General features: G+C 31.8%; 2 protein-coding genes across 4 annotated transcripts; one reads left to right on the top strand and one right to left on the bottom strand.

Moving 5' to 3' along the window:
• Nucleotides 1-30399: 30399 nt before the first annotated feature.
• Nucleotides 30400-42311, top strand: LOC111695287 (serine proteinase stubble). Its single transcript, XM_023464545.1, has 14 exons — nucleotides 30400-30441; nucleotides 31113-31443; nucleotides 32275-32349; nucleotides 32632-32695; nucleotides 33011-33094; nucleotides 35586-35665; nucleotides 36227-36333; nucleotides 38507-38588; nucleotides 38816-39002; nucleotides 40784-40865; nucleotides 41055-41060; nucleotides 41324-41375; nucleotides 41471-41514; nucleotides 41907-42311. The coding sequence occupies exons 2-14, from the start codon at nucleotides 31144-31146 to the stop codon at nucleotides 42037-42039; spliced, it is 1296 nt and encodes a 431-aa protein (XP_023320313.1). The 5' UTR covers nucleotides 30400-30441; nucleotides 31113-31143; the 3' UTR covers nucleotides 42040-42311.
• LOC111695301 (uncharacterized) lies at nucleotides 38928-54286 on the bottom strand. 3 transcript variants are annotated; one of them, XM_023464565.1, is made up of 14 exons: nucleotides 54049-54286; nucleotides 53225-53264; nucleotides 51217-51293; nucleotides 49998-50047; nucleotides 49307-49339; nucleotides 49151-49219; nucleotides 47831-47884; nucleotides 47618-47663; nucleotides 47061-47223; nucleotides 46517-46631; nucleotides 45886-45948; nucleotides 44303-44366; nucleotides 43094-43176; nucleotides 42633-42773 (listed from the first exon to the last, which is right to left on the bottom strand). In XM_023464565.1, the coding sequence occupies exons 1-12, from the start codon at nucleotides 54136-54138 to the stop codon at nucleotides 44303-44305; spliced, it is 864 nt and encodes a 287-aa protein (XP_023320333.1). In that variant the 5' UTR covers nucleotides 54139-54286; the 3' UTR covers nucleotides 42633-42773; nucleotides 43094-43176. The 3 variants fall into 3 exon arrangements, with proteins under 3 accessions (XP_023320335.1, XP_023320333.1, XP_023320334.1); XM_023464567.1 differs by lacking the exons at nucleotides 42633-42773; nucleotides 43094-43176 and adding an exon at nucleotides 38928-39010; XM_023464566.1 differs by lacking the exon at nucleotides 43094-43176.
• Between the last annotated feature and the right edge of the window lie 17803 nt (nucleotides 54287-72089).

Genomic DNA, 72089 nt, shown 5'->3' with positions numbered 1-72089 from the left:
TTAAAGTCTGCAAAAGTCCTAATAGTCCTTTATAATCCTTATTATATTTCTTGCTATTTAGGTTGTCAGGTTTTGTGTAACCTTAGATGATAATTGTATTGTAATACTCATGAGAAGTAACATATATACAGGCTTTTTTAGTTGATAAATTAAGAATGACTGACTTTTTTTAAGTCAAAAACGATTAAATAGTTAGAAATTGTATTAGAAATTATGCGCGAAGCGCCAAAGAAAAATGTTGGTAGTTTTTTCTTAATTGACAAAATTCGATAAAAATTGTCCACAATCATGATCATGCGGGAGTCAAGTGAGGGGGTGGGCGAGATGGGAGCGAATTATGCCATTGTTTTTAACTGATATTGAATGGGTAAATTGTGAATCTTAACAATTTAAAAAAAGATATATTATGTGTAAAATTAAAATCACCATGCAGAATGTCGGCAAGGGGGAAATAAAAGCGCGCATTAGTGAATTCTTCGAATTTCCACGTGGCTTTTTAGATCCATAGCTATTTCGATTGAAAATAGTGGACTTGTAAGAAGCGACCCTAATCAGTGTCATATATTCTGGTTGCTTTTGTCATAAATATCAGTATTAATCTCTTGGAAGATCTTCGAATTTTCTTCAGAATTGCAGAAAGGGGGAAAATGCATTTTCGGTGTTTTTGTCGGGTAGGATTCTTCAGTTTGAGATTAGGATGGGAGTCCGTATCTTGTAAGCAGTTCATGAGATAGTTTAGAGGATTTGTTATCTAATTTCATGAGATAGTTTAGAGGATTTGTTATCTAATTTCATGAGATAGTTTAGAGGATTTGTTATCTAATTTCATGAGATAGTTTAGAGGATTTGTTATCTGATTTTTATGCTTTTAACGTTTTTTTAAACAGTCTATCTAGTGGATATGTTTTATCATATGAATATTATGCCTTCATAATGTGTAATGTCTTAATGCTTTTCTTGCATAGCGTTAAGCGTTGACCATAACATGTTTGACCTGATATCTCAAACTTGAACTACTGTACAAGAAATACAGAGTGTCTAAAAAACAGGAAATAAGGGTCTACAGACGACTTTGGACCCTTAGACAAAATTGTGCAAGCAGAGATTATCTTTATTTTTACCAAATTTACTCACTCTATGTGGAAACTTTAGGAGCCTATACAAATTGTAATGTTTAGATCTACAAGCCTAAAATTGGGCTCATTGAATCCAGTCTTCATAATTGATGTAACAATCTGGATCGCTGTGAATTGCTGTTGCGGAATTTGAAAAAGAGCACCTTGAATAAATAATAAAGAAGTTTTTGCCACAAATTCTGGTTATCTAATCCCTATATCCTTGCAATCTGATGGCTTAAACCTTTGATATTTCAAACTTAGACTATTTGATCAAATATGGTTATAGTTTGAAATATCAAAGGTCTGCGACATCTGTTTAAAAAGATGAGTCAAAAAATCAGAGCTTGTGGCAAAAACTAAATTCCTTTCTTTTTTAGCTTTGTTATTAAACGTTCTTTGTTGTTGTTGTAGTAAACCGCTTGACACCAACGAAACTTTACAAGTTTGCAACTATTTCTGCAATTTATCAAGTTTCTGCCATTGTATCTTGCAAAAATACAAAAATTACTGGTTCATAACTTTCCCCCGTCACAAGTTAAGAGATTTAATGACAGTTAGCATGATATAATACAGGATATACAGGATATACAGGATATACAGAATATACAGGATATTTAGGATATACAGGATATACAGGATATACAGGATATACAAGATATACAGGATATACCGGATATACAGGATATACAGGATATACAGGATATACAGGATATACAGGATATTCAGGATATATACAGGATATATACAGGATATACAGGATATACAGGATATACAGGATATACAGGATATATACAGGATATATACAGGATATACAGGATATACTGCATATACAGGATATACAGCATATACAAGATATACAGGATATACAGGATATATAGGATTTTTGTGTGAGAGCGTGCACATCATGGTTTGCAGTTCACGCACTCAATATATTTTTAATGGTGATCAATTCTAACAAATCAAAAATCTTGCTTCGAATAGAAAAACCGAGTATCTGAAGATTTCTGTTTTTACCCAAACTTATTTTGAAGAAGACGTCACGCCAATTTAACCTGGACAAATGTAAAAATTAAAAAATTTATAAACCTTTTGTCACCCTTTGTCTACAAGCGCGCAAGGAGCACTTTAGTTTAAAAGCTTGTAGTTCTTTATTTAAATACAAACTTTGGTGAGAGTTAAAAAAAAACACTTTTCGAATCGTTGTTTTCCATAATATCATGTTTACTATGTTTTAGTTAAGCGTGAAGTTTCCATAATATCATGTTTATTATGTTTTAGTTTAGCGTGAAGTTTCCATAATATCATGTTTATTATGTTTTAGTTTAGCGTGAAGTTTCCATAATATCATGTTTATTATGTTTTAGTTTAGCGTGAAGTTTCCATAATATCATGTTTATTATGTTTTAGTTTAGCGTGAAGTTTCCATAATATCATGTTTATTATGTTTTAGTTTAGCGTGAAGTTTCCATAATATCATGTTTATTATGTTTTAGTTTAGCGTGAAGTTTCCATAATATCATGNCCCCCCCGGCCCGCCTAGTGACTAAAGAGCATAAACTTGGTTAGTTTTCAATAAATTTAAGGTTTTTAAACACCTAAAAGGTTTTACCAAAAATTGTTTATTCTGAACATTTGCTTTCCTTACTCTTTTCCCACGCACCTCCGACCCGTTAGTAAAAGTAAATTCAACCTAAAGTCTGACCGCGTCAACCTTGTTCCATCGGCTATTCCTGTTCATAGAGCTAGGTACAGTACAAACTGGGACCGGAAAGGTTGGCCCGGCTCGGAAATTCAAATGTACTACGGCTGCCCGTGTTCCATATTTTAACAGAAATACATGCAAAAAATAAAAATTATTAACGTTATTTGCTTTTTTTCTCAGTTAATTTTTACAGGATGTCCTCAGGAATTTATCTCCAAAAAGGCCTGAATTAAGGTTTAAGGTATAGAAATACAATTTCATCCCGATTTAATTAAAAAACTGGACAATAAAAATCCCATTTCGCAATTAACCTTGAAAAGTTTAACACATTAATTCATAAGGAAACAAAATAACAAAATTTACTAAACCTGCAAAATTCTAAAAATTTGAACTTGCAAAAATAAACTTTTATAATACAGGGTGTCCCACGAAACATGACAGTATGCAGGACGACTTGAATGTCGTCTTGATTTTTGATATAATTTGCTGCGTTTATTTGTCAACCTAATTTTAGAAGTANTATGTTTAACAAGGGTATATAGCTAGTTTAACACGGGTTCATAGTTTAAGGGTATATGTTTAACAAGGGTATATAGCTAGTTTAACACGGGTTTATAGTTTAAGGGTATATGTTTAACAAGGGTATATAGCTAGTTTAACACGGGTTCATAGCTTAAGGTTATATGTTTAACAAGGGTATTTAGCTAGTTTAACACGGGTTCATAGTTTAAGGGTATATGTTTAACAAGGGTATATAGCTAGTTTAACACGGGTTAATAGTTTAATGGTATATGTTTAACAAGGGTCTATAGTTTAAGGGTATATGTTTAACAAGGGTGGTATATGTTTAACAAGGGTCTATAGTTTAAGGGTATATGTTTAACAAGTGTATATAGCATAGTTTAACAAGGGTATAGTTTAAGGGTATATGTTTAAAAATGGTTTAACAAGGGTCTATATTTCAAGGTTATATATTAAACATATGCCAGAAAATGAAGATTGGTAACTAATATCTCCATCTTTTGACAATGGAATGTATAATGTATGGGTTGTATTGTAATGCTCAAATGCATTCATCTTCATTGCATTTCCTTTCTTCTCTGTAACAAAGCTGATAAAACAAGATTGTAAATTTCTTCTCATATTTGGTTATGTTTTTTAAAGATGTTTTCACTTTACAAATACCCAAATAGATTCTAGTAACTATAGATGGCAACGTAGAATTTGTACACTCTCAGTACAGTTGTATTCTTACGTCACAAGTGTCAACTTAGTTTTTGTGTCTGACAAAACAATTTATAATAGTGATAATTTAAAGCGTTTATCTTACAGTAAAATAAGTGCAATTCTGTATGTTTTTTTTCTGTTTTTACACTTTTTTATTTAATCTTGGAAAACATGTCAACAAATGTGAGACAATTTAGTTTTTCTTGTTATATTGTTATATTTGACACTTGTGACGTCGTGTATAATTGATCCATTTTTCTGTTGCCACCTATTGTACTTGATAATCTATTTACAAATACTTAATATATGATATATTTTTTCATGCGAAAACCGTTGAGGTCTTTAAATGGCGTCATTCTTAAAAAAAAGAGTTACTCTCCATGCAAAGATTGCAACAACCGATTTATGCCCTTGAAACCTTTATCTGATCAATAATGTGGAGATATTGTCGTTTCTCGAGGTTCTGAAGATTACATTAAGATTTCCTGTATTAGAAATGCGCGAGTCACTTTTGTAGAGAATTCCCAATTGAAAAGTAACAGTTTTCAAAATAATCAACGTTCATATCTAATTTATACTTGATCAGACAAAGCTTTTATGGGTACCATTGTGAATCGGACATTGCCACCTTTGCAAAGATGGTCACTTGGTATTATGCTTACAGTTCCTTAAAGGTAGTGTTTGCGAAAAATGAAAGGGGGTATAGGCTTAATGCGATAAAAAGCGCTTTTGATCGCTACTAATCTTACTTCTATCTGTTGTGTCTATAATGAGAAAATTGTTAAAGACGTCTTATACCGAAGAACGTAGTGCATGTCCATACAAATTGAGAAAATTGCAACATAAAACTTAGACCGTAAAAAAATCAATTTAATTTCAAACAAATCATTCAGATATTACAACCTATAGTCATCGATTATCTTTCGCCACATTTGTATATAGTTTATTAGTCTTTGACAATTTTCTCCTTATAGCCGGAACAGATAGAAGTAGATTAGTAGCGATCAAAAGCGCTTTTTTATTGCATTAAGCCTATACTCCCTTTCATTTTTCGCGAACAATCCCTTTAAAAAGTTGCTGTTTTTAAAGAAGCATTTGAATTTAATGTTTAGGTAAACTTGCCTTGGAACAGTTTCATAGAAAAATAAAATGCATTGTTATTTTTAACTTTAAAACCCGGTTTGCGCAAAAACAACCAATATTTTTACAGGAAAACTTTAAACAATAACTTTTAAAAACAAAAAAATGTATAAAGTGCTATAAATCAATTAAATGAATTATCTTATACTCCCTTTCATTTTTCGTAAACACCCTTTCCAAGTAAATTGTGGATATATTCCCCCTCTGTTATTATCTTTGACAAAGCTTGAAGTATTTCTCTGAAAAGGCAACATATTTCACCAGTTTTTATATAAGATTCATACTTTAAACCTTGACATTTAATATTCCATTCTCCGGCTTAATAGGTGAATTGTTTTTAAGATTTTCTATCATCCTAATATTATTTTTTTCTCAATGTTCAGGAACTAAAGATATCATTTTATTGCAAAAGATAATGTTGTGAAAAATAATGATGCTCGTTGCTGTAATTAATAAACTTTTCCATTCCCTCATCTCTAGAAAGGCATTGTTTGAAACATGAAACATCCAATAACAATTATTTATATGAGAAAATACTCTTTTGAGATGGAAATATAGATATTTGCAATAATAAGCTGCAATATCTCTTTTGAAACGGGATTGATAATCTATTTAAAATTAAGTTTAATAACCTATTTTAGAAATTTAGAAACAAAACTAAGCTTAGAATACAGATCAAAGTTGTTCTTGCAGTCCACAGAACTTTCTATATACTACTCATAGACTGCGACCCAAAAGATTATGCACCGTTAAGGGCGTCCATGGATCGGCGAACTAGGTGTAGATTTTTCCTAATTTTAAAAGTTGTGAATTTATGTTTGTTGTTTGCATCAAAACTGCTTATAACCGATCAGACCATTTTTGTGTGGCTACTCCAGGGAAGGTTAATGGAAAAAATGTGTCTAGAAAAATGTAATTTATTAAACCTTTTAGAAATCCATCAATTTGAACAGAATAATCCGCGAAGCGCCCTCAAATCCTAGTTATATATGAATAATCCTATTAAGTGGATGTTTCCCTCAGTCTTGAATGTTTTGCTGAGTAAGACTGTATAGTGTAGATATACTCCTGGGTATTATGTATACAAAGAAAACAGATAAAATTTAGATGGAATTGTAAAGAAAAAAAAGAAATGAAAGGTAGATCTGAGGTTTTCACTGTGTAAGCAAAAAGCGCTTTAAACTTAATTTTCAGTTAGAAAAATAAGTCTGTCTTCGTCTTGATCTGACAAAGGTTGAAAGATTACTGTTGGGAATCACACATGCCTCTTTAAAAAAATCAAGGTTAACTTTAAATAGCTTCTATGGTTCCTTAAAGGAGAAAACATAGGTTCCAAACAGAACAGTAAACTTTTGTAAACCTCTTCCACAAGACTTACTAAAAGGTTGAACATTGCTGACCTGGGCTGGCCACTGGTTCTGAGCTTTTTATTCACTTGTGCTATAAAGTTTTGATAAGTTCCCGGATTTTCTCCAAAAAATGCAGGATATTTGCACAATATTATTTTTCAATTGAAATGAAAAAAAATTGAAATCAACTTTATAATTTGACTTCTGCTTTGTTTTAAAGATTATTTGATTTAAAAGAGCCATTGAAATAAGACAAGTACACAAACGTTTCATAAAATTACCTATAACATTTTATTTTGGCACGACGTGCTATAAAGTTTTTGGACTTAAATTTTCTCTATATCTCGAAGGTTTTCGCCTTTTTAGATTATAATTTGTCCCTCGCTAAAGCTCGGGACAAAATTAAATCTAAAAAGGCTTGAACCTTCTCGATAAAGAGAAAATTTCTGTCCAAAAACTTTATAACACTACAAACCCAAATAACAGTGTTACAAATTGTTAATACTATAGCTCCTCGAAGGGTAAAAAGTTTATGAAAATAACATGTTAAATTTTCGTGCATTTAGCTACTGATGCTTGGCAACAAATATTGTTTCTGGCAAAAAACATGGCAACCAACGGCACCAAGGGGTTTGCCTACCAACATTGTGCTTGGCAACCGACATTGTGTCTCTAATTATGCTTGGCAACCAACATTGTGCCTCTCATTATGCTTGGCAACAAACATTGTGCCTCTCAATATACTTAGCAACCAACATTTTGCCTCTCATTATGCTTGGCAACCAAAATTGTGCCTATTACTATGCTTGGCTACCAACATTGTGACTCTCATTCTACCTGGCAACAAACATTGTGTCTCTCATTATACTTGGCAACCAACATTTGGCCTCTCATTATACTTGGCAATCAACATTGTGCCTCTCACAATACTTGGGAACCAACATGCTTGGGAACCAACATTGTGCTTGGCAACCAACATTGTGTCTCTCATTATACTTGACAACCAACATTTGGCCTCTCATTATACTTGGTAACCAGCATTGTGCCTCTCACAATACTTGGCAACTAACATGCTTGGGAACCAACATTGTGCCTCTCATTATACTTGGCAACCATCATTGTGCCTCTCATTATATTTGGTAACCAACATTGTGCCTCTCATTATACTTGGTAACCAGCATTGTGCCTCTCATAATACTTGGCAACCAGCATTGTGCCTCTCAATATGCTTGGCAACCCATGTTGAACTTTAGCATTATGTATTCCTCTGGTTTCACCCATCTCGTTTTCAGAAATTCAACTTCTTTATAAAACTATGAAAAGTTTAAGAATGGTGACCAACGGGAATATTAATGAGGTCTATTTCACGGTCACGCATAACTGGAAAACTAATAGGACCCCCCCCCCCACCAACCAACTTCATTCACTCCTTTTTAATTCAAGTTTCCACTATGGGTGCACTGAAAAAAGTCAAAATGTATTATTTACCAGTGCTCAGGTCTTTCGGGACAGGGATTACGTTTTCCTGAATCTCTAGGATTTCATGAGGATTTGATTCGGTGATTCAGGTTTTGAACCGGCGGCGGTAGGAAGTTCAGCGACCTCTAGCTCCTGCTCACCCCAGTTTAAAAGTTGCATGATCCGTGCCGGTACAACGCGCACACTGTTTTATGCATTTCGCTGTGTTGTCCAGTCGACCCAGCACGTTTATGCAAGAAATGTAGCCTGGCAAGATCAAAGTAAGAGCCAACCCATTAAATTCGATTCCTGATCGAAGAGTTTGCGAGTGGCGACTTACAGGAAGAAAATTTTAAAATAATAAATCATATAAAAATGTAAATGGCTAGTAAAAAATTATTTTCGCAGAAAATACTATGTTAGAGTTCATGTATTTTGGCGTTAAAGCTTGGAGATAATCCAATATGATTGGTATACTATAAACCCACTTTGAACATACATTGAGTATAAGAAAAATCAAACTATCCTCAGGAATTCGATAGGAAGATCACAACTTTAGGATTTCTTCTAGCTGAGCTAGCTCCATTAGCTAGATAAGCTAGCTCCATTAAATTCACTTTTTATTGTAGAAGAGGTTAAAATATTCCCACTGCAAGTGCACAATCTAAACCCTAGTTTGTTGTTCTCTGCCAGAATCAGATACCATAAAACCATTTAAACTAAACCTATACTTCTAAATTGGATATCAGGTTCATCTAAATGTGAACCCTACACTCTACACTCTACACTCTACACTCTACACTCTACACTCTACACTCTGCACATTCAAAACTCTACACAGTCAGAGAAAAAATCCTTGCGAGCAAACTAGCCACTTTAACCGATTTAAAAAGGGTTTATCAAACATTTTTTTAGTTGTAAAAGTGAGTGTGTAGCGTCATTATTTTCATTGGAATATAATTAGAATTTGGTCTAGCTGTGTCTGCCAGTAATTCTAATATTAGTCTAAACTAATAGTTCTAATTTTAATCTGAACTAATTTTCCAAAGTTTGCTCACTCTTCAGGAAGTAAATAGAGAAAGAGATTTTTATTTCTCCTTAGACTTTCTTTCTAATGTTAATAAACTAAATTATAAATTATATATTTTTTTGAAAATTTTTAATTTTTTTTGTAATAGAGCTTTAAGAAATAGAATTTAGGATTATGTGCTTAATAGTTCGCATGAGTAAACACCAAATAGTTCGGATAAACAAAAAAAATAGTTTTGACGATCAATAACTGAATAATTTGTATCAACAATAGCTAAATAATTTTATGCAAAAATTGTTGGACACTGAACTGGATTAGTTCGGATGAACAAAACCTGAAAAAAGTTAGGATGAACAAGACCTGAAAATAGTTTGGATGAACAAGAACATAATAGGTCGGATGAACAAGAAAAGAATAGTTCGTATAAACAAGAATGTAAGGATGAATAGAACTGAATAGTTCAGATGAGTCAAACTGAATAGTTCGGATGAACCGAACTGAATAGTTCTGATGAATATAACTGAATAGTTCGGACAAACCGAACTGAATAGTTCGGATAAATAGAACTGAATAGTTCGGATAAATAGAACTGGATAGTTCGGATAAATAGAACTGGATAGTTCGGATAAATAAAACTTAATAGTTCGAATAAATAGAACTGGAGAGTTTGGATAAATAAAAATAAATAGTTTGGATGAATAGAACTGGATAGTTCGGATAAATAGAACTGAATAGTTCGGATAAATAGAACTGGATAGTTTGGATAAATAGAACTGGATAGTTCGGATGAATAGAACTGGATAGTTCGGATAAATAGAACTGGATAGTTCGGATAAATAGAACTGAATAGTTCGGATGAATAGAACTGAATAGTTCGGATAGATAGAACTGGATAGTTCGGATAAATAAAACTAAATAGTTCGGATAAATAGAACTGAATAGTTCGGATAAATAGAACTGGATAGTTCAGATGAATAGAACTGGAGAGTTTGGATAAATAAAAATAAATAGTTTGGATGAATAGAACTGAATAGTTCGGATAAATAGAACTGAATAGTTCGGATGAATAGAACTGAATAGTTCGGATGAATAGAACTGAATAGTTCGGATGAATAGAACTGGATAGTTCGGATAAATAGAACTGAATAGTTTGGATAAATAGAACTGAATAGTTTGGATAAATAGAACTGAATAGTTCGGATAAATAGAACTGGATAGTTCAGATGAGTCAAACTGAATGGTTCGGACAAACCGAACTGAATAGTTCGGATACATAGAACTGGATAGTTCGGATAAATAGAACTGGATAATTCGGATAAATAGAACTGGATAGTTCAGATATATAGAACTTTATAGTTTGGATAAATAGAACTGAATAGTTCGGATAAATAGAACTAGATAGTTCAGATGAATAGAACTATATAGTTCGGACAAACCGAACTGAATAGTTCGGATAAATAGAACTGGATAGTTCGGATGAATAAAACTAAATAGTTTGGATAAATAGAACTGAATAGTTCTGATAAATAGAACTGGATAGTTCAGATGAATAGAACTATATAGTTCGGATAAATAGAACTGGATAATTCGGATAAATAGAACTGAATAGTTCGGATAAATAGAACTGAATAGTTCGGATAAATAGAACTGGATAGTTCTAATAAATAGAACTGGATAGTTCGGATAAATAGAACTGAATAGTTCGGATAAATAGAACTGGATAGTTCGGATAAATAGAACTGGATAGTTCGGATAAATAGAACTGAATAGTTCGGATAAATAGAACTGAATAGTCTGGATAAATAGAACTGGATAGTTCGGATAAATAGAACTGGATAGTTCGGATAAATAGAACTGAATAGTTCGGATAAATAGAACTGGATAGGTCGGATAAATAGAACTGGATAGTTCGGATAAATAGAACTGGATAGTTCGGATAAATAGAACTAAATAGTTCGGATGAACTGTTAACAAGGGTTTTGATGTTCTGATCTTTCTTCAACTTTTGCAAAAACTTGAGGCGGCGCTAAATAAAAGAAATGAGAATCCTGGAAGGGGGTTGGGTGTTATCACCCCCCCCCCTCAAATAACCAACCTAATGTACGCCCCTGATGAACAGAAAAGAACGGTTTTGATGTTCTGAACTTTCTTCAACTTTTGCAAAACTTGAAGGCGCTGAAAATGTAAGAAAAACTTTTGTTACTAAGACGAAAATTGTAACAGTAAATAAGGAACATTGAGCAAGGAACAGGAACATAAGAAGAATTCATAATTTTAACTAGTCAGGACTGTGAGTGGGGGGGAAAAGTTTTATTGCTTGTTATTATCATGCTAATTAAGAATTATTTTTAAAAATTATTTTGACTTTATTGATTTTCTTGTTTGTTTGGTCCAACCCAAGAAAAGTATTGAAAAATGCGGAAACGTCCACCGTTAACCCGTTTTTAAAATTCAGTTTTCTAGCGCTCAGGAGCATCATTTCTTGCTTCGGAACAATGGAGTACTTATCAGAATTAACCACTTTGTTTCAAGCTATTTTAACTTCTACATTATTAATCAGATGATTAAAGTTCAAGGTCAGTTAGAATTACGCCTAAAATACATAATAAAATTTTAAAGCGTATTCATTGATTCAAGGTAAACTTAAATAATAAGTTTTTACTGAGCACGTGGGTAAAAAAAGATGTTTTTTCCTTAATTTCCTCGTTTTGACAAAAAATATTTTCAACAGAAGACAAGAGAATTGATTTACAACTTGCGATTTTTTTTAATAAAAAAGTTTCTGTTTAAACTTAAACTTTAACCTAAAGTTACATTTGCAGGAAAGACAATCGACTCAATTTCAATAATTTTTAGGCTTGGCAACACATAATCCTTATAATTATTTTTACTTTTTTGTCTGCAATAAATCCGTGAAAAAGAAACCAGCAGACTCGTTTATCTCTCTCATTGGCATATCATGAGCTCAGATAGATTTGGACTTCATTTCTGATACTAAGATACGGATTAGTGTTTTCAAAAGGGATAAACGATAGAGTTACAAGTTCCGACCAACCTTTATAAAAACTTTTATTTAGACATATCCGTAAATTAAATTACCAACAGTATGATTGTAAATAAAGTTTTCCTTCAGGATAAATATCCATTTAAAGTTACGTTTCATTGAACCCTCAATGTTAGGAAGAAAAAGCCATAGTGCTCTCTCAACCTTAAATATTTATCACCTGATCTTTAAGTGTTTTTTCTTGTTCTAACTTCAAGTGATCCTCCATTTAAATCCTCCATATTCTTTTTCTATCTTATTATTATATTTAAAATTGCAGTTCTCTAGAAAAGTATTTATACAGCAGGGTAAAAAAAAGGAATTTTTAGATTTCAACATGCAAATGTGTAATTGGAATGATAGTGTTCCTTAATCTAAAGAACTAAGGTATCATCTTCATGTTAAAACTGGTTTAAATAATTAAGTCAAGGGTCTGATATTCAACATTTTAAATCCCTCTTGGAGAATATTAATCCGTGCAACGGATTGAATTAAATATTCTTTTAAAAAAGTCATTTTTCACGGATTCCGATCTTAATCGCTTTGAATTAAAAGTTTCCACTGAGAATATCGAGTCTAACGCGCGGTAGATTAGCTCTGCAATGTGATGATTCCCCCGCCACCCCTTCCTCCAAACTATTCTACCATGATTTACCCCAAATACTGCGACAAGCTAAAGATTGGAGTTCCGGTGGAGCTGCAGATGAAGGAGATTAGCGTGAATTGGAAGACTAAAGAATCTAATAACATCATGGAGCTCAAGATGCCAGACTGGAAGCTGATCCGTGATAAAACCAGAATTATCCAAGATACTGTTCAATCTGTTCGGAAGCAACTTCAGTTGCTGAACCTTCACCTCGAGTAATATATCATATCCACAACAGCTCCCTGCAGTACAGGATCACTGCTCCCAATGATACCTGGGGAAATTATCCCTGCATTACATGCAAAGCTACTCCACACAGCTGTAGAATTGGCATGAGATATCCACTGTTGATGACCTCCTCGATATTAAACGGATAGCAGGGAAAAATATATGAGAACGAATATATTGGAGACGATATCCACATGGAATCTAACCAGGATATCATTGTAGACGTCCTCCTCGTTGCTGGTCTAAACGACATACTGAATGATACTGAACCTGGAGATATAATTGAAGAAATGAGGAGATTGAGAGCATCAGTCTACGGGATGAAGAAATTGAAGTTTTGCTGCTGCATTGCCTTCCCCTACCTTCTATGATCACGGTTCTTCCTAGAGAAAATAGAACACTTAGGACAAATAAATACGACGACCTCTGTTTATTGAACGAAATGATCAAGATTTGTATTCGAGAGGAGACTATCTCCAGTATGCCTACTGTGTGGGCTCCTAGGTGTTATACCTGGGGTTTGAAGGATGTTAAGAACAAGAAAGGAGTAAAGATAGGTCCAAGAGAAAGGCTGGCCTCCAAGGTAGGAGTCAGGAAAACGCATTACAGAGAAGATAAAGCCTGCAACATGCTAAATCTCAGTGATAAGAAGAGGTTAGACATGGGGAAATCCTGCATCAAGTAATTCATGTACATCTACAAGATCATCATCCGTAATGGATCCCATACCCCAGTTCATTAAAACATTCAAAAATTCAACCTTGCTAAGTCCAAGCTAGCCAAACCCTGTTGTTTTTGCTGAAGACTAAGAGATTAATACTCGATCCAGAGTAGTGCGATAAGCACTTATGCATTTTAGCTCCAGGCATTTATGCCCTTATCCATAATTTTTGCTGATTTATTATCTGAAAATATTTAAGACGACCAAGCCACTTTGTAAAATAATTGAGTCTTTGTCACAAACTCTGATTTTCTAATCTCTATATCTTTGTAACCCAAGACCTTAGATATTTCAAAATATAAAAGGTTTACACCATCAGGTGGAAAAAATATAGAGATTAGTAAATCAGAGTTTGTTACAAAGTTTTATCTCTCGTTTTTCTTTCATTGAATATCTAATCATCAAGTTTGTTATCTTATCTGAAAATATACAGGGCGACCAGGCTGAGGCAACTTTATAATTTAATAAATTTATAAGTTTTTGTTTGTTTTGCTGTTCAATAAAGTATTTGAGAAGAAGAACAAGATTAGCTCTGCGAGTATCTCAGAAAAAAGTTCCAACCTTCAATACTTGTAATTTAATTAAACAAAATTAAACAAATGATGTTTCTTTTAGGAGGAAAACCTTTCTTGGACACTTTCATTTGGGCTAAAGGAATTGAGTCTTTGCCACAAACTCTGCTTTTCTAAATCCTATATCTTTGGATTCCAATGTCGTAGACCTTAGATATTTCAAACTATAAATTCTGTTAGATCAAATAATATAAGTTTGAAATATCAAAGATTTACGACATTGCGTTCCAAAGATATAGGGATTATAAAATCAGAGTTTGTGGCAAAGACTCAATTCCTTTACCAAACAATACGCATTACTTATTTCTTAAATTAAAATAACTGCTTAATTCTTTTAAAAGTCTTGTTTTTGCCAGTAAAAATCTGAAACATTCTAAAAAAACACAATTTAAAATCTAGACTTAATTGTTTTCTTCAGGAAATTTCCAATATTCAATAAACAAAGGGGAAAAATTTAATCATTTTCCCAACTTTTCTTTTTTGTTGTTGAGCCAGGAGAATTCCAAGAATAATAACCTGAGGGGAAATATTTCTTAAAAATATATTTGTCTCAACATGACAAACATAATTCTTGGAAAAACAAGATTTATTAAATAAAAAAAAAAAACTGTCATGAATTATTTAATATTTAGTGGAAAATAGTTCATGATTTTTATTTTTGAAGTTTTAAGTAGACACTAGACATTTCCTCCCAAAAAATGCAAATGTAATTTTGAAAGGAACTGAGTTTTGGCCACAAACTCTAATTTTCAATCCCAATATCTTTGTAACCCAATTTCGTAGAATTTTGATATTTGAAACTATAATTTCTGTTAGATTTAAATAGTCTCAGTAAATATTTTTAGCAGAGCTGCCACAATTTTATTAATCTTCGAACAGGCAGAGATTTAAAGAGCACCGTTGTGAATCGTAAATGACACTCTCGCAAGGGTAACTTGAAATCATTTTAACAGTCCCTTTAAACAAAATTAGATAAAAAATTTGATTTGAAATATTGTCTGCAGGAGTCTAGAAATATTGTCTGCAGGAGTCTAGAAATATTTTCTGCAGGAGTCTAGAAATGGCAGGAGTCTAGAAATATTGTCTGCATGAGTCTAGAAATATTGTCTTCAAGAGTCTAGAAATATTGTCGGCAGGAGTCTAGAAATATTGTCTGCAGAAGTCTAGAAATATTGTAGGCAGGAGTCTAGAAATATTTTCTGCAGGAGTCTAGAAATATTGTCTGCAGGAGTCTAGAAATATTGTCTGCTGGGGTCTAGAAATATTGTCTGCAGGAGTCTAGAAATATTGTTTGCAGGAGTCTAGAAATATTGTCTGCAGGAGTCTAGAAATATTGTCTGTAGGAATCTAGAAATATTGTCTGCAGGAGTCTAGAATATTGTCTTAGTCTAGAAATATTGTCTGCAGGAGTCTAGAAATAGAACACCAGCAACATTTTAATTGCTGAAGTTATGACAAATTAGGAAAATATAGATTTTATATTTTTCATTTTTTCTTCATAATCTTTTTAATCCAAATCTTAATTGTGTAGATAAGAACCATAGATTAGTAACAACACAGATAAAACACTATATGTCGTCTTTTTAAGATTAGGTTTTTTGTTCACAATAACCCTGAGGCAGAAGCCAAAAGAAGTTACGCGCATGCCGCGCGTTGATTTACAAGACATAGAGAACCTGTTATACGCCGCATGCGCTTAACTCCTTTGTTAATCTATGGTATAAAAACTATATTATTCTACCACTAGTTTACCCCGACCTGTTGTAAACAAAACCCCATTAACTATTCTAATTACTCTAAACCCGGAAATCTAATTAATCTAAATTAAAGAATGGATAATTAACATCCAGCTAATTAGTTTTTTGAATTCACTGGAAATTTTAGATGATCACTTTTAAACTGATTTTTTTTTTAAAGAGATTTTAAAAATTTGTTGATTTTATAGGTAATTTGGATATTAATTACGTCAAGAATATTGTCAATTTTGGGATCGAGAAAAAAAGTTGTAAATTTAACGAATTCTAAACGATATTAAGATTTGAGATTAAGTTTAAAGTAAGATAGCAATTCAAGATTTCGAATAAAATTTAGTATTTTTCTATAAAAACTTGAAAATAAATTGGTTTGTGAATGTTTTATTGTTGAAGAACAGGAAAAATATCTTGAGTTCATGAATTTAAACTGTAGGAAATAAAGGAAATTTTGAACTTGTAGAAAAGATAAAATACAGCCGAGAATAATTATCATTTAGATTCATCATTATATTTAACACCATGCATTTTGCATAATTTTAGTTAAACTTTTCAGAGAAAAGTGGCCATTTTACGAGTGTTTAGTACATATTTTTAATAAATAAATTATAAAGTATAAAACTGAAATATATAAACATAATAATTTAAACCATGGTCGTGCATCAGTTCCTTTTTCATTAAAATATTAGATATAAGAATCACAGATAATAAAATCCTAAGCGATATTTCTTGATTAAAAGAATAAAAATTAAGATCACATTTACATTCCTGAATGCCGAGTCCATTAGCACCTGATCCAATCAGGGTTCAGTCATGTGTTTGTTGTCTATTCTGAACCAGTAGAAATAATATGGCGGTAACATCTATCTCATTATCCAACTAGAGTTATGAATCCTTCAATCTTCAATATTAACTTCTACTTAAACTATAGTGTTTAATCATTTAACAGTTTCCTGGTTACCATTGTAATACTTCTTAATTAAAGGGAATGTAAGCGTAATCTCAAGACACACTTGAATTTGCAGCTGAATTATAGCGATTTCGATAACTTTAAACACACTTTACTCTGAACTCTATGTACTGCAGTAATCTTTGCATGGATGGTCACTTGAAATTACTCTTACAGCCGCTTTAAACTGTGTTAATTAACTTTTTAATAGAAGTCTGGTACATTGTGACTTTACTCTTTGAAATTAGATTTGTTCAACCATAATCCAATCTTGGTGCAAACCATTGCAAAAACTACAGATGTTTCTATTTTTGTTCAATATATATTTATCCTTGACAATAATAGAAGATGAAACTGACAGAGCCAATCTCCAGTATCCTGCCCTACCATCCAATGGCATTTAGCACCCCTATTTCCAATGAAAATTCGTCTAAATCTTTGACACTGATATTTCTTCAAATGCCTTTCTTTCTTGCACATTTTAAAATAAAATAAAAATTTCATGGATTTTTTATATTTTTTTGGTGGATCGACCTTCTGGGCCAGATTAGATCAACAAATAGTTGGTGCCGGACAGGTTTTTTTTTACGTTTTTTTGGATACAAAAAAACAGACAAAAATGATAAAAATTAAACTTTATATATAGTCTTGTTAGCTAGCTTCCTTTAAAAAAATAAATATTATGACAAATCTGTCTTCAATACAGCTTTCTCTCAAATAATAAAGGACAACACTATATCGGGGTGTCATAAAAACTAATTTTCTGTGACTTTATATACTTTAGAAATCCATGTTTTAGCTTTTATAGTTTTTTGTACATTCTGGAAATCGGCAATGAAATCTTATGATGTAGAAAAGTGAAAACCCGAAAATATTAATGTTTGTGAAGGATAAATTAATAGAACAAACTAATGCAGGGAACGTTAGTTCCAAAAAGTGTTATGGTCCATTTCTAACACTGAGTGTTAATGATAAATTTAGAGGATATGGTCCAAAACGCAACATGAGCTAAAATTCAGAAAATGATTGTTAAACGCTAACTTTGCAACCCGATGTTGCAGGCTTTTGAAATTTCAACCCATGAATTATGTTAGATAAAGTAATCTAAGTTTGAAATTTGAGTTTGTGGCAAGAAATCAGTTTCTTTTTAGATTTGTACATTTTTAAAAAATAATAAATGTTGACATTTTTTCCGGCTATAAAATTTAAACTTTAAATGTCCATAAACCTTCCCAGGAGCCGTTTTAGCGTTTATAGGATAGAAAAAAATGGTTTTAAACTTTTTGAGTTTGTCAATAGATTTTTTAACTTTTAGTTAAGTGTTGTGTGCAAAAGCTCACGCATACATAACAAAAACGATATATCAGTATAAGCCTGTTTCCAGTTCGTTATCAAGTTTAGATAGACAATAAATAATTTTTGGTGTTGATTTGCTAATACCTATAGAAAATGGAACTCTCAGATCCAATTGAATTGTGTCCTTCTATTCCTTTTATTTAGATACTTTCTTTGTAAGAAGAAATCCTGAGTTTTAGTTTGAAAGTTTAAGAATCAAGATGAATTGATGAGAAATGGAATTTCTTTTTGGTTTAAATAGTTCTTGTTCCACCTGAGCTGGCAACCTGTCGGGGCATATTGACGACAAAAATACTTTCTTGTGAGAAATATTGGCATCAGATATAAAACATTTCAGAATTCTGATTTCACTCGATGGTAACTTATTATTAAATGTGTTGTGGATCCTCCGCACCCCCCCCCTTCCTTCCACCACACCCGCCTCACGTCCTCCGAAACCCCCTCCCCTTCCTTAGTAAAAGAGCAATCTTTTCTGACTATCTATCCATCTTAAATTAACAACCTGAAATAGTATAAATCACGAGAAGTTGGCATTCTTTATCGGGGGGGGGGGGGGGGGGCAGAAGAAATATGAGAGGACGGCGCCCAATCTAGCGGAATAAATAAATAAGCTCTTCGCTATAGCTGGCTAAACGGCTGGACAAAATTGGCTGATTTTCTTTAGGGAATAAATGGCTATCCCGGGCCCCGGGGGTGACAAAAGCAAAAAATGTTGAAAAAATCGCGATTTATTACCAAGCGCGGGTTAAAATGAATAATCAATAATAATATAAACCTGGGCAAAGGCTAGGCTTTGCAAATAGGAATAGAACAAATAGAAATATGATAAATAGGAATAAGATTAATAGGAATATGATAAATAGGAATAGATCAAATAAAAAATATGAATATAAAAGATAGGAATATAAAAAATAGAAATAGAAATAAAACAAATAGAAATATGATAATAGGAATGGGATTAATAACGAATAAAACAAATAGAAATATGATAAATAGGAATAAGATTAATATTAAATAAAAAAAATAGAAATATGATAAATAGGAATAGAACAAATGGAAGTATGAGAAATAGGAATAGAATTAATAAAAAATATGATAGATAGGAATATAATAAATATAAATAGGAATAGAACAAATAGAAATATGATAAATAGAGAAAGAACAAATAAAAAATATGATAAATAGGAATAGAACAAATAAGAAATATGATAAATAGAAATAAGATGAATAGGAATAAAAAATAGAAATATGATAAATAGGAATAGAACAAATAGAAATATGATTAAAAGGAATAGAAAAAATAAGAATGAACTCAATAAATTGATAAATACGTCAGGAGTGCCAATTTTTAGAAAACTAACTTCCTTCTGCTAAAAGGTTTATTAATGATTATTATTATTATTATTTGATTTTCAAAATGATTCAGTTTTCTTAAACTCATTCAGTCTTTTTTTCCAAGTTGAAGACTGAAAATGCAGATAATATTTAATATATTCTTTATTCAAATTTAATTTCCGCTTTGAAAATAAATCTGTTGTTAAATCTTTTCACTTGTATATTTTATACTGCAGAAAATAAATAGGGAATTAAATTGAAAACAGGGACGAAGAGCCCCCAAGTTAATCTTTTTTTTATAAAGTTTAGATAAAATTTAGGAATAACGGTTCCCTTAAAAACTTTGTCGAATCAAGGATGAATTAAATATCCATGATTTAGTTTCTTTAAACTTTTCTTTGCAAAATTGACTTCTAATTGAAGCAATGGAGAAAGCAGAAAAGCATCGGTATCTTCCGCAATTTTGATCAGATTAAGGATCCAGTGGTACTGTTGTAAATCGGGCATGGCTATCTTTGCATGGAGGATCACTTGAAATTACGCTTACAGTCCCTTTAAACACATATTCAGAGACGACTGTACAGCATTTATAAAACCCTTTTTCTTACTTTCACAATTTCATACAGTTTTTTTTTTGCCAGTTGACGTTCAAAACTAGCGTTGAATTACACAACCAAATTAAACCTTGGGATCGTCAGGGAAGAGTTTCAGGTGGTCTTTACAATAGTTTCCTTTATTGCATACCCTGTATATATAATTTGGATTTCAGGTGAATGTAATCTTTAAATTGAGATATGCATGGTGGAGTTTTTGATCAGAACTATACATATATTCATCATTTATCACAAAAGGAACTGAGTCTTTGCCACAAAATAAAATAATCTAATGCATATCTTTGCAACCTGAGTAAACATTCGACATTTCAAACTTAGATTATTTGATCCAACAGAATTCATAGTTTAATATGTCAAAGGTCTACAACATTCGGTTGTAAATATATATAAATATTAAAAAAATCTGACTTAGTGGCAAAAACTCAATTTCTTTATTTTCTTTTTCCTTAATCTTTTTATTTGCAGCAATTAAATATTCCTTTTTAAATAGAATTATTTATCATCCAATGTCATTTGGAATTTACTTGAATTAAAAAAATTTAAAAACCTATTAATCATCCAACCCCCTAAAAAGTTTTTTGGAAACTTTAAGTTGTTTATGATGGCATCTGTTTTTTATTTCTTTGGTTTGGTTCTTGGTTCACACTTATTGTTTTTCATATATATTATGATTATAATTATAATACTCTCATGATCTTGGCTACAAAACGAATAAAAATGAGTGAATGTTTGCAAAGATCTCATTAGTTGGTGACTGGTTTTTACAACTGTATAGTCTACACCTAAACCCTGTTTATATTTGAATATAAAATATAATGGTTTTAAAATGGTAAAAGAAGAAAGAATATAAAAGTGTAAACGGAAGTAAAACATGAACATTAAATGGAAATGGTGTTTCTAAACTTGAGTTGGATAAAAGAATAAAAGAAAACAGCAGGCTAAACTTGAATTTGGAAAAGCGCCTAGCTTCACGACAAATTAAAGTAAATTTAAATTAAGATTTATATCATATAAAAATTCAATCAGAAATCATCTTATTGTAGAGCTATTGAGAAGAACAAAAATATTTTAAATTTATAATATTTAACCGGTCTAATTAGCTTTTCTCATAGTTGCCCGTAAAATGATAGCTAGAGAAGCTACGAGTCACAAAGTCGTACCAATAATGTAACATTAATTTGACCTTGTTTGCAGTGCATGGCTTTAACCATTGAACCCAATAAACTGGGATCCAGGATTTAATGAATTTGATCTAGGTCTAACGGTTCAACCACATATATTGAATCAGTAATTTAGGACTCCACGTGTTAAAGTGGTATCATAGAGAATAGAATATATATTAGAGGGGAATTTAGAGAATCTCTTGGTATGAATTTTTTCAGTTCCTTTCAGCCTGAAAGGGAGTTCAAAGTGTACAAATTATGTAAATGTTCACAAATTATATGCAGTAGAGTACATTAATACAGTATGTTCCCTAGACTATTCAATTCAATTTCGAAATTTTGAAAGCTGTTAAATAAACTTTATAATGAATTAGGTGAATAAAAGACATCATTTGATTTATAGTTATAACGGAAAATCATCGTTTGTAAAGTGAAAGGCATTGAGTCTATGTGAAATGATCATTGGTCAATTATGAAANTTAGAAAAATACAGAAAACAATATTACACTTTTCAAGAGATATATTAGAAAAATACAGAAAACAATATTACACTTTTCAAGAGATATATTAGAAAAATACAGAAAACAATATTACTCTTTTCAAGAGGTATATTACAAAAATACAGAAAACAATATTACACTTTTCCAAGAGATATATTATAAAAATACAGAAAACAATATTACACTTTTCCAAGATAAATATAGAAATGTTTAAACTGGTTTTCACAACGATACCCTATCTTTAATTTAGGGCTCAGGTTCTACACAGTACAAAGTACACGCAATATAGGCACAGACTAGAGACGGCAAGATGGGGCAGTATAACAAATGGATTAATTATCATAATGTGTTTTTTAGGATATTTGTATTAAGTATACATATATATATATATGTGTAATCAAAGTCATCAATCCTACTTTCTCGCAAATATACTGCACGGTTGCAATTTTGGCAGAGCTGGCTTAGTTTGTTTTTGCAAAAATTGATTTGCCAACTTTAACATGCAAAAACCATGATTACAGTTTTAGTGTGACATTGTTAGCTCATGATTAGGGTGTAGAAGGTACACAATAGACACAATCAATCAATCAATCTACTTTGTCTGGCTCAATACAGGGTTATTTTTGAACAGTGTCCCAATAGTAAAGAATCATCACCAGAAAGGAACTAAATAATTGCCAAAACTCTAACTTTTTAGCTCGTAATATCTTTGAAACCTATTGTCGTTCACCTTTAATATTAAAATTCTGCTGCAATGTTTGAAATATCTAAGATTTATACAATCAAGTTACAAAGATATAAAGATTAAAAACTAGAATTTAGAGCAGGATTTCAATATCTTTTAGTGAAAATTCTGTACTCTGATATCAAAGGGAAGATTTTGGTAACACTTAAAGGGAGTGTTCGCGAAAAATGAAAGGGATAGGCTGAGATCAAATTAAATTCTTTATTAATCGCTAATAATTTTACTTTTATATGTTGCGTATGTAAGGAGAAAATGGTCCATATAAATTCACATAGTTGCATTATTTCACTCAGCTCTTAAAAATTCAAATAAATTTAGAATTAATCATTCAGATATTACAACCTATAAATGTTGAATTCAATTCAATGCATTCATATAAAGTTGATATTTCATAATATATTTAATTTATATACGATGTACTTTAAACGAAAATTATTTAGCCGCTAGGTGTCTCTGCTCTCAATATTTCAGGGATTTCACTAGGAAAAAACACCTACCCAAACATTAAACATTTTCATATTAACATATTGAATGTCCGGCAAAGTTTTAGTGTTTTAATTTCAGCATAACAACTAATTTAATTCTGTAGCAAGGTTTCACAACTTTCTGGTTCGACCTTCTAAAGTTTAACCAAATTTTAAGGAATTTAAAATCTAAAAACTAAAAAAATTAAGAGCTTTTGTCCGTGTTGACATTGATAGCTGAGGTTGTGCCCATTGGTTTGGCATTGATCGACTAAGAGCTTGTGTCCGTTTTGACATTGATAGATGAGCTTGTGTCCATTTTGACATTGATAGCTGACAAGTTCTACCTGGATTGATACAGTTCTGGACAAAGTTTTAAGAGTACGGCATTTACTACATAAGTGGTAGCAACCGGGAGTATCAAGAAACCTTGGTTAAAATGCCAAGAACTCTAAGAACGAAAAATCAAGTAAGTACCTGGTCTAAAAACCAAGTAAGTACCTGGTTTAAAAAACAGTAACAGCGCAGCAACAATTTAGGATTTCATACCAGAATGTGCAGAGTACAAGAATGTATAGAGTACCAGAGTGTAACATTGGACAGTTTTAAATTGTACCCTAGAGTACCCAGTGAAGAAACAGACACCAGAGTACCAGACATGTAGGAACCTGGAAAAGTGGGTGGAAACCTTTAAAACAAGGAAGCGGAAGCCATGAAGCAGAGATGAGAACTAATGGAGTTGAAAATAAAAATAGATATGAAGAACAAGATAACAGTGAAAAAGATTGAAAGAGTGAAAGCAATGTTAGAGTAGAATAAGAAGTTAAACATGGAAACACAATACCATGTATACGGGTGCTAGTGAACATCTAAGCGAATATAAGGATAGTCTTGATCAAGGATTTAATGCAAGGAAAGTTATTTCGGAGGTGTACGCATCTTTTGTACTGCAGTGTACTGTCACTGGACGGTAATGTAAACACAAAACGGATGTTGAAGCCTGACATGGGATCCATCTTTCACATAAATAATCAATGAAATATTCTGGTCATAGGAAACTATTATGTGAATTATCAAAATTATCAAAATTTAATGCTTTTAAACTCCTCGGATACTAAACGAACACTGAGGCATCTATTATTGTTTACAAATTCAAATAAAAATATAGTGGAAACCAGGAGAAAGTGTTAGAATGGTGTGAGAATTTGGGAAAAAAAATTTCACCATAAATTGGAAACAGTGTTGAAAAGGATGCTGTGGCCCTGCAAACAGCTAAGTGACTATGAGGCTAGTTTGGATGAGAGAAAACGATGTTTTATAAAGAGTGCTCCCAAATCTAATGGAAACCCGAGAAAAGTGTTCGAGCCTACATAAAAGTACATAAAAAATAAAGAAGTAGTCAATTTGATACAAAATATTATTTCCTTTAATCTGGGTTTAAGAAAGCTAGAAATATACTTAACAAGGTCTTTAAATTCTTATTAAAAATTTTCTTCACATTCAAATTCAAGGATTTTACTTTGCAGAAAATTTCGAGAAAAAGGTTTTTAACGACTTCCACCATCAGCAACCTTCTCCCGATTTTCCTAATCAAGGACAAAAGTTGGGTGGAATATTGCTCTTTAATTTATATATAAATGCATGTTTAAAGGAAGAAAGTAGAGTGGAATATTGCTCTTGAATTTATATATAAATGCATAAATGATTATAAAACAAGATTGATCTGTCACTACTATATCAGGAACACAGAGAATTGCAAATATTCTTGCAGGTTTTATTTATGCAAAAAACATTTTTCATTGATAAGCTTGCATCCATCATTCTATATACGATGTAGGTAGCTTTGTACATTTAATATATTAAAAATTCCTACAACAATTAAAAAAAAAATTTCCATATTTTTTTTTGTTTTTCTGTATATTGCCTTTTTTATGGTTATAATTTTTGCATTTAACTATTTAATAATCTTGGTAATTTTCTATAGGACTCGAGAGGATATAAAAATATATCGAAATTAATTTCCAAACCCGAGATTTTCTATCTGCGAGTGTGAAAACATTTTTTGACAACAAGAACAATTTACATGTATTAAAACTAAAATAAATAGGTGCATATTTTTTTGGGGGGTGGAGGAAGGGGGAGGGTTTTGTACCAAACTGGAAGTTGCATTAGTATTACATTTTATAAGTTACTAATTTGCTGAAATAATATAACATGGGGAGNACCAAACTGGAAGTTGCATTAGTATTACATTTTATAAGTTACTAATTTGCTGAAATAATATAACATGGGGAGGGGGGGGGGGGGTAGGATTGATAATAAACTTTGAATAACCATTGAAATATGTATTTGTGGCATTTTCTTTTAAAATATTTGTAAATTTAAAGGATTTGACATTACAAAAAAAGTTTTGTTTTGGTTAAGAGTTGAACAAAGTTTTCCATCCTTGTGTGTAAACTATCTTGAATAAACTAGATATAAAGTTTTATAATTAATTCCTCGCATCTTTTGTTTCCAAGTTTTAGTAGAAAAACTGCAGCAAAATATTTTGTTGAAACTAATCTAAAAAATGAAAGTAGTTCAAGAAGTCTTTTCAATGGTGGATAATCAAGTACAGAAGAGGAGAGAAACTTTTCTAAAAAGTTCTATGTGTCAAATCCAATCCCACTGTGACCTAGACAGAAAGAAAAGGCCAAATCTATACGACATTGTGACCTCGTAGCTCATCTAGAGTTGGGGAACACTAGCACTTTCTCGCCCTTGAAACCGAGCATTAGGGAGTAATGAGCGGTTTCTGCCTTGTAGAAACCGAGCATTAGGGAGTAATNGTCTCCAGTGGAGTCAAAATCTTACTACGAACTTCCGTGACTCAAATAATTTGATGTTTGTGTAAGTCCTACAGTTTAAAGAATAGGAGAAAAATGTTGAGTCTTAAAATTGATACAATTGTACCTGAAAACTATTGCAATATGAGATCAAAATCAAGATTTAAATACTCTCAAAGTATCACCCCTGCTCCCCCTATGGGTGAGCCAAAAAAAAATTTGCGCTACGCGTATTAACATTTTCGCACACCCCAAATACATTCCTGTATCCGCACCTGGATTTAAGGGGGGGGGGGGTGCGGCCATTTTTGCATTTATTGCCGAATCAATTGACCAGTAACACCCCAACCTGTAGGTAGTTACATTATAACTGTTATTTGTTTTGGTTTAGTGAAGGGCCCTGACTTTAAGTACTTATGATTCAAACCAGCTATATAGACCAAGGAAAATATTTGTTCTTTACTTTTCAATTTTTTAAAGTTTCAAGCACGTTTTACAACATTTTTCTCTCATGACCTTGGCTTTATATTCTTGTGAAATACAGATTACGTATCAATAACGTAGGTTTTACAGATGGGGAACTTTAACACTTTCTCGCCTTCGAAACCGAGCATTAGGGAGTAATGGGCGGTTTCTCGAGCATTATATAAGAGTTTAATGCTCGGTTTCTGCCTAACAGAAACCGAGCATTATGGAGTAATGGGCGGTTTCTGCCTTGTAGAAACCGAGCATTAGGGAGTAATGGGCGGTTTCTCGAGCATTATATAAGAGTGTAATGCTCGGTTTCTGCCTAATAGAAACCGAGCATTAGGAGTGATGGTCGGTTTCTGCCTTATAGAAACCAACCATTACCACCATTTCGTTGGGCTCCAAACTTTTCATTGGAGACTCCAAGATTATGATTTGAGACCCCAAGCTTTTCATTGAGACACAGATTTTCGTTGACGATGTAAATCTGGGAGTCTCCAATGAAAATCTGGGAGTCTCCAATGAAAATTTTGGAGTCTCCAATGAAAATCTGGGAGTCTCCAAAGAAAATCTGTCCGTCTCAGAGAAAATCTGTGGTCTCCAATGAAATTATTTGGGTCTCCAATGAAATTATTTGGGTCTCCAATGAAATTATTTGGGTCTCCAATGAAAGTCTGGGAGTCTGCAACAAAAATCTGGGGTCTCAGTGAAAAGCTGGGGGTCTCCAATGATAATCTCGGGGTTCAATGAAAATTTGGGACTCTCCAGGAAATGGTCGTAATGTTTTCAGGCAGAGACCGCCCATTTCCCTTCTTATGCTCGGTTTCCAGGGCGAAAAAGTTTCTTAGATATACTGGGAGTCCCACTTAACATGATAATGGATTGACGGACTAAAGATTTGTCTTTGATCTTCATATTCTCTCATATTTGATCTTTATAGCCTATAGCCTCTCATATTTGATCTTTATATTCTCTCATATTTGATCTTTATAGCCTATGCCTCTCATATTTGATCTTTATATCCTCTCATATTTGATCTTTATAACCTCTCATATTTGATCTTTATAACCTCTAATTATAAAAAAATAGGATTCACGACATAAAAGCTTAACATTTTATGACAAACCTCTTATAATGCCAACGATATAGTAATTGACAATTTTGGTCTTATGAAATGGATTGAAATCTTAACAAAATTCCATAAATCGTCGGCAATTTTGAAAGCATAAAAAAGACCAGACCACGTGTTTGAAAGGTTAGGATCGACCAGAAGTATCTTTTTTATTATTATTATTTCAAGTACAACAAATTATTTCAAAAATGAAAGATATGACGAATGGGAAAGATTTTGGCTGCTCAGCTTTATAAATCGTGCCGAAACAAATTTAGTTTTTTTTATCAACCTTGGAAATGGTGTTAGGTATTTTCCTAAAGGCAATTTCTCAAGTGACAATGTCCCATATGTCAATTTCGCAATTGTGCAAATTCCCAAGCGGCAACTTCCCAAAATTTAGGTTAGGCCTTCTGAGGCGCCGCAGGCTTCAATTGGGGCCAAGCGCTGCTAGGATGGGCTAGGGGCCCGAGTACTGCTGCTAGGACAGACCTGGGAATTGTTGCCACTTGGGAAATTGCACGGTTGGGAAGTTTCCACTTGGGGAAATACCCTTTGGAATTGCCGCTTGGAAAAAAGCCGTTGGGAAAGTACCTCACATCGAAAGGACACAATTAGCGTTCAAAAATACAAAATTTTCGATAATATTTTATCAAGGAAAACTATATAAGGATATGTTTTCCAAAGCAAAACTTTTCATATAGTTTTACATAGTGTTGGAGAAACAAGGAAGTTTTGCTAAAATTTAAGATTTCTTTAAAAATTTCAAGATTTGAAGAATAAGTTATTGATTAATATATAATATCGACGTCATGTGTCGAGACGATAAATATAAAATTTCTAAAATTAAACTAAACGAAACCAGTTTTCATTTCTTGGGCCTGAATTTGAGAAATATAAAAACAGCCCAGTAGATAAAATTAAAAATGGAGTGCGAAAATATTAAAATCATGAAAACTTGAAATTTCAGATTATTTTTACAAATGCCAAAAAAGGGAAAGGGAGAGAATTTTAAATGATTTAATAAAGCTAGAATTTGAACTTGACTTTGAGATATTTTAGAAGAAAGTTTCGCGGTTTTCGTCTGAAAATGCAAAATTGCAAATGCAATTCACGAATATGATGAATACATTAAATATGCAAACTAAAATATAAGTTTTACTTTCATCATGAGAAAAAATATGATGAAATGTAGGGGGATATCATAGCTCAGTATGGAAAGCGGTTAAATTTCGACATTATAAAATTATCATATCATTAATCTAGTTACTGTAAATATGGTATTAATTCCGGCAGATTAAATTAGTTTTGCAAAAACAGTATAATATTGCAAAATATTTAACATTTAGCAGCAAAACATCTTATTATAATCTAAGAGGACTTTAGATTTAGTTTTTGTAAATTAAGTACCTATGTGACGTCATTAGCACGTATATATAACTACATTATGATTTTGTTTCTTGTATTTGTATTCATTTTTGATATATACTCTTAAAGTTTTTTTTTCTTCTGTTTAATTGTACCATTATTTAAATTGTGTACGTTCACGAAAATAAATAAACAAATAAATATATATATATTGTTTGCTGCTGAAGAATGTTCAACATGTAACATGTCCAGAAATAACCAATTTTAATATACAATAGAACATGTTCTAGACTTATTTTAAGAAGATATATATACAATGTATATATATATACTATATATATATACACCATGTATAAATATACAATATATATATAATGTGCAATCACGCAAAAATTTTGCAAAGTTTATATCAAATATAGTTTCTAAATATATCGAAGATTGTATATATAGTTTGTAAATATATCAAAGATTGTATGTATAGTTTGTAAATATATCGAAGATTTTATACATAGTTTGTAAATATATCGAAGATTGTATATGTAGTTTGTAAATGTATCGAAGATTGTATGTATAGTTTCTAAATATATCGAAGATTGTAGATATAGTTTGTAAATATATCGAAGAGCAAGATGACTTCATTTCTTCGGTTAGTGTGGTCAAAATACTAATAAACAATTTCATGCAATAATTGCGTAAACTAGAAATACACTTGCGTAGACATGAGTATGTTTGCGCACAAACTAACTCAACTGACCATAAACATTAATTGAAAGTATTAAATGCTAAACAAAATTCGAGTTAAAAAATGGACATTTCAACCCTTTTTCACCCATATCCTTAACTCATTCCTCTCAAGTGGTTTTTGTATTAATTTCACGTGAACCTCTTTGCTCAAAAACAAATTGTGAATATCTCTGATGATATTCTTGCATTCAGTGCTGAATAAAATACAAGAGTCAATTATAAGTCGCTGGAAATCAATGAAATCAATGAAAAGATAAATTTTTTGAATTCATGATGTGAATTAATTGTTGCATCTATCTATCTATCTATCTATCTATCTAATTATTTATCTATCTATCAATCTATCTATCTATCTATCTAACTATCTATCTATCTATCTATCTATCTATCAATCTATCAATCTATCAATCTATCTATCTATCTATTTATATATAATATCTATGAGAGAAACTGAGATTTAAGAAAACTTTCTCCAGACGTGTGAAATAAAAGAAAAATGGCGCGGTCTAATAATAAGACGTTGTCATGGTCCGTACACTCAATATCTATCTTTCTATTTATCTATCTATCTATCTATTTATCTTTGTATCTGTCTATCTATTTACCTTTGTATCTGTCTATTTACCTTTGTATCTGTCTATCTATTTATCTATTTATATATCTAACTACGTGTCTGTCTTTCTATATCTCATACGTTAGTTCCAGATTAAGTAATGGTATTATTTCATAAATCTTAAAAACTTTTAATTTATTATTCTATTTTTTCAGATCGTGGAATATCCAGTAAATTCAAGATCAACCCGACTGAATGCAGGAATGACAGAACTAATTAAATATTTTTTATCGTCACTTTTAAAGATACAAAATGCCGGAAAGTTTGCACATGTTTATTTAAGTAACTAACGAATATCTCTAATGAAAGTTTCTTAAAACATATTTATAAACACATGGTGGTCTTGAGATACTGGTAGATTTGAAAATTGCTCTATTGACATAATAATTTGTTCCCCCCCCCCCCTCCTCCTGGAGCTAACCCTGCCCTCCATTAAGTAATGAAAGTTGACATTTCTACTTGATAATGATGGCGTAGGTTAATTAGCTAATATCTAAAATATACAGTTTAAGGAACAACTGCAAGGCTTGACTTCGATTAGTTTTACTTTTACTTTTTTAAAGATGATTATTGAAGTTTAAACGATAACATATTTTTTTGGTATATTCTTAAGTTATAAATATTTACAAATATTTAACTTTTGATGGGGTCTTCCTTAATTTTTATGACTGTTCCCTATTTATTTTTTCATGAACGATGTTGATGATTTTCTTAACCTTAAGAATATTTACTAGCTTTTCAGCTTTTCCCATTATTGACAAAACTGCATAACATCAAATTTGTTCCAAGTATTTCATTGTCCTTTTCAAACTTACTTTGCGAACTGTCAATTATTCTTGATTGATAATTAAACATTAGTATCTGTGGTATAGGGTCGAGCGTGAAGGAGAGTCAGGAGTGTGTATGTTCAATTACGAATGCTTTAAAAGTAAAGGAACTGTGCTCGGTACATGTATTGATGGATTCCTGTTCGGAGCCTGCTGTCGTCTTCCATCAAGTAAAACCAACCTTGTGGACAACTTTGTCGTGAGTAGTTCTAAACCAGAGATAGATACAACCACGCAGGAGTCTGTGTACGCTAGTCAAGAGAGTGATTTAATTAGTATTTTTATAGAAAAACTAAAAAGTCCTGAATCCACCTCTCTTCCATCGATAATACTCGCAAATGGTTCAATTATACCCTTACAATCAATACAACCCCAGGTATAAACTAATCTACAGATTAGGCGATTATATCAATACAATGAAGACGATTTTCGATTTCAATTTTGATGTTTATCAAGCTGCCAAACAGCATGGATAAACAAAAAAAGAAGCTTCTTTTTGATTACTTGTATACTTGACATTTGAAAAAGCTTGTTATCAATCAAAACTTAAATATAAAAGTCGTCTTGATTGTATTGATATAACCGCCTTCCACTGTATATGATTTATAAATGCAGTAATACTAAAAAAACTGTATATTAGGAATATATGAGTAATATGTTTATAAACAGAAAATAGTTTTACTAGTCAACTTATTATATAAAAATGGGCCAGTGTACAGTGAACACTGCACAGTACTCTTTTTTTTAGTTTATTGGACTATTTTAAATCAAAACTTAAGTCTAACAGTCGTCTTCCTATTCCAAAGTTGTATGGTTCTCACTGTAGTTTTAAAAAATTATTTTAGATTCTTGTGATACTTAAACTGACAAAGGAATTGAGTTTTTGCCATTAACCAAAATTTATCAATACTTATATCTTTTAAACCTAATATTGCAAACTTAAATTCATTTGATCTCTCAGAATTCCTAGTTTGAAATAACTAAGGTTTACGACATTGGATAAAAAATATATAAATATTAGAAATCAGAGTTTGTGGCAAAGAATCAATTTAATATATTTGATTTTTTCTGCCCAATTTTCTTGGCCCCCTTATCTACATACGGATAAAATAGTGAAAATAATATTTTAAAAGACCGAAAACTGTTTTGGTTTCAAGCCAAAACTTTTTCCTGCGAGAAATAATCTTTCAATCTTGATTTCTTTTAGATTACAACCTTATCCAACTCCCTCTCAACCTGGCAACATTTAGATCAACTAAATAGCATTCAAGAGGAACAATCTGTATGTTTCTCCGTTGCTTCTTATAAACAAGGAATGATCAAGTCACTTTCGTAGAGAACCCACAAATGAAAATAAACAGTTTATATCTAATTCATTCTTATCAGAAGAAGCTTTCAAGGATGCAATTGTAAATCGGGCATTAGCATCTTTGGATGGAGGCCGGAGGGTTACTTGAATCTACGCGTAACAGTCCCTTTAAGCATTCAAATTCAAAAGAATGTTAAACCAAAAGAAAGATTAAAATCCTTTTGACGGTTGTATTTATCCCCTTGTTTATTGCAGGTTGAATCCACTACGAATCCTCCAGCTACTCTTGATCCCTTCCAATGGATTGATAAATGGACAAGCAAACCCTGGACAATAATAAACAACAACAATAAAAATAATATTTTCAACCAGGATTCCATAAACACTATTCCGTCGGAATCTGAAGAAAAAATCAAGAATAAAGATAAAGTAAATTATGATTTAAAAACAGCAACAACTTCCACTACACCTTCTACAACAACAACCACAACAACTTCAACAGCCACAACTACTACAACAGCCACAACTACTACAACAACACCAACAACTACAACTTCAACAACAACCACTTCAACAACAACAACTACAACCACAACAACTACAACAACCACAACAACTACAACTACAACAACAACAACAACAACAACAACTACAACCACCACAACAACAACTACCACAACAACCATCACCACAACCCAATCATGGGATTATACAAAAGGTAGAATTTGTTTATGTTTCTAAAAAATTTACGAAACAATAATTTTTTGGTCTCCTCTTCTCTTCGATTTAAAGATTTTCATTGATGACTTTATTGATAGCTTTTAAACGTTTTAGATTTAAAGAGGGGAGGGGGGGGGGTCTTCAAGGGGAAAGGGGTGTACACTACATAGTCACTATTTTTCTGAATCTGTGAAGAAATTAGAATATTTCTTCATACACGAGTTTCTAAGTATTCATTCATGGCAAAATAGTAAAGTCATCCAATCTAAAGCTTTTAGACGTGGAGCCGCGCTGTGTTAGGGAGGGGGTGCAGTGACGCCAGGAGCCCCACAAAATGGTCTCCAAGTCTCTGGATTCGCATACCCCAATCCTTTAGAATAGATATTTTCAAAAGTAATGTAAAACTAATTTTAGAAAAAATATTTATTTTTTCTATAGCTAAGCAATTTTTGATATTTAAGAAAACACTGGAAAGCTATTTAAAGATTAAATATTTTCTTTGAACAAAATTATTTATTACTTCTATAATATCTATTCTAACGTTTAAGGGTAGCGTCAGGTCATTTTTAATACTCAATTGCGTAAACATAGACTTGGAGACCATTTTGCTAGACTCATGACGGTCCTGCAACCCCTCCCCTACCTCGCTGTGTGCAGTAAAGCATTCAGTTGTAACATAAACTTAGAATTAAATCTTATTAAGTCATCAAAACGAGGCGCAGTTATGCAACCACAAGGGGGAGACCCGAAGGGGTGACGGGGGTTTGATGGGTGAATGAACAACTTGATCTGTTTGTAAACTCTATCCTTGCATCTATAAACCAGAGTATTCCTGATCTAATAGAAAAGATTAATCAACCTGAGATTTTCTGTAAAATTTTGCTTTTATAAAACTCTGCAATATCTTTTGCATATAAAAGTCATTACAATCTTAAATAGCAAACCAAGCCATTACTAGGGAAAGGGATGGGGAGGGGGTAAGATGTATAATTTGTGGTCATAAGCCGTAAAACTAAGATCACAATCTTTGCCGGACACTCCTCTCTAAAAATTTTTGTTAACATGAAATTATTTGTCAAAAATATTTTCTCTTATTTACAATATTTTTCAAAGTTGGTTTTAAATATCTGTTTTATAGCTCAGAACTTTTAATTTTGAAGAATTAATTCGTTCATAAATACAGGAAAAATACTTATTTATCATTAATCTTTTATAACAACCCTATATGTGCAAGATATTAAAATGCATGAAGTTGAATTAGTAGTACCTAAATACAAAAAAAAGCTTTAGAAAATTATTTTTATTTTTAAAGATTGATTTTTCATTAAACCCAGGTATAAAACAATTTACATGTATAAAAGTAATTATTTCATGAAAACTATTGTAATAATAAATGATAGATAAAATTCTATAAAATTCCATGAAAGTCCAATTTTTTAAATTTTAATATCTCTTCGTGTTTTTTGTATTTGAATTGTAATAGTTAACTATAGGTTGAAATCTATAATTAGTTAACCCCTTTCAATCATTATTTGTCAAAGTTGTCATTTTCAGAACAAATTATTTTTTAATTGTACACAGGCGTGAAGGATTTTGTCAAGCTTATTATCAACATGCTCTTTGCGAAACTTATTTTAAAAAGGTTTGCCTTCCCCGCTTAAAAATACCTCCAAAGTCACAACATTACTGATAAACCTTCGTCACAGCAAAGATTGATGATGATATTCTATTTTTTAATTGGGAAAGTTATGATTTTTAATTATGATTAAAGTAACTTGAGAATTTTTGTCACTCAAACAAAAAATTTCTAAAAGATACCGTTTTGAATATGGGACAGAATTTAATGAATTTGAGCTACGTCGCTGAACTACCTATTGCTGGTTTTTGAATCACCGAACTCAAACTAGGTTTTCCAACGAAATTTTCGTGAAACGAAATTTGCGTAAATGAACGAACGAAATTCATTAGTTTTCGTTCAAAATTTTCGCGAATTTCGATGCATTATCGACGAAATTTTCTCCCTCCTTTTCATTCAATTTTCGTTCGATTAAAATCAAAATCTTTCCATTTCGCATCAAGAAGATTGTAATTTTGCGAGAAAGAATAAGATTTAAAGGTCGAAAATTTCGAACTAATTTCGCGAAAATTTCGAACGAGAGAAGAGATTGAACTAAAATTTGTAAACCCTAATTTAAACTTAAAGATTAAGAAATGGTTTAAGTCGGTGAAATACAGACAACTCTGAAAGATAGCCATTATATTTATAAAAGCCTTGACTTTAAAGTGTCGCAACGGATTGGCCTTTGGTTTTACCTCAACACCTCATTGGTACATTTTTTTGTAGCCCTAGGCATATGCATTTAAAAATGTAACGCACTTGTTTCCAGCTTCTTAGGTCTGATAGGAGTAATTGGCAAAATACTGCTTGATTTTTGCGTGAGAGTGTGCACGACTTGGTTTGCACAGTGCCTTATTCTTTATGTGTTTAGATTGCGGAGTTCGACCTTTGCGAGGTCAAGGTCGAATTGTTGGAGGCGAGAAATCTAACTTTGGAGATTGGCCCTGGCAGGTCAGAACTAAAAAATAAAATTTTAAGATTTTTAAAAAGAGTCGTAAAAATAATTTTTAAAAAGAATAAAAGAGAATTAACACCGACAAATTAAAATCTTTTTAAATGTTATAAAAATTTTAAAAAGCATTTAAGTTTTGAATTTAAATCGAAACTTATTTTATTTAAATAATCAAAAAAGAAATAAACATCTAAATAAAACCAAAAGAAAGCCAGGAAGAATCAGTATCGATCATACTGACGGACGGAAGAAATAAGCAAATTGAATAAAATAAAAATTGAAGCAAAATAATGAATAATGTTGCAAAGGGGGACTTTTCAAAATAATAAAGAAACTAAGTCATTGTCTCAAACTCTGATTTTCCAGTCCCAATTTCCCAGTTTCTTTGAACCCAATGTCGTAGACCTTAGATAGTTTAAACCATGACTTCTATTAGATCAAATAATCTAAGTTTGAAATATCAAAGGTTTACACTTTCAGGTTGCAAATATTTAGGGATTTGAAGCTTTGAGTTTGTGGCAAAGACTTAATTAATTTGCACATTTAAATTGTTAATCTAGGTGCTAGTCAAAGAGAGATCTTTCTTGGGTTTATTCTTGAAAAATAAATGTGGAGGCGTTCTCATCTCAGATAGACATGTACTCACTGCAGCACATTGTCAACCAGGGTATGTACTTTAATCATCTAGACATGTACTCACTGCAGCACATTGTCAACCAGGGTATGTACTGTAATCATCTAGACATGTACTTACAGCAGTACATTGTCAACCAGGGTATGTACTTTTATCATCTAGACANGAAATTGGTTAAGTGGTTCATGAGTTATGATTGGACATACAAACAAACAGAGATTACTACATTTTTATATTTATAGATATAGATTATAGATGCACCCTTTTGAGGTTTATGTTTATTTTTTTGTTTTTAACCCCCTTCTTAGTTTTTTGGTCACCCTTTATTGCTTGATATATATTTACTAAAAGCTCATAACTTTTTCATTTTATCCAAGAATTCGACACAATGAACTTATTTTCGGTGGATTAAAACTGGTATAGCAGTCTATTTACATTCAATATAATTAGGCTTATGTCAAAAGAATATCGACATTTTCGACATAAGACATTGTCAACCAGGGTATGTACTGTAATCATCTAGACATGTACTTACAGTAGAACATTGTCAACCAGGGTATGTACTTTCTAGACATGTACTTACAGCAGTACATTTTCAACCAGGGTAAGTAATTTAATCATCTAGACATGTACTTACAGCAGTACATTGAAAAAATCCTGTAGTCACCCCTGAGTATGGTAGTAGTACGCTGACAATTCGGTGAGAAAGTCTACGATGTAGTATGTCGCATTCGGTGACATTTTTTCCGATATAGTATACTCCTGAGAGGAAGTAGTACGCTGACACTTTGGTGAGAAAGTCTACGATGTAGTATGTTGAATTCGGTGACATTTTTTTCGATATAGTATATTGAATAGGCCAGCCAACTCTTACTCTAACTATAACTCTAAACTGCGACTAAAACTTTAAGATTGTGCTCCATCTATGTTATGGTTCAAGTCCAGTTTCGGTGGCGTTTATTTATAAACAACAATCATACATTTGTACACCCCCACCGAGACTAAGTTTATTTCTGTATTACAGATTTTCTTGCATTCTGAGTTTATCAAATTCTCTAATGGCCTAACCTTACCTTGGTATAATATATATATCTCTTTAAATGTTAATTGTAGAGTTCTATGTATTTGCCTAGATATATTATAATTATAGATTTATTTCGTAAAATGGTAAAATGTAAAATGGTACAATATGATAAGACAAAAACAAGAATAAAGTATAATATATAAATACAGTTTCTAGTCGGAACATAAAAAGTTGGTCATGGTTGCGATCTCATTATTATCAAAGTTGTTTAGAACAAAATTATCTTCTTTAACTTTAAGTAATTCATGAAGAATGGGTAATTTCCATTCTTGGTCCAAAGGAATATGACTGTATATCATATTTTGTTTCACGCAAAATTCGTTTAGATTTCTAGATTGTACATTACAATCTTGTGCAATAGATTCAAGATTTTTATATAAAACAGTTCTTAAATCATGTTTACTTATATCTACTAAAAGTCGAATACATAGCTTATGACAATTTGATAAACTGGTCACAAATTGTAGAAAACGAGTGCATAAAACTGTTTTAATATGAGGAACATTAGAAATGGGCTCAATGAAATATCTATGGGTTTCTCTTGGTAGATCAAATAAAATGCGAATAGCAATGTTCCATGAATTCAGGAGTTTTTGAACATCCCTACTGTATAAATCCCAGAGATTTGAGCCATAGAAATCACAAGTATATATATTATGTTTGCTGTAATTTTTCCGTGTCAACATGTCGCATGTTTATATTAATATCAAGTGTACATTGTCTTATTTTAACGTGTTCATTGTTCTTCTTGAAATTATATTGCATTTTAAATGCTCGTTCCGATTTGTTCATGTATGATTATTATGGTCATTGTTCATTGGTTTATTTTGAACATTGTTTATGCGTATGGGTATGTACTTTAATCATTTAGACATGTACTCACAAGAGTAAATTGATGCCCCTAAATGCCAGAATTATCCAATATTTTCTCAATAATGAACGTGACGTTTTTGCCAGAAGCCCAATTTTTTAGTAAAATATCCATCCGATGAAGTACACACAAATTTTAGTAATCATAATTTTTTTATTCTATTTTGTTCGGTAAAAAATGAATAAATATACCTTGATAAATCTAGCTATGAGACCATTTTTTTGTAAAATATTTAAAATAATCTGTTTCAGTTTACTAGCTTCCCTTCTGGTAGAACTAGGAGAATACGATATATCCGGACCCACCGAATCCATGTCAACGAGAGAAAAAGGGGTAAAATAAAATTTATTTTTATTTTAATTTTATTGATTTAGATTTAACAATTTAATGATTAAAGTACTTCAAGAAATATTATAGTAAAATTTGCTGTATCAAAACAAATTTAAAAAAATTTATTTATTGATTTCTGGAAAATTTCTTCTTTGATCAGCTTATCGAATGATTAATTGATTATTTGATTAAATCATTAAATGAATCGTAACAACCTGAATTGTGTTTAGGTGAAGCGGGTTGTGATCCACAAAGACTACAAGGCGCCAACCTTTGAGAATGATATCGCTATCCTAGAGCTGGAGGAACCAATAGAGCGGCAGCCCCACGTGGTTCCGATCTGTATGCCGCGTATAGATGCTGGGGATTTCCTCGATAATATGGGGATCGTCACTGGTTGGGGTCGTCTTGAATACGGTGAATATCTATATATATAAAGTTGTAATCTCTGTTTGTTTGTCCGATCATAACTCCTGAACCCCTGGACCGATTTGCCTCAAATTTTGAATTGGGGAACCCGGGAGATCCACGGGAATGTTTGGTTTTGAGATTCTAAACTGAGTGGGTCGACTTTTAGAGGGAAAAATAGGTAAAATCGTAATTTACGACAACGCGCGGGTAACCTGGGCTCCCAAGGAAGTACAACAAATAGCTCCGGGTCATTTGAAGTACTAGACCGGTAGACAAATCAAGTTGTACATAATTCAAACTTTACACGACATATTGGGATAGTTCATCAAATTAATCTTCCAGCGACATTAATATAAACAGAGTTATCATAAAAACATGGAACTTTAGAATCCACTTTACAGAATACCTTTAATCCTTTTGTACAGTTGGGCCCACAAACATTTAAACAATTAACAAATAAGCATTTAATGTTGTCAAAGCGAAAATAGTGTTGTCAACAGTCTAAACAATTAAAAATTAACTTAACAAGTGGAATGGATCCGTGTACAGTGTGCACTGCAGCACAATTGTTGTTGTTTCATTGTCCTATTTAAAATCGAAGCATGAGTTTAAAATTCGTCTGCCACATTTGGGGTCTACATCAATTTTTAATAAAAAGACTGTAATTTCGTTTTTGAATTATTTGAATTAATGTTTGCTCACACTGTAATTTCGTTTTTGAATGAATGTTTTCTCACCCTGTAATTTCGTTTTTGAATTAATGTTTGCTCACCCTGTAATTTCGTTTTTGGATAATGTTTGCTCACCCTGTAATTTCGTTTTTGAATGAATGTTTACTCACCCTGTAATTTAGTTTTTGGATGAATGTTTGCTCACCCTGTACTTTCGTTTTTGAATGAATGTTTGCTCACCCTGTAATTTAGTTTTTGAATTAATGTTTGCTACCCTGTAATTTCGTTTTTTGGCATTGAGACTTGTGCAAGGAAATACTGTCAAGTTTGTTTAGTTTTATCTTACTGTTTTACTTGTAAACCGTACCCCGTTATATTTGCTTTTAAAACAGGGATTGTCTAACGGTTTAAAAATTATGGTTTGCAGCTAGAAAGTATAATTTTTTTAATTTTCACTTGCACATATTTATCTTCATCCAGCCATTAGTTCAAACTTGAATGTAATTTAGGATACTAAATAGTAAATACTAAATAAGTATAAATTCGGATTACTTTTTACTAATTTTCTTTAAGATTATAATGTTTTTTCAACAACCCCATTTTCCTTTGCTATGTTCAAAAAGTACGTAAACATTAAAGTACATTTCGTGCAAGAATGTAATGCAAGGAAAGTTAATTTCAGTCGTGTATACTCTGCGTACATATTGAAACCAGTTCTCTCTGGGCGAAATTTGTAAACAAGAATAGATGCATCAGTTTTCGTTTAGTATCCGAGGAGGTTAAAAGCGTTTAATTTTAATAATTTTGATAATTCACATAAAAGTTTCCTATGACCAGAATATTTCATTGATTATTTATGTGAAAGATGGATCCCATGTCAGGCTTCGACATCCGTCTTGTGTTTACATTACCGCCCAGTGACAGTACACTGCAGTACAAAAGATGCGTACACCTCTGAAATAACTTTCCTTGCATTAAATCCTTGATTTCGTGTCTTATTTTTTTCATTTAAATCAAAAAAGTTTTAAGTTGCCGGAAAAGAAAGATTAAACGCAATAAAAGTAAAATTTACTTTTTGATATTTAAAAATATCTGTAAAATATATTTTTGTGGCAGGTGGCGGAGTACCCAATATTCTTCACCAAGTGAGTGTCCCGGTCATCACAAATGATTTATGCCAAGNCCCATTTCATACTTAGCATACCCGATTCATACCGGTACCATTGAAACCTTTATCTGATCAGCAGTCCATGTTTTTCTATCTTACAATTGATAATTTTTATTTGATTTTTTTTTTAATTAGTCCAAGAAAGATTACTTTATCTTCCATATTATTGATCAGATAAAGGTGTTTAAGGTATAATTGTAAAACATGCCTCTCTGTAAGTGGAAGGTCACTTAAAATAGCAAGGACATTTCTGCTAAAAATGTAGAAAAATAAATTCAAACAATTTTCCTTTTTTTGATACAATTTTAATATAGTTTTCTTTATTTTGTTTCCAATCCGTTTCCAATCCTTCATTGAATATACAAACATTCGTAAATATCTAATTCATTGTTATTATTATATACCATTAGAAAAATATAAAATATGATATTTTTTTAATAATTTAAATAATGATAATTAAAGAATTTGACTGAACAATTTTATTTCAGAGAATCCTTTCTGTGTGCGGGGTATGCTGAAGGGAAAAAAGACTCCTGTGAGGTAAAAACTGTTTTCAACATTTTTTTTTATTTCTAAACGTTGAAAAACACATTAATAGTTTTTTTATGAATTAAAATGTGATTTATTAATTCTAGGGAGACAGTGGCGGACCCTTGATGTGGCAGGCAGAGGATGGAAGGTTGGTTCTTAATCTTGAACATGGCAATAACCATGACCGTTACAATGAACACGAGAATGACCATTACCATTACATTACAATGACCATGACCATGACCATGACCACGACCATTACTAATACCATGACCATGACCATTACTATGACCAAGACCAAGACCAAGACCAAGACCAAGACTAAGATCATTACCACTACCATTACCATTACCATTACCATTACCGTTACCATTACCATTACCATTACCATTACCATTACCATTACCATTACCATAATGATGAGTAAAATCATGACCACAATTCAGACCAAAACACGTATTCAGACCATGACGAAACTAAGACTACTTGGTGTTGAAGACGAGTATTACCATGACCATGACCGTGACCTCTCTTATCTAGATGGATTCTAATGGGTACAGTCAGCCATGGTATAAAGTGTGCATACCCAAACCTACCTGGAGTATATATGAGGATGACCCATTACCGACCTTGGATAGAAAAGGTCACTGGTGTGTCTTTCCAGTCGCCGTAACGGTCACGTTTTAGAGGTCACGTGATTAGTGTTACGTGGTTCATTGCCCGAATGACCGGTTCAAAAACATTAATACCGGACATAGTTAAAAGTTTCTAAGTCAGTGTACATGATATTGTACAACGTGAAATGTACCAATTAACTCCTGTGCAATAGACGAGAACGTGAAAATTACTGTTATTGTTACAAAACCAGCCAGTGAATACAAAACCCAGTTTAATAAATTTCTTTACAATCATTTAGTAGTTTAAATAAATTAGTTCAATGTTTTATTACTTTTTTTACAACACAAAATGGCAAATGCCTTTTTTAACGTGGTTCTTGCACTCTTGAAAACCACAACAGTCACAGAGAAACAGGGTTGAAACATGACATAAACCACATTTTGATTTTGAGGCCGTTTATACCAATACGGAATAGGGTTTTAGGGTTCTCTATGTACTTAATATAACATAAACTATACGTTTGAAGACAGGAATGTACTTTGTCGAAATCATTAGTTAAGACTCCCCAAGAGTTGAAAAGATAAAATCCGGGAAGGATAAAAGGAGAATTCAGGAGTCAGTTGGACAGGAACAAGGAATAAGAGAAGATACTCAATCTTGCTTTATTTGTATCCGAAAGCATCAGTAAATATATAATCCACTATATAGTACAACAGCATGAAATCAATAAATAAACAAACAAATTTTAAACTCTCCAGAAGAAACGTTCTACGGATTGCAGCTTCCATGCTAAATCAAAAATCATTAAAAAGAGAACTAAGGGACGACATTGAAATCAACTTTTTTACAAGCTTTTGTATTTTTAAATGATCCATTATTAAATATTTCTGTAATCAAGATGAAAAACAGAAGTGCAGTTTTCGGTGTTATAAAAACAATGTTTAAGAAAAGGCTAAAATAAAGTTTATTCTTTTTTAGTTTATAATCCTAAGCGATGTCAAAAACAACTTTGATTTCTGAAGAGTTATTAGCATGAAAAGTTTTTTTTTAAACTATAGTGTACTTTATCATTATTACACACTTCATTGTGAATTTCATAATAAACGTACTAGAAAGTAATCATCGTGCTATAATGTTAAATTAGCTGTACATTATAGCATGTGTGTCGTAAAGTTTTGGTTCCCGGATGTTCCTAAAAAATTTAGGATTTTTACAAAACAATTCTTTCAAATGAAATGAAATTAGTAATGAAATGAACTTTATATTTTGTCTTCTGCTTTGTTTTATTTTGCCAAACAAATTTTTTGGATGCAAGTTACGTTTTTTTCATAAAATGTCCTGAAAAATATCTTATTAGGTTTTTAAAAGATTTTAACAAGCATTGAGATCTATTCATTGTTTATAATAAAGCTCAAAGGGACTGTATATTCTTAATATTTGATTGATTTATTGAATAATTGATTTAGTATACGTGATTTCAAGTGGCATTACATTTTAAGAGTTACATTACCAATTCACAATAGTACTCTTCAAACTTTTTTAATGGATAGTTTTCAATCGTAATTTCAACACACTGTAGTTTCAGTAGAAGTAAATATTTCAATTTACTGTTTGGCCCCGAAATAAGGATGTATCTCTTATTGGATAATGAGATAGATAGAAAGATAGATGATACTGCCATGCAATTTCTATTGGTTCAGAATAAACAACAAACACATGACTGAACCCTGATTATGGAGAAGACACAAAGAAGGATAATGACAACATCTTCCTAATACCAGAAAACTGGAAAAAGAAGACGACATTAAAACTATACTAAAGTTTATCTGATGTTTTTACAATCAATTAGTTTTACCATTTGACATATTAAATCACTTATTCAGTAAAACAGGTCTGTTTACACTGTAAAATAGATGTCAGGGGCGTACAAAAGCATTTATGATGAGTGAGGCACAATGTGTGCCTCCCTCGGCAACATTGTGCCCCCTTTAAAACCCCTTTAAAAAAAATATTAGTACCTTTTTTAACTATGTAAACTATTCGATCATATTTATACTTCCAGCTAACAAGTGTTAATAAATTATTTATGTAATTTTCTTATGTGGACTCTGCAGACACTCCCTGTGTTACTGTGTTCATTGGACCATATAAAGTCATAACTTGAGTCTAAAAGCCGTCTACCTATTTCAAATTTTTCTGATTCTCAAGGTATATTTAATACAACAAAGGGCTCTACTCTACAGTACCGTAGTGAATTGGTCCTGTTATTCTTTTAATTAAAATTAGCAATATTCTCTTTAAACTTGTTTAAATACTACCTATTTATTAAATTCGTCCTCTGGAAGTGTCGGAAGAGAACTTATTCTAAACTCTTCACTCACACTGGAAACAACATTTTAGGATTAAAATCAAATTTTTACCTGTTTACACATTTGAAAGGTTTTCTACAGCTAATCTCACATATAAGGATACAAAACAAGAGCGCATGAAATGTCGTCTTAAATTTATTTTAAAGTTAATGACAGCTGTTATGCTTTAGCATTGTTCCACACATGAAGAAAGCTGCTCAGATGTTCGCAGCTTCCAAGGGTTGAATAAGATTTATTGAAATATATCGAAATACCCTTTTTGAGAGTCGTATTTTTTTGATAATTCTTAAGAAACTACTTTTTATTTTATTTCCAGGTAAATTAATAGCCCTGAAATGTGCAGGACAGCAAAAGAATCAATGCCCGTCGTCGTCGTCATCGAGTACAGAGGTATGTGTGTTTAAACTGTTAAAACCCCGCAATTGTGTTAAGTTGAAAATTCAAGTGTGCACTGTGCAGTATTGAGTTCAGACTGTACGTAAGTCAATACAGCGCGCACTTGAATTTGCAGCTTCTACTTCAAGCGTGTTTCGAGAAGTTGACTGAACACATGGCACACATATCTCTGTACATGAGGAACACATGGCACACATATCTCTGTACATGAGGAACACATGGCTCACATATCTCTGTACATGAGGAATACATGGCACACATATCTCTGTAAATGAGGAACACATGGTACACATATCTCTGTACATGAGGAACACATGGCACACATATCTCTGTACATGAGGAACACATATCTCTGTACATGAGGAACACATGGCACACATATCTCTGTACATGAGGAACACACAAATGTTTACCGTTGAAAATATCGGGCATTGCTCTCTTTGGATAGAGGGTCACTTGAAATAATGCTTATAGTCCGTTTTAAATGACTTTTCTAAGCTTTCTAATTTCAATCTTATTTCGAATTAAACAGAATTTAATTGAAGATTTTTATCAGCAGAACAAATGTATAAACTCTAACACATGCTATGTTTGCGAAAGAATCGAGGAAAGCAAAGATGATTTTACAAAGAAAAGACTAAAAGATTAAAAAGAGTGAAAGGTATAATCAAACATAAAGAATGTCAAAAATTGGCTTGAATTAAAAAGATGATGAAAAATGACTGTTTTGCGTAAAACCTACACCTTTTCCACAACCCATAAAGTCTAATTTATTTTTTTAAACATTTCAAATAAATCTATCATTATTATTTCTAAAAGTTGTTAGTTTAAAATCGAAAAATATTAACAATCCACCACTAGTTTATATTAAATATAATGTAAACAATAAATATGTAACTTTCCTTATCCTTTCCTTTCCTTTTCATTTTATTTCTATTTTTACATTTTTTTTATAATTGGGGAGAAATATTCCCACAATCTCTATTTTTGGAGGTTTTCAAATATGTTTTCCTTAAACACTTAATTTTGTAAGTTTTTGTTATATTTCATATATATAAATAATTACTTACTTAAACTTAATTACTTTCTTACATTCTTACTACAATGATCTTTTAAATCCCTTTTCCAAACATTACCTAGCACTAGGTGTATTAGGGGGTGTCGGGAGGGGCTCGTCAAAATCATCCTCCAAAACAATACTAAAATATTTCACATATTACAAAGACGACATTTTTAAACTACTCTCCAACGATACTTGGCCGTTGTGTGAGTTTAACATTTATAGCTGAGGCGCTAGGCTTTACCTATATTACTTGTATGTATCTCCGCCGTTTACCCTCGCTTGGTATTAATATATGTACTAGATTTAGTATATTATAGAAGATTCAAAGAAACATTTCCAAAATTTTAAAAGGTTTGCGAATGCTATAGAAATAGACATAAAGGAATCCGAACTAATTCCAACTCCACCTACCTCTCTTAGCCATGAATATCTGTAATTTTAGAATTAAAAATAATTTTAGCTCGGAAACCCCTTAGCTCAGTTCCTCTTGGTCGGTTGAGCGGGGTAGCAGATTGCACCACAGTCTGTATTTAAAAGGTTTGGTATCATAATTGATTCACAATTAGTATCCTTTAGCAGAATAAGTGATGAGTAAGAATATGTTTGGAATGAGATAAGTTTCAGGCATTTTCTTGTCAGTATCTTATTAATTTTATGAAAGTAAAAAAACACACGCAACCGTCGAATTCTTAAATTGAAAATACCTCATTACTCTGGAGGAGTTCTTAATTTCTTTTCTAGGTTTGATCTGAACTTCTTCTTCTGTATTGGTGATATCAGATAGGCTGACACGGTTTGGAGTTTCGGATTCATCAAACTCTTTAAATAAAACAACATCGTTAAGTTTAACCAAGAACTTTGGAGATACCAAAAGAATATATGAAATGTCGTTTTCCAAACCTACCGATAATGGAACGATGCAAGTTATTAATGGAATAATTATATAGAGCTCTTCAAACTTTTCCCGCATATTTAATAAATATATTTATATATTTTTACAATTACTGAAATTTAAGCGTAATAGCATAAAAATAGCCTGAAAATAGCAAAAAAATTGTCAAGACGACATTTTATAAATTCTTTCTACATCTCCGACTAAATGGGTTAAACTGTATAAACGCAAAGTACTATTAAACTCATTTCACGTGACAGATGTCAAAAATATTACTTTAGTAAAACAAGCTAATTTCTCATTATTTTTTTACAGGGTTGCCGAAAAAAAAGATGTTCGTACATACATTTGTATACCTGGGAAATAGTCGTTGAAAGTATCCGTTGATTTATCTGGGACATTGTCAGTTTCCAGCTTAAGCTGATCAAGAATATCATCAAGAGTGTCAACATGAATAGTCTCCGTGTTAACTGCTACTGCTTCAGAAGTGTCTGGTGCTACATCTTCTGCAATATCATCCTGAAATAAGTAATCATGAAAACAATCCAACATTAAGAACATGTTTATCTTTCATATACATCTTTCGTTAAATTTTGCTTGTCTTTCTGTGTGTATGTTTGCATTCAATAAACGTCGAAACGACTGAACCAATCGGACCCTTTTTTATGGTATTTCACATGACCCCAGAGGATGTGTATTGCAAATTTAAAAATTTGTTGCAAACGGTGCTAGAAAAAGGGGTATGAAAAAGTGAAAATTCTCCAAAGAACGCTGAATAATCTGCAATCTTTTACATTTTTAAATTTTCATAGTTTGCGAAGTTAAATGAATATGCCTTATATTGATATGATAAATTTGCTTTAGTAATTTTAAAATTCTTCAACAATTTTTGACCGGAAAGTGTAATAATTACCTTTTTCTTTTCAATTGATTGTTTTTGAAGTGTTGTCATTTGAAATCTGAAATAATATTGATAGTTCAATTTAAATTTATTTCTATTTATAAAATTCGATTATTACTACTTACTATGTCTAATAAAACCTGTTAAATCCGACAAAAATGTCAACGTTTTAACTTTAAATATAGATTTAAATTCTGATATAATTAGGTTAACTGTTAATCTTACTTTTTTAGTGTTGAAAGTTTTTGTTTACTCCTTCCAAATGTTGATGTCGTTTTTCTAAATTGAAATACTTAAGGTTTAAATATGAATATCAATTAGTTTAGCTTACATGTCATGATGTAATCAAAGAATTGCTCGATACTCTTTTCCTGTGCTTTTATCAATTTTGAGAAGAAAAAAGATAGATAGAAATCCTTAACTCACAAAAATAAAACTAGGATTTAGGGTTTTCATTATTTTATCTTTGATATTGTTTTTATAAAACTAGTTTCTAGAAGTTCAATTATATATGTCACATTATGATTTATACCCAAATTCTTTTCTCTTTATCTTTAGTATTCTATATACAGGGTGTCCCACATCACATTAGATCGTTTATAGCTCTAAATTGAGATTAAAGGTACTAATAAAAAATAAAAATAAAACATTAAAAAAATGTATAGGTTTTCCGAGTATTATTTTGTATTTTGGCGTTAAAGCTTGGAGATAATCCAATATGATATGAGATGGGACGCTCTGTATATATATATATATATATATTCAAGCAGAGTAAATCCCAGATTTTTGAAGACCAAAATAAAAATTTTAAAATGTCGCCTTGAAAATTATTCTGTGATAAATGCCGCTGAAGTTTATATAAACAAGAGGTTAACGGAAGCTGTCTTGTATTTTTCTAGATGTCAAAAGAATACATGTTTTAGTTAACAGAAACATTACTCTACTAAAAGCCGTTCTGAAAATTCTTTCTTTGTTTCCAAAACTCTAATAATGCATTGTTTTGCACGGTAAACAAAATGTAACTAAGGTGAAATAAAAATTTTCCACTACTGTTCAGATGTTAGAAAAATATTCAAAATGTAAAAACCCTATCCTTCCAAGTTATACAAATAGTTTCAAATATATATCATTGAAACATCAAAGCTCAAAATTTAAAAGAGTATCGTTGAACGAAACTATCGAGTTTCTTTTTGGGGTCTTAACATTTTGTAGATTTTGATTTAGAACATTTGAAAAAAGTGGAGAATATGAAGAAGCTAAATGAAAAAATATTTTATAACAAAAATATTGATATCCACAAAACTGTCTAAGCCCATTCGTAAAACTGGTTTTCATAACGATACCCTGTCGTAAGTTTTGGCCTCAGTCAGATGAAAGCATGCACATTCTCCCAAGTACTCTGCAGACTAGGGCCAGAGCCCAGAACTTATTAATTCGGATCTCAGAGGTTCTGACGCTACTCTGCATAGCTCTGATTTGACTGGGGCTGCTATGAGTAAGTATATTTAAAGCAGTGCATTTCAATAGAATAAATTAGATTAAAACCTGTTTGTTCCAAATCCATCCGTAGACAATGCTTTAGAAGACCTACTACTTTTTCTTTCATCAGATCCGCTTTAAATAAATTGAATAAATCCTTGACAAAACATAAACGTCAAGAAAATTTCTTGACAAAACAAGTTATGAAGAAATAATTCTTACCCTTCCGATCCAATATCTATAATGCTGTCAGGTCTAGCGATGTATGTACATCTAAACATGCTTAATAAAGTACATAATAATAGAGATAGGATGTACATAATTTCAGGGATATGATGTACATAATTTCTGGAATATTATGAACATAATTTCAGGGATAGGATGTACATAATTTCTGGAATAAATTTCAGGGATAGGATGTACATAATTTCAGGAATATGATGAACATAATTCCAGGAATATGATGAATATAAGTTCAGGAATATTATGAACATAATTTCAGGAATATGATGAACATAATTTCGGGAATATGATGAACATAATTTCATAGATATTATGAACATGATTTCAGAGATATTATGAACATAATTTCAGGAATGTGATGAACATAATTTCAGGAATATGATGAACATAATTTCAGGAATATGATGTACATAATTTCAGGAATATGATGAACATAATTTTAGGAATATAATGAACATAATTTCAGGAATATGATGAACATAATTTCAGGAATATGATGAAGATAATTCCAGGAATATGATGAGCATAATTTCAGGAATATGATGAACATAATTTCAGGAATATGATGTACATAATTTCAGGAATATGATGAACATAATTTCAGGAATATAATGAACATAATTTCAGGAATATGATGAACACAATTTCAGGAATATGATGAACATAATTCCTTAGTAATGGTAGTTTCACCATGGAGCGTTTATACTTTGGAATTCCATCCTAAACAAAATCTTTGTCAAAAATCTGAAATTTGATTTAAGACAATTTTTAATTTAATTTTTGTTGGAAAAAGGAATATTCAGAAACATTAAAAGTGGACGCCGCCAAATCACATATTACTTTATCGTGAATTTCATAATAAACGTCCTATAAAGTAATTATCGTGCTATAAAGTTAAATTAGCTGTACATTATGGCACGTGTGCTATAAAGTTTGATTGGCTCCCGGATTCTCTCCGAAAAATTTAGGATATTTACAAAATATTCTTTTCAATTGAAATACTTCTGCTTTGTTTCAAAGCTTATTTGATCTATAGAAACATCCATTGAAAGTTCACAAACGTTTCATAAAATTACCTAAAACACTATTATTTTGGCACGAAATTTAATCTAAAAAGGGTGGAACCTTCTCGATAAGAGAAAATTTCTAAATAGTTATTTAAAACGTTTTAAAACTAATAATTTTGGTTTATTTCAGGATTTCTCTATAACTTTGTCTGGAGTTCAACCCCTATCCAATAAGCGTAAAAAAGGTGTGGCAACTCTCATGGCCCAAGGAAAGGTGTAATTTTAAAAAGTATCCTAGGAAAAAAATGTCGACATTTATTACTTTTAAAAATGAACCAATTTAAACAAAAAAGAAACACAAATTTAGAACAAGTTTTAGTGACGACTTTCAGTGCAACTGTTAAAAGCTAAAATAGTTAATGGGAGAAGCCTAGATTGTATGAAACTTCTTTAAATAAATAAGAATAAAATACCCGATTCTTTAAACATTTTCTAGCTGTGATTTAGCTGCGATTTCCCAGGCTAGCTAGGCGAGGAAGTCACAGCTAAAGCATAGCTAGAAAATGTCTAACGAATCGGGAAAAATACTCTACGGATTGACCCCAAGAAGTGAAACGTATTCAATGACCTATTTGAATGACGAGTTCGTGGTGTACAAGGGGTTGTACAATTTTCAGCTTTACAGTCAATCTGCATCAGAGATAATCGAGAGTCTGCATTAGCGATCTATTGCCTTGTGTATATATCTATGCATAAAACCCTTTAAAAGTCTAAAAACATTAAAAGTTTCAGAATTTTTTTTGACACTCATGGGTAGCCTGGGGGTGACATAGGGGGGGGGGGTGTTTTAACATAAATGAAGAACATTAATAGATTTTTTACCTTCCAAGGACTCTTTTCCATTTCCATAGTTTGTGTCATATGTCTTATAACTGGAGTTCTAATACAGGTTAATTTATCTAAATATTGATTATAAAATAACAATGATAAATTCAGTAAAACCAATATCAAATTACAAATTTTTCAAGATTAACATATTCCACACTCTTAATTAAAAACTTAAAAAAGTGAAATTAATGACAAAAAGTCACTTTATAAACGATTTATAGTTGCACTTTAAGCGATTTTAAATCGTTATTTTTGAAGTAAAAAAACTTCATAATGGACGACTAAAAGTCGCCTGATTTGCATCTTTAAATCGTCTAATAACGATTAGTAGGCTAGTAGCTGCATTTTAAATGATCTTAAATCTTTTTCTTTGAAAAAGAAATATTTTCATTTTTGACGACTGAAAGTCGCCTAATAAGCGATTTAAAATCGCCTATTTTCATGTAGGTACTCAAAAACCGCGGTTTATTAACCAGCTGATGGGTAAGGTTGATTCTCATTTTACATTTAGTTAGTTTACGAATTCCATATGCTCAGTTAGCCTGTTCATTTCTGATTGCGACAAATTGTCATATGTGATTGTTTGAAAAAAAAACAGAGGCTTTCACAGAATTTGGAGTAGAATTAAGATTTGGAAACTATATTATTCTGATGCAATATAAGCGATTTTTTGTTGTAAATAAGCGATTTTTTGTCGAATTTAATTGATTATTTGTCTTTTTTGTTTAAAGATTTTTTATCGCCTGAAGCCATCCAACTTTAAAACCCAATTAGGTGACTTAATTTAATTTGAATTTTTTAATTTAGAGTATACAGATGTTACGTATGCAATTTAATATTAACTAGGCTTTTAAAGCACTTCGCGCTCCATTTCCTGAATATAATTTTAGGTTTAGCTGTTCCTCTAAAGTCGGCCATTTTATATTATTTTCAAATTTTGGTGTATTTTCATTTCGAATTTGTGCATTATCAACAAAAAAAATCAAACTATTTTCAAGGAATTTTTTTCTCCAATTTTGATGTTCCATAAACCTTACCTTGGTTCATATGAGGTCCCACAAAAAAATTGGGTCCGATCTGTTCAGCTGTTTTGACGGTTATTGGATACAAATCGGACAAACAGACAGAAAGACAAACAAACAAAATTAATAATATATATAAAAGAAGAAGGGACTGTAAGCGTAGGTTCATGAATTTGACACTGCATTTAAAAATCCGATTTACAGGGAACCCTTAAACCTTTATGTGATCAATAATGTGGTATATACGTCGTTTTTATAGCTGACAAAAGTGTTTAATTCAGTTAATTTCTCCATTTTTTCTGAAGTAAGAAATCCGCAACCCCACTTTAGAAAAGAAACCACAAATGAAAATATTTTTTTTAAAAACAAAAACATGGATGTCATACATTATTAGACAAAGTATTTTATTGTACCATTGTGAATCGTACATACCAACCTATCACTGGAGGATCGGATTAGGCTTGTTAAGATGGATTTTTTTATCACAAATAATATTAAATGACATTTCAATCGGCGAGTGTTTCAGGTTGTTTGACATCGCTTACCTGCCTGAAATGAAACTCTTATTTTCCGATCCTTATATCTTTGGAATCTGATGTAAACCTTATATATCAATAACGTTCACGATCAGACCTATTAGAATTTACAGATTTAAAATTTGAAAGGCACAATGACATCAAGGTCAACATATTTCAGGATTAAAAGATTAGAGTTTTAGGCAATTGTTCAGTTCGTTTCGTATGTCAATTTGTATTCTTTTTGTATAAGCCCTGATTTAACTCTTTGGATTTGGAATTTGTGTTTTCTTTAAAAAGCCCACAAATAGATCTTGTCAGGCTGCATGTGTTGCATAAAACTTTACATTCGGTAGTCCAGACTAGACAGTACGACTGAATGCATATACAGTACATGTTGTACTGGCTTATAGATTGGGGTACCTGTAGATTGTTATTTTTTACAGTTTATAATCTTTATCTAACCTAATGCTGCTTTGTTCTTCTTTTCTTCTTGAATATAAACCTGTAAAAACAACAGAATACATCATCGAAAAACACTTATGACTAACAATTGATTAAAAGGACTGTAAACGTATTTTCAAATGACCCTCCATGTCCGATCTACAAAAGTACCCTTAAAAGCTTCTTCCATCTATCCATATCAATGTTTTGTTTTGAAAAATTTTCATTTTCTCTGCACAAGTGAATTGCGCATTTCTTACTTTTGAAACTTTGGAGAAATTATCAGAATTAAATAATTAACAAGCTCAAAAAACGACGTTATCTTCCACAATCTTGATCACATTAGGGTTCAAAAGGGTACCGTTGAATATCGGGCATGCTCCTCTTATTTAAAGGGAGGCTCACATGAAATTACAATAAATTACAATTCGACAGTTTCTGTAAAGAAGGGTCTGTATTAAAAAAGATCTCAGAATAATGTATTGTCACACTGGAAGATTCAAGAAGAGGAATCTTAATATATATATACTCGCTATAGGGACTACATATACATTTTAGAGTGACCGTTCATTTGAAGAATGGCATGTCTGATATTCTTGTTTTTCTGTTTTAAAAATACGTGTCAATTTATTTAATTTTTTAAGAAGATATATATTTACTAACTTATCTCTAGTAGAACCTAAGAGTATAAATATTTGTTGACTTATCTCTAATAGAACCTTAGAGTATAATTATTTACTGACTTATCTCTAGTAGAACCTTAGAGAATAAATATTACTGACTAATCTCTAGTAGAACCTAAGAGTATGAATATTTACTGAATAATCTCTAGTAGAACTATGAACCTGAAGAGTTAACTGTTGAATGTTTGATGCTAGAGTGTCCAGGGAATCAGACAAAAGGTTTAACCCTTCGTCTAAACGGGATGTACTCATCGTCAGACTAAATCATATACAACAACATTAAACTTTTTTAGTATTAAAGACATTAAGTCGAAGCTTAAAACTTTAGACAAAGAAATTGAGTCTTTGACACAATCTCAAATTGTCTAATTCCTATATCTTTGCAACCTGATGGTGTACACTTTTGATAGTTCAAACTTAGATTATTTATAGATTATTTATTGGATTGCAAAGATATAGGGATTATAGGATACCTCAGTTGTTGGCAAAAACTCAATTCCTTTTTGAAAGCAAATTTTTATATAGTTTTTCATTTTGACAGGTATTTTTTAAATAGGGTGCGTAAACATGTAACAAGCTTAACTTTAAAAAAATAATAATATAAATTGATTTTTCAGACGCTTCAATAACGTTAATTTTAAGGCAGTAGCACGACAAAAATAGTTTAAGAATATTTTGAGATAATCTGTACTGTACCACNACTAGAACTAGAACTAGAACTAGAACTAGAACTAGAACTAGAACTAGAACTAGAACTAGAACTAGAACTAGAACTAGAACTAGAACTAGAACTAGAACTAGAACTAGAACTAGAACTAGAACTAGAACTAGAACTAGAACTAGAACTAGAACTAGAACTAGAACTAGAACTAGAACTAGAACTAGAACTAGAACTAGAACTAGAACTAGAACTAGAACTAGAACTAGAACTAGAACTAGAACTAGAACTAGAACTAGAACTAGAACTAGAACTAGAACTAGAACTAGAACTAGAACTAGAACTAGAACTAGAACTAGAACTAGAACTAGAACTAGAACTAGAACTAGAACTAGAACTAGAACTAGAACTAGAACTAGAACTAGAACTAGAACTAGAACTAGAACTAGAACTAGAACTAGAACTAGAACTAGAACTAGAACTAGAACTAGAACTAGAACTAGAACTAGAACTAGAACTAGAACTAGAACTAGAACTAGAACTAGAACTAGAACTAGAACTAGAACTAGAACTAGAACTAGAACTAGAACTAGAACTAGAACTAGAACTAATCAAAGTTACAACCCTAACAATATGGCCTATAAATCTGGTTAATATCCATGGCGCATTAAAACACTCCGGTTCATTTAAAATACCGGGCAGACTTTAAAGGCAATTATTGTACAGTGTTTTTCTTGTGAGATTAAAAAGTAAAGGCTTTTAGAAAAATAATAAGTAATATTTCTTTTCGTTGGAAATACTCTTTTTAAAATACTGATCAGATCAGACCTCGCAAATGCCGCACGTTTTAAGAGCTCTTCGCTCAGCTGATTAAACTGCGTTCTGTCGTCTTCCATATCAATGTTTAAAAAATTATTTACAGTTTCTAGGTTTTTTATCGCAGTATCTGACATGCTTTCTAAATATTTTTTGTAATATAAAATATGGAACAGTTTAGTATTTAAAGGGACAGACCGTCTTTGTAAGGAAGTTAAACTGAGTATGCAGTGTTGTGGACAAATTCTTTAGGATTCATTTGAGGCATATAAACTTTTCCATAATGTCTAATTACTGAGTTTGAGTGCATAGTTGACGTTCAAAATCATGAATTTGGGTGGGTACGTTTTCAGAATTGGGTTTTTTAAATTATTAAATAACGACGACGAAAAATAAAGTAAAAATTTTACAATAAACTAATTAAATCGTTAGGAACATATTTCTCAAAAGAAATTTGTCAATAAATAAATGCTATAATTAGATTCAATTATTTCGTTTTCATAAATTATATTGAATTTCTTATTTTCTATGAATTTATTAGCAGATTTCTGCAACTTCCTCAAATGTCGTCTTTTCAATAAAAATTCCAGAAAATCTGCAGAAAATCTTTGTGAATAATTGAGAGATTATAGAAACTAATAATTAAATTGTATTACTTATTTTCGACGATAAGATAATTTTTATTTTCTCCACCTGTTCCTAAACAACTAATTAGTTTACTGTAGAAATTTGTAAACATTTTTTGTCGTCATTATTTAATAATTTGAAAAAAATTCATAAAACTTTTTCACCCAAAAGTACGATTTTGAACGCCGTCTTTGCGCTCAAACTCAGGATCTACAAATCTTTAAAAAGTTTTATATGTCTCAAATGAAAACTAAAGAATATTTCCACAACATTGCATACTCAGTTCAATTACCTTACATAGCCGGTCTGTCCTTTTTTAAGAAATGTTTTTATTTCGTATTTTCATTTTACTTCACTGTATTTATGGCATTGATCGTACTTTTCATAAAAAAACAATAAGGTTTAATTTCAGTAATCATGTATACCCTTGTAGGTTCTTATAAATGATGTGTAAAAAATAGAAAAAGTGTACACAGGGGACTTTCTTAATTCTTGAAAACTATTCTTTTTTAAGTTAACGATCGTTCCTGCGGCTGGATCATTTTATTAGAATTTTACTTTTCAGGTTGTTGACGATGGTTTATCGTTAAGAATGGTGAATCGTTATTAGTGCATCGTTAACAGAGTTTGATCATTAACAATAGTGGATCGTAAATACAACTGTGTGTGATTGTTTATTAGGAATGTAAACATAGGCTAAGCTTGATGTAAACATTCCTCCAAGAAACTGCAGTATACATAATTTTTAAGCAGTTACTTTAATATTCCCTGAATTGGACACACACTAATCAACATGCACACACAATATACTGCCTCAAGTTTGATAACGTTTAAATAAAGGAAGTATAAGAAATAAAGCTGTTTGATAAGCACCAAGATCTAGATAGCTATAAAAAGTTGCATACTTTTAAAGAAGGGGTCGACTTTTATGTGTTCCAACGTCCTGAGCTGAGATTTTAAAAGCTTAAGCCCGAGTAAAACCCCGCTTATTGAAAGACTCGAGCACAAGTAAAGTCTAGGTCAGGATTGGTTCTGATTCGACCAATGAGAGGCTGCATAGAAAGCTTTCTCTCTGTAGCAGACAGATCAGCTGTGACAGAAATTGTGAATTTCGAAAATTTTAACTTCGTACGTAGATACATAATTTCTATAGTATGTTTTATATCTTACTCTTGATCAAATTTGACGCTACAAATAATTTAAAAAGTCTCTCCTCCCATCTCCCTGTCTCTCCTCCCATCTCCCTGTCTCTCCTCCCATCTCCCTGTCTCTCCTCCCACCTCCCTGATGTCTCTGTATCTACCCTGATGTAAACCTCTGTATCTGATCCTGGTGTGAATAGTAAGCTTGAGCTAGAGCTAGACACTATCTACAGATTTCAAGATTATTTAAGACATATTCATCAAATATTATCCAAATTTAGGTTTGTCTTGTTTTTAGATATATTTTTCTTCATTTTATGATGCAATCTTTAAACTTTACAGTTACAGGCATCACAGCAAAAGTAAACAAAATTTAAAGTTTAGCTTATAAACTCAACTCTGGGGTTCAAAACCAAATGAAGGAAATGAATTCAAGACCATATTTAAACCTGTAACAAAAGAACTGAGTTTTTGCCACAAACATGAATTTTCTAGTCCTTATATCTAATTGAAACCTGATGGTGTAAACCTTTGAAATTTCATACTGAGACTATTTGATCTAACAGAAGTAAATAAAAGTTTGTAGTATCAAAGGTCTATATTCAACATCATGTTTCAAAGATATAGGAATTAAGATCAGATTTTATAGCAGGAACTCAGTTCTTTTATCCCCCCCCCCCACAACGCTATATGTAATTTTCAGAGAGTGCTAGAAATAATTTGTGATAATTAATACTGTTCTATGTAATTTTACTAATTTATTACTATCCAAATTTTTATCCCATTTACACCTAACCCTGCCAATTAATTTTGCAAATTTTTATACTTACAGGCCACCATGGTGAATGGCACCCCATTTTTCTGGAAACATTATAAAACTAAATTATTTGGTTTTACAGAGTTTTAAATGGTTTTCAAAAAATATTTGATAATCAACATTTTCTCTATAACAAATTTTTTCAATTTTGCCAGGACATAATCCTCCCTTTGAGTCATAGGAGATATCACAGGGATGGGGGAAGGGAATGAATGAATTTAGTTTTTAACTATCTAATAATTTCATGTTTATAACATCATGTGATCTTTAAACTTAATTTATTTTAACTTTTTAATTATTAATATCTAATTTGTTGCTGTTTTCTGTTTATAAAATGGTGATTTCAATAAACTTAATAAAGTTTGGATTGGTGTCCAGACTGGTGTTCACGAGTTCGATTCCCGTACTCCACACAAACCTGTGGTTTCAAAAACAACTGAAGTTGACATCTGGTTAAGCAGTTATGACGGATGTAAGAGGACAGAGGGGCAGCTGTCAAAAACTCTCGCAGCGAAAGGGTGTATGCTTTCTACTCAACAAGAAAGAAGCTTTAAGTGGATTGATCCAGGTGAATGATGATGAATAGAGGAATGGTGGACAAGCAGGGAGAGTCTGTGGTTGCCAGCTATAGGTTACCTGGGGGTATCCAATCCGGGCTTACAGATGTTAGGGAGCAATGAATGTGATGTTTCCTATCAGTATGGCACCCGGACCTCATTCCAGTATATCAGAAGAATTCCTGCACTCTATTATTCTCAGGTCTATGAAGCACTTAGGCAGCAGGAATCTTGTCAGCCCTCTTCTCAGAATGAATGAAGCGTGGATGGATGAATGTGCTGCCAGATTACAACCCCTGGTAGATCAATATAAAAAAACAGACAACACAAAAATTTCACAGTAGAAAAAATTCCGAGATTTGATCGTAACAACCTGATCATGTCTTGGGGACAAAAAAAAATTATATAGCATATACGTTAGTAAATCAATCAATCAATCTCTTTTTAAAAAACTTAATTAAGTTTAACTCTTTCTGATTAATATTGTTGCTGGTTTCTGTTTATAAAATTGATATCTTTAAACTGAGTTTAGTTAAATTCTTTAATGAATAATAGTTAATTTTATCGCTGTACGTTTCAAATTTAATTTAATTTAACTCTTTGATAATTAATAGTTAATTTTGTTGCTGCTTCATGTTTATAAAATGATGTGATCTATAAACTTAATTACGAAGGATGAGTTTGCATGTATGGATCCGTGAAACATGAACCGTTCTTGTTTTAAACTCAGATGATGAATCTCAAAAACCTAATTCACAAAAACTATTGAACCTTAGCGCACTGTACACTATACAGGGTTACACACATAGACTGAGACTTCTATAAAACAATTTATTTTTTCTACTGCTCTAAGGCTAATTGATTATGCCAGGACTAAATATGTTTGAACAATTCTATTTTTCTACTTATTGAAAACCATTAAAAACTTTAGAACACAGAATAAGATAATTTCGGTAATTCTTAGGTTGAAACCAGAAAAATAATAAAAAGGTATAATTTTGAAAAATAAAAAACAGGATTTTATTCAAAATTTAAATTAACAGCTACATTTTTACACCAAAAAAATGTCCCGTATTTGAGAGTATTGGCAGAGTGAATCTAGAAAAAAAACATGAATACATTATAAATTGTTGATAAAATTGAAAATTTTATCAACAATTTATAATGAATGAAAAGAGTCAGTTTTTGTTATTTATACATTATAAAATGTATTTCAAGTATTAAATGTTGATATGGTACATATTCTAAAGAATTTTATGTATATTACAGGTCGATGTATTCTAAAATAATGAAATTTTTGCATTAAAGGTTGATATCATACATGATATAATTACATTATACAATATGATGTATTAGGTTTGGTCACAATATATAAAAACGCTACCCTATATTGAAACGGTAGACACCCTGTATAAATGCTTTCCTACATATTTAGCTCCAAATTTAATGATTCTGTTTTTGTCTCATATTTAAAATTCATTTCAAAGTTCATAATGTTGAAGAAATAAATTTAAGATTTGAATAATTCATAGGACGGTTTGAACTGAAAAAATCCAGTATTGAAACTTATTTCTATGAAAAACAAGTATTAAATGAATTGATCAGTTAAATGTATTTATGTATAAGAAGAATAATCATTAGGCTTTTCTTTGTCTTCTCAAACGGGTTTAATTTATTGCGTCTTTTCTTTTTTATTATCAACAATTTCAATATTCATCCCATCTCCCTGTCTCTCCTCTTATCTCCCTGACTCTCATCCCATCTCCCTGTCTCTCTTCTTATCTCCCTGACTCTCATCCCATCTATTNAAAAATGTCTCATTGCTGTCAAACGAATCCTAAAGTTGTTCTCATATACAATACTGCACTTTTAGCTCAAATATGTTATATAGCCGGTCTCTCCCTTTAAATCAAACTTTAGCGTTGTCTCCCTATCTAATAGATTTCACCGTATATATATATAGCCTTGTTTAGTTGGTCTAGTGGGGGAAGGGTAAAGGGGGGATGGAGGCAGGAATGTAATATAATCTTTATCAATGTGCAATGCTATCTATGTTATCTATGCTAATAATATCTTTATCTTAATTGTCTGTATGTTGACCCAGCCGGGCTAGCCCGGTCAGTTTCATTTACCTGTATATAAAATAAATCAGTTCAATAGGATTCGTTGATTAATACGGACGTGTAAAGAGCCTTGAGTATTGGCTGAGGATAGAGAGCCTTGAGTTTTGGCTAGAGACAGAGTTATATAGATTCTAATTAGACTTTGAGAAGAGTTATCATTGAAGTATAGAGCATCTAGATATCTTACAGGAAGAAAGGGGAATGGGGAAGGGGGCCAGGGGCCTGCATCTGTATTATGAATGAAAGACATGGGGTTACAGGATAGCCATCTTTTCAATCTTTCCAGTTTTAAACTCTTCAGAAATATACAACTTTAAGATATTTAATTCTCTTCCGCTTCCTATACTCATTTCAAATATAATATGTACTAACTGGAGTGCCCGGCGTTGGCCGTGAAATAAAAAAAATCGGGAAAACAAATTTCGATTTTTTTATCATTTGTTAACCACAGGGTACCATATGGGTTCCCTAAAAAATGTCATCCAATTTGGTCCAGCCGTTTAGCCAGTTATACCTATTATATATACATATATGAGCGAAGAGCTTTATTATATATATATATATAGACAAACAAAAATATGTGAAAAATAACAATATTTTTATTTTATTTTTTAGTTAAACCCAAAAGAAAAACATTTGGATACCCTTTTGTTAATCCCCTGATCATTCTCAACATAAAATTTTTTTATGGAATTACTGGTCCGTATTTGCGATCTCTTTAGTTTTAATTTTGCAAGCACAACTAAGAAAGTTTGTATATAAGAATTTTTACTCTTTTAAAAAACAGCTATTTAGAAGTAAGAACAATATTTTAAAATAAAAAAAAATATTGAGTACTTGCAACAAACATAAATATTCTATCCCTATATATTTGCAACTATATGGTATTACCTTTGAAATATTTCAAACTTAGTATGTTTGTTTGATTTAACGAATTTATAGTTTAAACAATATATCTGAGCCTCAAGGTATATAACATTGGGCTAGAAAGATAGGGATTAGAAAAGCAGAGTTTGTGACAAAGACTTGAATGATAAAAAAATTCGCTTTAAAGTATTTTTAATTTCAGATTTTTTGTCAATTCATTAATGCGCAAAATGTGTGTTTCCTGGACAATCCCTTTAATTTGTTTGACCGTACAGGAGGGTGTGTGTGTGTGTCAAATAGAAAATACTAGAAACTGCTTGTATATAGTATATATATGCAGCCTGAAGGACGTAGGACATCTCCAAGAATAAATATAATTCAAATATTATCAATGTTGCATATAAATATAATAATAAGATAATAAAGATTATCAGTTCTTGTGTTATGAACTTTTAGATGAACTGATATAAATGTGATGTCATGTGACATCTTAGTTTATGAAGTGGCATGTCTGATTCACAAGAGTATCCTTTCAAGCTTTGTCTGCAGTTGAAGGAGAAGGATGCATTCGAAATACACTTTTTTCTCTAGGGAAATTATTTATTTTAAAACTTATTTTTAGGTCACTTGCGGATTTCTACATCAGACACAGTAGCAGAAATTCTTGTAACATATTTTTTGAGAGTATTAAGTTACAAAGGGTACCGTTGTGAATCGGGCACCGTTTTTAAATTATAAGTTCACCTGAATTTCAACGATAGACCCTGTAAGCCTGATAAATATGGTATAGGGTTTCAAAAAGAAAATATATGAAAATATGAAATTAGACGTGCAGCGAGAAATAGAAAAGTCTACATAGACAAACGACTTTAAACTCCATTTATGACTTCAAAAAGTGCAATGAACATGAAATTAAGGAAACAGACCCGTTTCAAGTGATTTAGAAGTAACTTATAGTGACATTTTTTGTTTTGTAATCACATCATTTGCACTTACAGAGAGAGATCGGTTGTATCATATTTTAACTGAGAAGGCAGTGTTGTAGAGAAAAACTTTAATATTCTTTTGATACAAATGAGACATTTTTATAACGGTGTACAAATCTTAAATAAGAGCGTAAAGTCGTTTGTAATATTTCACCAGTTGTTTTCGCCAGCAAAAGAAACGTTTTTTACAATTCTTCAATAACATGGCCAAAACAAGTAACAAATAGTTGCATGGAATTAAAGGTTGAGAAAATAATGAATAAGTTTTCAAAATCCATTTTAAAATCTCGTGTGTTTTACAAATTCTTTCAGCTAGGATCGCTTGTTGGAATTTTTCTTTATTTAATTGTAAAGACGACATTTGAAGAAATCGGCGAACACAATTATAGAAACAGAAAAGGTAATAGTGATAATGAAATAATCGATTCGCCGGCTCTACTATGGCTTTTATCGATAATTTCTTTAAAGAAATATATTCTTTAACAGCAAATTATTTTATAAATTGATTTTTTTAATGTTTTGTCTGGGTAATTAAATAATTGTAAAAAAATTTGTTCTGCTGGAGTTGGTTGAAACAAGTGGTGAAATATTACAAACGACTTTACGGTCTTATTTAATAATTGTACACCGTAAAAAATGTCTCATTGCTGTCAAACGAATCCTAAAGTTGTTCTCATATACAATACTGCACTTTTAGCTCAAATATGTTATATAGCCGGTCTCTCCCTTTAAATCAAACTTTAGCGTTGTCTCCCTATCTAATAGATTTCACCGTATATATATATAGCCTTGTTTAGTTGGTCTAGTCTGCCCAGCCCACTTGAAACATTACGAAATATCTGGCCAACCATATAATGTATAATATTGTTAACATATTCTTAAACAATCTTACTCATTCATATTTGTATGAAACCCCATATTAGGGATTTGAAACTTTCAACAACAATTTTGGAGGATTTTTGTCTGCTATTTCTGGTTGAGTTGGTATGTTATGTTGGCTGGTATAAGTGGATTAAAATTTCTGAATACGAGTTATTTTGTTGACCTTTAGAACTAGAGTTTAGGGGTATTTATCTCAAATATCTTAGTCCTTAAGGATTGTAAGTGTAATTTCAAGTGACCCACCATGTAAAGATAACAATGTCCGATTTACAACGGTACCCTTGAAAGCTTTGTACGTCTCTGAAGTATGAATTCTATAGCAATGTTTATGTTTCATTAAAATGTCAATTTTCATTTGCGGCTTATCTGCGAAAGTGACATGCTTATTCCTTGTTTTTAATAGGAAAGTGAGAAATTCACAGAAATATCTTATACCACATATTTGTATGAATTAAGGTTTCAAGATTTCCGGTGTAAATCGTGCATTGCCATCATTGTATTGAGGGTCACTTGAAATTATGCTTACAGTCCCTTTAATAGCAAGAACAACCCCACGGCCCGCACGTAAAACTAATTTTAACGAATGCATTCTGTCTGCAGAATCATATTTGTAGTCATATTTTGATCTTTAATGTAAAGTTCGTCGAAAATAGCGCAAACAACTTTTATACTTTAAATTAATATTAAAAAATACAATCCAACAAATAATTATAAAGTAGCAATTAAAAAAATCTTCATTTACTAGGTGAAAATTGGTTCCAACGGGAATTTACCAGAGCCCCTGACTTACCTTGCACCAAAAAAAAGGAAGAAAGAAAGAAATGTTATTGATCAAGATAAGAAGAAAAGACAAGGCATTTTTAACCACCCATTAACCTTCCTTGGGGTCGTGTAAAATAGATTCTACTTATAGAATTAAAAGAGACGAAAAAAATTTGAATTTCCAAAGGAATGAATGGATGGTACCGAGCTCCCTAAATATTTGGTTTGAATAGTCATCTCTATAGAATCAACCCGGATCCTGGATAACCGTATCCCGGATCCCTGGGATAAGGAGATGGGTTCTGGGTTAGTCAATAATTTGAATTCTACTTATTTTAAGTCTAGCCGGGGATTTCCAGGGTTTGTAACTTCATGAACTCAATTTCCACAGAATTTAACAATTGGTTCAGGAAAAGAGATTCTTAAATGACTTAAAAACATTAAAATCAATCAATAACACAAAAAATCTTTTCCCCTGCCCAAAAAATCAATGAAATAAAATCACCACTTTAAAAGCTTTTCCTTTACTTAAATCTTTCTTAGTTTATTTAAAAATAGGCTTTTGTTACTGGATATTGTTTTCTTTAAAAATATGCAATTCTTCTTATTCAATTATTATATTTTATATAGATATCTCTTCTCAATGAAGTATTGCGAACGTTTTTAGGAAAAATTAAATTCAATAATAGGATAATGAAAAGAATTAAAACTCTCATGGCTGAAATCTAAATAAACAGAAAGGTTTAGAAACCGGTTTCTAATTTAGAAAAACTGAATTATGTGTATAGACCTTAAAAGCCTAAGGGAAGGACATTCACAAATAATTTCCTCTTTAGTGCACCCCCTTTCATTACTTTCAGGCGTTGGAGGAAATTTTCAAAATTAATAATTTCAAAAAAGAAATATATTCCAAAAATTGTTAATCGTATCTTGTAATAATGATTTCCCTAGATACCCGTAAAGAAAATAAAACTAAACACAGGGTTGAGTGCGTAGGAGCGCAGAATGAAATTTTGGAGCGAAGTTAATCAGGTTTGCCCTAATCCGCCAATATTTAATAATTAATTGATTCATCGATTTATTCCTGCTTCCGTCATATCAATTCATGTGCTAATGAATTTTTTAATCTAAAAAAAATCGAATTTTTAAAAAATATTTTATTATTTTTTTATAATTCAAAATAATTTATTCCGCCCAAGTAATAGCGTCAACACGGATATTTTTTAGAATATGCGTATTTCCGCCCCTACAGTTGACGCATTGATGTACGAGTGAATAGTTAAGTGTGTGTCTGTGTGTCCGGTTTATATAATACTGGTTGAGATAGCTTTTAGTTGAAGTTTGACCATTTACTCGAAACCATTAAAATCCTACTTAGGCTTAGGTTACAACATTTATACACCATTCTATACCATCCATATACCATCCATATACCATCCATAAACAATCCATATACCATCCATGACCATCCATATACCATTCTATACCATCCATATACCATCCATATACCATCCATATACCATCCATATACTATCCATATACCATCCATATACCATCCATAAACCATCCATATACCATCAATATACCATCCATATACCATTCTATACCATCTATATACCATCCATATACCATCCATATACCACATCCATAAACCATCCATATACCATCCATATACCATCCATATACCATCCATTTACCATCCATATACCATCCATATACCATCCATATACCATCCATATACCATCCATATACCATCCATATACCATCCATATACCATCCATATACCATCCATATTATACCATTCATATACCATCCATATACCATCCATATACCATCCATAAACCATCCATTTACCATCCATATACCATCCATATACCAACCATATACCATCCATATGTAATCCATAAACCATCCATATACCATCTATATACCATCCATATACTATCCATATACCATCCATATATACATTCAAAAAGTTTTAATTTTCAAAAAAGTGATTCCTAACCTAATGTAAGTTATAATTTGGAAGTGATAAATAGTGATAAAAAGTGTTTTTATGAATTTATTTCAGGGGTGAAAAGAATGATATTAAAGGAATAAAAATAAATTTCAAGTACACCAAATTTGCAGTACACTGGTGTACGAGGCCAGATTTCTCGTGAAGTACATGTGTATAAACATGTGGACAGTACACTTGCCTGTTTTTCTATTTATTATTCAGATATCAAGTTCAGAACCTCAAGGTAGGAAAACTTTAAATTAAAATTAAAAAACATTCCCAACTTTCAAATATTTTAGACTGGAAGACGACTTTTACAATTAAGTTATGTTCTTAAATAGTTCATTGAACATGAAGCACGCCTATAGTACAGTGTGCAACGGACCCATTTTACTTTAAACTTGATTTTTTTTATCTCGTCCTTTGTGAGTAACCATGTACAGAAGCGAATTCATGGCTTGCTATGGGGGCTAACCCCCCCCCCCCCTACCCATACGAGTAAAATCTATGGTTTTCAGGGGGTTTCAGGCCCCAACGGGTGCTGAGCCCGCCTGGAAAAGAAAAAAAATTAATCCCTCCCCTCGACATGAATTCCTGTATACGCCCCTGATCCTGTTTAAACCTTTGATATTTAAGAATTTAATTATTTGATCTTACAGAATTCATAACTTGTAATAACAGAAGTCTAATACGTTAGGTTACAAAGATATAAGGATTATACATTTGTTGGCTAAACAATTATATTATTTTTCAGAAGTCAATGAATATTTCAAAAATCTAGAAATTATTATACATTAAAGGTTTGAGAACTTTGAAATAACAAAAATACGTAATCTAAAAATTACAGTTTAAAAAAATATCTCTAATTGAACCATATATTTGAGTATTCAAAATTGTAATTTAGTTAGATAAGGAATCATCTATTGCATGCAGTTTTGTTTTATTTTGATCCTTATATCTACATGGTTTAATATCCGAATATAAAATAACAGTTAAATACGATTATACTATTGTTCAATTGTTTAATTGTAAAAATCCACCAGATTAAATGTTAGTCTTGTCCAATCTGCTTCGGTTTTCAGTCAGGGTAAATCTCATTTAATCTTAAAAGTATAATTAATTATATTTTGATAATTATAAATTTTAAATTTGGCAGCTAATAATCCTAAAAACAAACCCGTTTTATTGACTTCGCTAGTGTTCAATGAGAACGAAAAGCACCATGTGCTGCGCTTTTAAGCACAGAATACTATAAAACTTTATTGAGTCTTAAATCGAGATTTTTCGTATTTAAAAAAATATTTGTATGTTGAGCTATGTATTTACAATATTTAGATGATAGGTCTCATACGCTGATTTTGACGAATTTCGAATGAGAGAGATCAAAATTTGACCGAAATTATTTGATTACAGACAAAACGCACTTTGATGTATAGTTAGTTTTCGTGAAAATCTTACTGGAACCCCTAGTGGACATTAACAATACTTTTCTCTCATATAGGTTGAAAGCTAGTTCCTCTACTATAGAAAAATGGGTTTGCAACCAAAAAAGTGAAGCTACACGATCGCAAATTCCTAGCTGTAATTTTGCCGAAAATTTATTTTTTTCATTAATTTACAGTCAGCAGATGAACTCACTGGAATTCTTTTGTAATGTTCATTTTAGCAAAGATGCCAAAAAAAACATTTTTTATCCTGAATGTTTGGTTTGAATTTCCCAGGCTGTTAGCCTGTTATTTAACAATAAATCTCCAGGTTGTTGCCTGATCATTCAAATCACCGTTATGGTGTCTTCAACCACAGCTTCTGGTATTTAAAGGGACTGTATATAGTTCTTCAACCACAGCTTCTGGTATTTAAAGGGACTGTATATAGTTCTTCAACCACAGCTTCTGGTATTTAAAGGGAATATATATAGTTCTTCAACCAAAATTTCTGGTATTTAAAGGGACTGTTTATAGTTCTTCAACCACAGCTTCTGGTAATTAAAGGGACTGTATAGTTCTTCAACCACAGCTTCTGGTATTTAAAAGGACTGTATATAGTTCTTCAACCACAGCTTCTGGTATTTAAAGGGACTATATTTAGTTCTTCAACCACAGCTTCTGGTATTTAAAGGGACTGTATATAGTTCTTCAACTACAGTATCTGGTATTTAAAGGGACTATATATAATTCTTCAACCACAGTTTCTGGTATTTAAAGTGACTATATATAGTTCTTCAACCACAGCTTCTGGTATTTAAAGGGACTATATATAGTTCTTCAACCACAGTTTCTGGTATTTAAAGTGACTATATATAGTACTTCAACCACAGTTTCTGGTATTTACAGGGAACATATATAATTCTTCAACCACAGCTTCTGGTATTTAAAGGGAACATATATAATTCTTCAACCACAGTTTCTGGTATTTAAAGGGACTATATATAGTTCTTCAACCACAGCTTCTGGTATTTAAAGGGAACATATATAGTTCTTCAACCACAGCTTCTGGTATTTAAAGGGACTATATATAGTTCTGAAACCACAGCTTCTGGTATTTAAAGGGAATATATAAAGTTCTTCAACCACAGCTTCTGGTATTTAAAGGGACTATATAAAGTTCTTCAACAACAGCTTCTGGTATTTAAAGGTACTTAATGATAAAACAAGAGAAGCTACGAGGTCACAAATTTGCACCAGTAATGTCACATTAATTTGACCTGCCCCTTCTATTTTGTCCACCGTAAGCAAAAGGCAAAATCGGGTATTCACACAATATAACTGTATACAAGTTTGGTAGATTTCACTTTAATTAAGTTTCCTGGCTGGAAAATATTTAACCTTGAACCTTGATCTGGGCAGACGATCCTTGCAAATATCGTGCAAATATTACGCAAATATTGCCCAAATAATACGCAAATTTTACGCAAATATGATTTCTCAAGATAATTTAACTTTTGTCCATGCAAGGAAAAGAGAACTTGTGTTAAGATGTTTCTGTTTATCATTTATATTTCAGTTTAAATATACTTTTTAGATGTTGAAACATATATTTTCCAAGACAAAATTTTTCATAGGTCTGACCTAATCTTCAATAGTTGGAAAGATATATGTATATTTTAACATCTAAAATGTATCTAAAATATATATATATCTATATATGTATACATATTTAAACATCTCAATAATTTGATGATTTTTGGTATAGTGTGCGCCATATAGAAGGCTCTAAGTTTGACATAAATAAGTATAAACGCATTTTTTAATGGCACCAATCAATTAAAGATTTTTTGGCGAAAAATTGGATTTTTCTGAAAAAAAAACTTGGAAATAAGATAACTTATAAAGATGTTGAGATGTATTAGACAGGCTCAAATGAAACCTTTATGCATTTAGCTAAGAAAAGATTTTTGTTTACATTTACCAATAATGTTTAATGTAAAAGCTAAAACAAATGTCATTAGTTTGGCTTATCAAAACTATGTAATCGCTACAGGCTACTTGGACTGAAATTTGAGATTTTGTCCCCTGCAAATATTTGAACAAAGACATTAAAAAAGGGGTAGCAAAGCCATATTTTAAATTTTCGGTTTTATATAAAGTACTTTTTATAAAAGGTCGGATACATTTTCACATGTTACTCCAAAAACCCTGAGAGCAACTCCTAAATCTTGAGAGCACTCCAAAACCTTGGGAGCCATTCCAAAACCCTGAGAGCAGCCACCCCTCCCTCGGTGGGGGAAGGCCGCCGAGGAGTAGGGGAAAAGGGGCGAAGGAGAGGACATTAGTTCGTTTAATTAATTATTTTAAATAGTTATTTTAATAGCAATAATAATAGTCTGTAATATCTATATGAATGAATCTCCTACTGGTACTTCTATAACACAGAAAATTAACCTTGATTAGCAGGCGGAAATATATATGTATAAATATATATATAGATATAGATGTACATCTTGGAGACGGATATAGAGATGCGGCAGAGGAGTGTGTTGTATCCTTGTATCCTTGTATCCTAGTATCCTTATATCCTTGTATCCTTTAATCCTTGTTTCCTTGTATCCTTGTATCCTTGTATCCTTGTATCTATTCCATAGACAAACAGACAAACAGATAGTCAGATAGACAGATAGACAGATAGACAGATAGACTGATAGATATATAGATATATAGATAGATAGATAGATAGATAGATAAATAGAAAGATAGATAGATAGATAGATTTATAGATAGATAGATAGATAGATAGATAAAAGATAGATACACACGTTCAGTTCTTAAAATGGGAGGTCACTTGAATAAACAAGGACAGTCCTTTTTATTCCTTTGTTTATTATAAACTATGAATAAAACAAAAAATCAAATCACACTTTGAAATTTTTTTTTGGCATTCAAAGTTGTAAAAAGAATCAGCGCTGGTGTCTCATGTCGATTACGTTGCGACGCACGCCCCAATCTTTCGCAAATTGACCACAATAATTCGTTATATTCAAAACTGGTTTTTTTCATTTATCAGATTCCGGAAATCAAGGTCAGTGTCAAGGATTACTCTTATCTTTAGGACTAGAACTTGATTTACAGTGTATTTCAATAAGCATTAGAATTGAATTATCAGAGGTTGGAATTTATGTGTGGAACTGGAGTATCTTGCTATTCTTAAACACCTAATCTCGATATCCGATGTGGGAAATTTAAAATGATTGAGGAATTAAATTAATCCGTAGGTTTACATAAAATGAAGATCAATGCTTGATCCCGAGATTAACATCATTAAAGTTCTGACTTTAGGTTTCAAGAAATATTAACAGATGGGATCAATATATTCTAATAGCGTTATAAGAACTTTAAGAACTTCGAGAATCTCAAGAGTCTGGAACCTGGAAACCTGGAGAACCTTGAAAACCTGGAAAACCTAGAGAACATTGAGAACCTGGAGAGCCAAGAGAAACAAGAGAACCTGAAGAACCTGGGAACCAAGAGAACCTGAGAACTATGAGAACCTTTAGAACCTAGCAAACGTTTAGAACCTGAAGAACCTTCTGATAACCTAGAGAACCTGGTTAACCTGGAGAACCTGGAAAACTTAGAGAACCTGAAGAACCTGGAGGACCAAAAAAAGAGAAACTGGAGAACCTGGAGAATCAAGAGAACCAAGACAACCTGGAGAACCAAGAGAATCTGGAGAACCAAGTGAACCGAGAGAATATTGAGAATCTAAGGATCCTGGAGAACCAAGAGAATTTGGAGAACCTGGGGAACCTGGAGAACCGTTAGAACCTGGAAAACTATGAGAACCTGGTGAACCTGAAGAACCGAAAAAAAACAAGAGAAACTGGAGAACCTGGAGAACCTGTAAAACCTGGAAACCAGGAGAATCTGGAGAACCAAGTGTACCAAGAGAATATTGAGAATCAAAGGAACCTGGAGAACAAAGAGAACCTGGAAAACCAAGAAAACCTGGAGAACCTGGAGACCCAAATAAACCTGTAGAACCTGTAGAACCTGGAGAACCTGTAGAACCTGGTGAACTTAGAGAACCAAGTGAACTTGGAGAACCCGGAGAACCTGGTGAACCTTGAGAGCCAGGAGAACCTGGAGAATCTGGAAAATCAAGTGAACCAAATGAACCTGGAGAACATGGAGAACCTAGAGAACTTGGAGAACCAAAAGAACCTTGAGAAACTGGAGACCTAGGAGAACCAAGAGAACCTGGAGAATCTGGATACCTTGGAGAATCAAGAGAACCTGGAGAACCTGGAGAACCAAGAGAACCTGGAGAACCTGGAGAACCTGGAGAATCAAGAGAACCTGGAGAAACTGGAGAACCTGGAGACCCAAGAGAACCTGGAGAACCAAGAGAACCTGGAGAACCAAAGGAATCTTCTGAACCAAAAGAACCTGGAAACCCTGGAACACATTTTGGAAACCCAGAAAACCTTGACAAAATGAAAAATCAATCTTTAAACCAAAATGAGGAAGAATA

The sequence above is a fragment of the Eurytemora carolleeae genome, unplaced genomic scaffold (genome assembly GCF_000591075.1).
Source record: "Eurytemora carolleeae unplaced genomic scaffold, Eaff_2.0 scaffold95, whole genome shotgun sequence".
Classification (NCBI taxonomy): Eukaryota; Metazoa; Arthropoda; class Copepoda; order Calanoida; family Temoridae; genus Eurytemora; species Eurytemora carolleeae.
Note: the sequence above shows the minus strand (reverse complement) of the source record. Positions and strands in the feature narration are given on the sequence as shown.

Excerpts from the sequence above, each read along its gene's own strand:
- LOC111695301 (XM_023464567.1), bottom strand. The coding sequence starts at position 54,138 with ATGAGTACATCCCGTTTAGACGAAGGGTTAAACCTTTTGTCTGATTCC. Across the intron at positions 51,294-53,224 it reads GAAGAACAAAGCAGCATTAG|ATAAATTAACCTGTATTAGA; the intron begins GTTAGATAAAGA and ends ATCAATATTTAG. Across the intron at positions 49,220-49,306 it reads ATAGATATTGGATCGGAAGG|CGGATCTGATGAAAGAAAAA; the intron begins GTAAGAATTATT and ends ATTTATTTAAAG.